The sequence below is a fragment of the Sminthopsis crassicaudata genome, chromosome 3 (assembly GCF_048593235.1).
Source record: "Sminthopsis crassicaudata isolate SCR6 chromosome 3, ASM4859323v1, whole genome shotgun sequence".
Classification (NCBI taxonomy): Eukaryota; Metazoa; Chordata; class Mammalia; order Dasyuromorphia; family Dasyuridae; genus Sminthopsis; species Sminthopsis crassicaudata.
The window spans coordinates 257,305,029-257,377,117 of record NC_133619.1 but is presented as its reverse complement, the minus strand read 5'-3'; the positions used below and the strand labels follow the sequence as shown (position 1 = coordinate 257,377,117).

General features: G+C 35.4%; 1 protein-coding gene across 1 annotated transcript; it reads right to left on the bottom strand.

Moving 5' to 3' along the window:
* Positions 1–32,625: 32,625 nt before the first annotated feature.
* On the bottom strand, positions 32,626–49,248 carry SIK1 (salt inducible kinase 1). Its single transcript, XM_074300539.1, has 14 exons — positions 48,185–49,248; positions 46,975–47,193; positions 45,944–46,060; positions 42,450–42,513; positions 41,962–42,123; positions 41,620–41,744; positions 41,349–41,472; positions 40,228–40,451; positions 39,722–39,871; positions 39,080–39,202; positions 38,680–38,902; positions 37,355–37,630; positions 36,190–36,421; positions 32,626–35,456 (listed from the first exon to the last, which is right to left on the bottom strand). Exons 2-14 carry the CDS (start codon positions 47,125–47,127, stop codon positions 35,069–35,071), a joined length of 2,361 nt encoding a protein of 786 aa, XP_074156640.1. The 5' UTR covers positions 47,128–47,193; positions 48,185–49,248; the 3' UTR covers positions 32,626–35,068.
* Positions 49,249–72,089: the final 22,841 nt, after the last annotated feature.

The following is a 72,089-nucleotide window of genomic DNA, read 5'->3' as shown; positions in this document are numbered from 1 at the left end:
ATTAGAGTCAGTTCTCTATATATTTTGGAAATGAGGCCTTTATCAGAACCTTTAACTGTAAAAATTTTTTCCCAATTTGTTACTTCCCTTCTAATCTTGTTTGCATTAGTTTTGTTTGTGCAGAAACTTTTTAATTTGGTGTAATCAAAATGTTCTATTTTGTGATCAATAATGGTCTCTAGTTCTCCCTTGGACACAAACTCCTTCCTCCTCCACAAGTCTGAGAGGTAGACTATCCCATGGACAAGGAAACTTTTTAGACACCAAATCCCCCAAACTTCATCTAATATAAGGATTTCATCTCCCTTCACCAATCATCTCTCTTCACCCATAGAAACATTTATCAGTAGAACCCCCTCCCACCACCAAAGTACATCCTCATTCCTTTCCCCTACCTCTCCTAAATATTCTCTCTCCTCACCCATTTCTCTGTAGTCTCTTCTCTTTCTGAGATCACAGAGGCCACCTTCCTTTCATTGCTAAGCCTTGATTTAACTTCACTGCACTGCTTACTTCATTCTATGTCTCTGTTTCCCTCTCCCCCTTTATATACCTCCCAGGTTGTAATAGTCCCACAAAAAAGCATTGATTCACCTGATTCACCTGTAGGCAAGGTATCTCTAGGTTCTGTTCATTATGTTCTCTTCATTGTTATCTTTATCGGATTTCTGCCTTCACTTCTGTAAGCTTGTGTATATTTAGAAAGTCTCTTACCGGTCTCTGCTGTTACTCTGTTACAATTGTTGTCCTTGCTTACTACATTTACATACTCTTGCATTTCTGTTGCTTGAGGAGTTGAAGAGATAGATAATTTCTCCAATTCTGGTTTTTTCCCAATTCTGATTTTTTTCTAAAAATGTTTCTTATTATTGAATACAAGTCTTTTGTTTTCTATGGTTAAACTCAGATTTGCAAGCTATATCACCCTAGGCTGTATCCTAAGAGTTCCATTACTGTAAGGGATACATTATTTCATTCCATCTTCCTTTTTCTAGTTAAGTATAAAATAGTCTTGAATTCTTCATTTCTCCTTTCCTTTGTAATTGAAGGCCCTTTTTCTGGTGACTTTAAGAACTTGTTATTTCTGAGTTGAGTTGTTAAATTTAACCACTATATTTTCTTGGAGTTTCTAGTTTTGGATCTGTTTTGGTTTATTTGGGGTTTTTTTGTAGGCAATCTGTGAATTCTTTTAGTTGGAAATTTTCTTCTATTATTTTCTTCATTATGGTGTTAAAATTTTTAATCGTCTCTTGTTTTTCTGGTATACCTGTGATCCTTAGTTTGTATCTGTATATCCTGTCTTTGAGATCAGTATTTTCTGTTGTATAGTAACATTTTCTTTTAATTTTATTATTTTTTGTTTATCTTTAAGGTTGCCATTTCAGATTCAAAATTTTCTATTCTGTTCATTATTTTTATCATACAGCCCATAAATTCTTAATTTTTTTTTTTTGTTGAAGCAATTGGGGTCAAGTGACATGCCCAGGGTCACAGAGCTAGAAAATATTAAGTGTCTGAGCTCACATTTGAACTCCGGTCCTCCTGACTTCAGAGCTAGTGCTCAATCCACTGCTCCATCTAACTGCAACCCAGCCCATAAATTTTGCTCTCCTAATTCTCATTTCTCTTTTAAACCACTCAGGAATAGGATATTATTGTTGCATTTTCTCCTCAGATTTCAAAGTATCATCTGCCCCATCAAGTGTTATATTAATACATAGAAACTGAACTCATTGACTAGATGTAGAGGCCATATTTCCTTGCTACTATTTTTTTCTGTTAATTTATTTCTATTAAAAGCTTTTGAGATTTCTCCTTCCTGAAATTTTGGTACTTTCAATCTTCCACTTCCTCCCTCACACATACACTTATTTTTCATTATCACTTTCTTCCTGACTCCCTCCCCTCTGCAGTTTCCTTAGAGGTTGCATGGCAAAGCATCTTGATATCCTTCCACAAGAGATAATTACAGTTCACCTGCCCGGGTCTCAATCCCAGCTGACTTTTGAGTGGTCAAAAGTGGCCCCAGGTGGATGCTGTGCCTTTTCCTCAGTTTTGGTGGAATGTTGCATAGCTCCCAGTAGGCAAAGTGCCTTATCCCAGTGACATGATCCACTTTTTATATTCCTTAATTCTCTGGTCTTCCACCAGCAGTTCAAACCCTACTTTCTCCAACACTGGCAGTTCAGAGCTTTGTAGCACTGATGATTCTGGGTTACAGACACTGACAGGCTTTTGCTCCTGAATGACTGTGGCCAATTTGCCTATTGAAGCCCAAGTATGCTTCTGCAGCCTGGAGCTAGCATCTATACAACACTCATAAGAGGATGGAGAAGAGCATACTAGGGTGGATTTTGATGTGAGTCTGTGTTATGTTCTTAGATCTTGCTTGTATTGCAATTAGTATGAGAAGTTGGGGAGGTATCCTAAGTGGTCATCAATTCCTAAGTTTGGGTTTTTTTTTAATTTTATTTTAGATTTTGCATTTCCTAAGCCATAAAAATAGAAGTTGCTTTATCTTTGGCACCAAGTTTGTATTCTGGAAAGATCTGAAAGAGATCAGATCCATGGAGATTAGAGAAAATATCTAGTCTACCATCTTGTTGCTCGTGTGACCCAGAAGACCTTCACTGCTGTCATTGTTAATGAAATTATTGATTGTTTCTATGATTTGTTCTTTGACCCACCCATTCTTTTGTAATACATTTTTAGTTTTGAATTAATTTTTAATTGTTTCATCAGTGGACCATTCAGTGTTCCCAAAGGGGTGTGATCTAAAGCAAAATCTGATTTATTGCTCTGAGCTCAGCAAGTTCTTGAACTGGGTTTGGATATGAACAACACTCCTATGAGATTGCCACAGGCTGGAAGTTCCAGTAAACTTTTGCTGGATTTAGCTACTATTAGTCACACAGAGGGAAACTTTGTAGGTTCGGAGTGACAGAATTGCAGACTCCCCTTTGCTCTGGTATTCTTTCCCTTATTATTCTAATGAAAGCTTCAAATTAAAATGGTGGCTAGTGTTGAGACTCTGCTAAACTTCTGGATTCAAGGCCACATAGCCACTATTCATTTCTGAACTTGTTTGTAGTTTAGTAAATAGCTTAGACAGTCAATCAATAAATAATTATTGTGTTTACTATGAACCAGTCATTGTGTTAATTGCTGAGCTTACAAAGAAAAACAAAAGACAGTTCCTGCTCTCAAAGACCTCACGATTTAATGGAGAGACAAAATGCAAACAACTTAGTACAAATGAATCATATTCAGGGTAAATGGGAAATAATAGAAGTAAGGCTCTAGAATTAAAGAGAGTGGGGAAAGGTTTCCTATTAAAGGCAGAATTTTATCAGGTTCTTGAAGAGATCCAAGGAAGCCAGGAGGCAGAGATGAAGGAGAAGATTTTAGTCATAATGATGAAGTCTAGCCAAATGATGAGGTCTAGATAAGGTATACCTAAATAAAATTAGGGTTAATTGAGGTCTAGTGGCAGGTTTGGGGTACAAGGAGTCAAATGGAACTCCCCTGCAACCCCTTTGGATTTGGCACAAGGATACAGAGTTAAATGAGGTCTAGTAGCAGTGCAGAGTCCCCTGTAAAGGAATTTACAGACCCGAAAACCTAGATTGATTAAAAAAAAAAAAAGTTTATTGTAGGGTTTGGAAGCAAAGTTAAAGTCTGGTTATTAAAAGGTATTAGATAAAGAAAGAAATACACCATAAGTGGCCGACAGAGTCTGTGATCCAAAGCATGTTGCTTACATGTTTCAACCCTCTGCAAAGAGATGATTCCAGCTTGGCTCTTTTATTTGGTAAAAGGGGCCTATGGGTGGAGTCCCAAGTTAGTTGCTTGTTGAACCCAGTGAGGGCCAGAACCCGCCAGGTAGGGGTTGGGAAACCTGAGCAGATTGACCAGGTCTTGTAAATCAAAGGTCAGTCATGGGGATTGGGGATCAGAAAGGAATCTTAAAGGGGCTACCGCCTGCATCAATGGGAGATAGTCTGTGAAAATGTTTATAGTTGGAAGATAGAGCATTTTGCGCGAGGAATAGTAATGAGGCCAATGTCATTGGATTACAGAATACAAAAGACTGTGTGTTTCTGTATGTGTGTGCCTACATGCTGGGAAGGGATAGAAGTGCAAGGTATAAGAAGACTAAAAAGTTTTAGAAAGGGAAAAGGACAGGTTATGAATAGCTTTGAACACCAAACAAGAATGTTAGATTTTATCTTTGCAATAACAAAGATACAATAAAGTTTATTAGAGTTTTTTTTGTGGGGAGATACAGTTATACGTTCATTCTCCTCACCTTGGAACACTCCTAGATACTTGATTCCCCCTACTCAATCTGCTCTTTATCTACTGGTTCAGAACTGACACTCAAGTCCATAAATATTTATTAAGCACCTACTATCTGTTTAGGGGGCAGGGGTGAGGAGAGAGATAGGCACTGCTATGCAGGAGCTTACAATCTAATGGGAGAAGACAACATACACACAAAAGAAAGCTGAAAAATGGGGAGAGAAAAGAGATATCTGGCATGAAGGGGTGGTGAGGGAATCAAAAAAAGTCCAAAATGAGTGTAGCTAAGGTAGTGAATGACAAAGCTACCAATTAGTACCTGTTCCACATCCTGCTTAAAAATCAGAGTCTTCCTGTATGGGAGTTTGATGGTCATATCCTTGATCTTGCTATCACCTTCAGGTATTCTCATTCTATGTTTATAAACTCTGAAGTGCCTTTATGTGATCATAAATTTTTTAATTATTTAATCTTTCCCTTGGCTTTACAATTCCTAAACCTATCATTCATCCATACCAAATCCTGCATCAAGAAGAACTGAAAGAGAACCCAAACTGTGTAAGTGAAGTGGAATGAAAAGTTCATGAAAAATGAGTAAATTGGGAATCTGGAAAGCTATTTTCTAATTTACTTACTTGTAGATTATTCTTCAATCCCCAAATCTATCCTTAATTTTTCTTTGACTGTCACCATGGCATAGTAGATAGAAAATCAACTGCAGAGCCAAAAAAATATAAATTGTATTTTTTTCAGACAACACAAAACCAAGAAGGATAACTAACATATTAGTTATTATTTGTTATTTTCTAAAATATTAAATAATAGCCTACAGATCCAAAGAATATCTTAAAAGATTAGAACTAAGTCAAATATGTGAAATAAAATTTAAAAGAGAAATATAAAGTCTTATGTTTGGATTTTTTAAAAAAAACAGCTTTATGAGTATAAGATAAAGAAAGTATAGCTAGAGAGTAGTTCACAAGAAAAAGGACCAGCTATTTTTAATGAACTAACAATGTGATAGGACAGCAAAAAACTTTTCTTTTGGGGCTGCATATATCCAGATCCTAAAAGTGTTCTTTCAGTTTTATACAACACATTTTAGGAAAAACCATTCAAAGGGAGGAAATCAGCCCTAAGACTATGCCACATGACAAACTAATGAAATCTCTGAAGATGTTTAATCTGAAGAAGAAAAGACAGTATCAAGGAGAGAGACAACAATGTGATAGCTATCTTTATTTTTTAATGTATGTAAGATGCTATATAAATATCTAATTGTATCTGTTATTTTTTCTCATATCTTATTTTTCCAAATATATGTAAAGATGTTTTTTTAACATTCATTTTTCTAAGATGTTGTGTTCCAAATGTTTCTCCCTCCTTCCCCTCCTTCTCTCTCTCCAAGACAGCAAGCAATCTGAGATAGGTTAAACATATACAATCCTTCTAAATGTATTTCAATATTTGTCATGTTGTGCAAGAAGACAAGCTAAGAGGAAAAACTCACAAGAAAGAAAAAACCAACCAAACAAAAAAAAGTAGAAAAAATTATACTTTGATCCAAATTCAGTCTTTATAGTTCTCTCTCTTGGTTGCAGATAGAATTTTCTATCATAAGTCTATTGGCATTATCTTGAATCAATATATTGCTGAGAAGAGCCAAGTTTATCACAGTTGATCATTAACATAATCTTGCTATTATTGTGTACAATGTTCTCCTGGTTCTGTTCACTTCACTTAGTGTCAGTACATGTAAGTTTTTTCCAGGCTTTCTAAAATCAGCCTGATCATCATTTCTTACAGAACAATAATATTCCATTACATTCATATACCATAACTTATTCAGCCATTCCTTAACTGATGAGCATCCATTTAATTTCTAGTTCCTTGACACCATAAAAGAGTTGCTGCAAACATTTTTGCACATGTGGCTTCTTTTTCCTTTTTTCTGATCTCTTTGCGATACAGACCAAGTAGTTGTAATGCTGGAGAAACTGAGGCAAGATAGAGATTAGAAAGTTTTTAATATTTTATTTGAAAGGGAGATATTTACTGGGACCACATGGATCCATGGTTTGGTCCCAGGGCTAAATGAAACTATCGGCTCCAAGAATCCAGCATCCAGCAGCCAATGTGAGTTCTCAATGATATATTTATATACAGTAGCTAAACAAAGGCAGGGGGGTGGAGTCCAAACTCTGGTGAGTGGGAATCTCCAGGCAGGAACCAATAAATTCTAGCTTTGAATTTGGGTGACCTATTTTTTACTCCCAGCACTGCTATTTGCTACTGGTGTGACTTTTTGCAAGTTGCTTCACCTCATTGACAGTTTTTTCTTCTGTAACATTGAGGCCTAGATGACCTCTAAAGTTCCTCGAAGCTCTGAATTTTATGATGCTAAGGCTTTTATATGGAAAAAAAGGTTTAGACTTGTTTTAATTGGTCATTTAAGGCAGAATTAAGAGCAGGAAGTTGCAGCTTAAGTGAGAGGAAATTAGGGGTAACCTCTGGGTGTCGCTGTTGAGAGCAAATATCCTCAACCATAAAGGAATGAAACCAAGAGTTCCAAGACTACACTTACCTCCACCTACAAGGCCAGCTAGGAAAAAAGATTTTTCACTTTTAATCTTACCAAACTCCTTCCTCCTAAAAGAAGAGTTTAATCTTTGGGACTAAATTCATGTGCTTAGCAAGACCATTAATCCAACAACTTCATTCATCTAAAAGGAAATTTAAGTGCTCTTGAGCTCAAGTTTTAGAGTTCTGCTCTTAGGACATTATAAAACTATTTGTAAATTATATGTAATATTGTGAAATATTTTTTAAAAACCAAACACACACACACACCAACAACAATAACAATCTCAGGGCTTGTTGTTGCCATCTTAAGAGCTCAAAGTATGTGAGCCCTGTGATCTCAGAGACAAGATGAATGAGGCAGAGACTCAGAGTTTGAAACAGCTCCATTTTATTATGCAGCACAGCCTTGTTGATATACATTTTTGCAAGTGTGATCAGTGCTTGAACCGTAGGCAATCCCCAATCACCATTCAGAGAAGTAGCTTGTGGGCTTTGTGTATACATAGTATCTGCCATTGGGAAGAGAGCCAATCTAGCAATTTTAGCAACCCACTCACAAGAGAGAGGCCTTGTTAAGACATCCCTGCTTACAAGCAATTTAGCTGTGACCCTCAGACTGAACCACTTCATGGTCACAAATCATTGCTCCTTGCTCAACAAGGGCGTTTCTGCAATGTGGCAGAAAACTTATTGTGCACCAAAGGTCGAGGTGGCCTCTATACTCCCTCTCTCGGCAGGGTTCCATGCCCTAGCAAGGACCATTCCTCATCCCCATCTTACTCAGGATATTCTGTTTGGAGATAAAACTAACAGACCCACAAACAGTGTTGGAATACACTGATTTATAAAGAGTGAACTAAGTTTATAAACTACCATCAATAATGAGAGGTTGGAGGAAGTCAGAAAAATAGGAAACAAAGAGGTTTTTGTTTAGTTCCAATTAAAGAGTTAGAGGAAGGAAAAGTAGAAGGAAGTGGAGCAAAGTAAAAGAGCATTCTACCCCAGACAACTGCTTCCTTGGTCAACATTTACTAAGTTTGGGACTTGCTTACCAGGCTAATCACAGATGCTGCTATTTCACCTCTGATGATTGAAACTTCTGGTCATGAAATTTGTTGCTCAGATCACTGCCCCTCTATCTTCTCCAATCTTCTCCAAAAAGCTGCTCTGACCTTTCTTCTGCTCATGCCCTTCTCAGGAGCTGAGAAGAACATTCCCATGGTGTTACATAGGCTACAAGGTATCTCATTCTAACTTTTTAATGTAATGTTTCATGTCTTCTCTTGAGCTAAGAAGAAAGGGAAAATTACATTCCATAAAGCCTTGAAGTCTTTTACAATATTTGGTTTATAAACTCTTTTCTTCTTCCTTTTTTTTTTTTTTTTTTTTTTTTTTTTTTGGCAAGACAAGTGGGGTTAAACAGCTTGCTCAGGGTCATACAGCTAGTATCAAATGTCTGAGGTCAAATTTGAACTCAGGCCCTCTTGATTCAAGTGCTCTGACCACTGTACCACTTAGCTTCCCCTATAAAGTCTTTAGGATTATTTCCCACTAATAAGCAAAAACCTCCTAAAAGCACTAACTCAAAATGGAATAGGCTGCCTCAGGAGGAAGTGGTTCCACTTTATTACAGGTCTTTAAAGACTCCCTAGAGCCTAGCTTCTTAAACTGTGGTTCACAGTCCTATAAAAGGTCTTGTAACTGAATGTGGGAGTCAAAAATTATGATTTAAATAAAGAAGGGAAAATGACTCACGTGTGCAAAAATGTTTGTAGCAGCTCTTTTTGTGGTAGCAAAGAATTGGAAAATGAGTAGATGCCCATTATTTGGGGAATGGCTGAACAAGCTATTATATATGAAGGTAATGGAATATTATTGTTTTTGTAATATGATGAACAAGCTAATTTTAGAAAGACCTGGAAAGATTTACATGAACTGATGCTGAAAGTGAAACAAGCAGAGCTAGGAATACATTGTACACAGTAACAAAACAATCCCAATAGACTTTCAATAGAAAATGCCATCTGCATCCAGAAAAAGACCTAAGGAGACTGACTGTAAATCAACACATGCTATGTTCATTTCTTTTTTCTGTTTATTTTTCTCATGGTTTTTCCTTTTGTTTTGATTTTTCTCTCCCAATATGATTCATAAAGCAATGTGTGTTAAAAATAAATAAAAATGGAAAAAATTATGATTTATCATCAGTAAATGTTTGGTTTGTATACTATTTTATATACCTACATATCCAGGGTCACATAAAAATTTCTTGGGTGAAAATGAGTTGTGAATGGAAAATGGTTAAGAAGCCCTAGTCTAGAGAGTCACTCTTTGGCATTGTTAGAGTCTTTTCATTCAGGGATAGGTTAATATAGATGGTGCCTGAAGTCCTTTCTTAAGTCTGAAATTCTCAGGACCGGATTTGGGGTCAGATTATATCTCTTCAACTGAAATGTCTGATTTTGGGCAAGTCACAACCTCTCTAGTATTGTTTTCTTTTTTTGTAAAATGATTGATATAAGATCACATATGTTGTCATATGTTATTAAAAAAAAAACCCTCATATATATATATATATATATATATATATATTTTTTTTTTTTTTTTTTTTTTCTGTTTGAAACCTCTCTCTGATAATATCAAGAGACAAATAGATATATTTTATAAGGTTAAGTCCTGGAGGATTTTTAAAGATTCTTTCTGTAGCCTTAGATAGCATTATTCATATCTTGTACAGAGTTTAAATAAAGATAGAAAGGTAAATGACATGTGAATACTGAAACTTTAGATGAGTAATAGATAGCTTCATTTGATTTTATTTCTATAGGCCTGATAGTCATACAATTAATCTCCAGAAGATTTCTACTGGTTTTCACTACAGGAACAAATAGTTATTATTGTTCACTCATTTCAGTCATATCCAATTCTTTGTGAACCCATTTGAGGTTTTCTTCACAAAGGCACTAGAATAGATTGATATTTCCTTCTCCAGCTTATTTTACAAATAAGGAACTAAGAGGAAAAGGGTTAAAATTACTTGTCTGGGATCACACAGTCATTAAGTGCCTGAGGCTATATCTGAAGTCAGAAAAGATGAGTTTTCCTTCTTCCAGGTCTGACTTTCTATCCACTGTGTCACCAAGCTACATGTCCTAATTACTGAAAGACTAATGTACTTAGTTTTTTGTCAAGCTTGTCTTATCACTGGTATGTTAATCAAATTTAATATAAAACTTCTATGAGTGGCTTGGAACCTGAAAAGCCAATTTACTGGAAGAAAATACCTCCCCCAAACTGCTCATTTCAGGTACTATTAACAAGTGGTACCAGGTAAAGAAACTAGGGTGTTGATTCAAGGATACATATCTGTATGTATGAATGGACCAAACTGAATAATTTGTAAACAATGGTCCAAGATAGATTCCTTTGCAGGGAAAGAGACCCACATGTGCAAAAATGTTTGTGGCAGCCCTTTTTTAGTGGCAAGAAACTGGGAACTGAGTGGATGCGCATCAGTTGGAGAATGGCTGACTAAGTTATGGTAGATGATTTTAGAGAGGCCTGGAGAGACTTGCATGGACTGATGCTAAGTGAAATGAGTAGAAGCAAGAGATCATTGTACATGGCAACAACATTATACGATGATGAATACTAATGGATGTGACTCTTTCCAACAATGAGATGATTGAGGCCAGTTTTAATGATCTTGTGATGAAGAGAGCCATCTATATCCTGAGAGAGAGAGAACTGTGGGAACTGAGGGTAGAGCAAAATATAACATTTTCACTCTTTTTGTTGTTGTTCTGGTGCATTGTTTTCTTATTAATTTTCTTTCCTTTTTGACCTGATTTTTCTTGTGCAGCAAGATAATTGTATAAATATGTTTACATATATTGTATTTAATATATATTTTAATGTGTATTATATATTGGATTGCTTGCCATTTAGGGAAGGGGGTGGGGAAAGGAGAGGAAAATTTAGAACACAAGGTCAGTGTTGAAAAATTATCTATGCATATGCTTTAAAAATAAAAAGTTTTAATTAAAAAAAAGAAGATTCCTTTGACATAGATTTCCAAAGGAAAAGCAATGATTTCATGAAATAAATAGTTAAACCATAAATGGCAGAATAAGAGATCTGCTATTTAAATGTACATCAATAAACTGAATGTTGCACATGTGTGTTTGACCAAATTCTTGATATTACCCAGCACCTGAAGTATATCAGAAGGGATTAAACATGAAAGGATATCTGAGTGGGATACTTGAGATTGGTTATTAAGAATGGGTTGGATTAAGGAAATTATTTTTTAAAATATTATATAATGCTCATTATTATTATTATATTGATTTTGCTTTATTATTGTATTCAGTGCTCCCCAATATTGTATATGCCTATGAAACACCTGCCAGAAAACTTTTATATTTATAAATTTTCCAGAAAAGAGATCAATCAAACATGGTCAAGATGTATATATTGTATGATCTGCAACCAAAGTGGGGCAAGGATGACTGTTATAAGAGAATTTCTGACAACTCTCTTACTAAATATATTCAATGGATGCCCACAAGTTGGAGAATAGCTAAGTTATGGTATATGAATGTTATGGAATAATATTGTCCTATAGGAAACAATCAGAAGGATGATTTCAGAGAGGCCTGGTGCTAAGTGAAGTGAGTAGAACCAGGAGAACATTGTATACAACAACAGCAAGAATATATGATGATCAGTTTTGACAACATGGCTCTTTTCAACAGTGAGGTGATTCAGGCCAGTTCCAATAGTCTTGAGATGAAGAGAGCCATCTGCACTCAGAGAGAGGACTGGGTGTGGATCACAACATAATATTTTCCACTTTTTTGTTGTATTTTACTTGCATTATGTGTTCTTTCTTATTTTTTCCCCCTTTTGATCTGATTTTTCTTGTGCAGCATGATAATTGTGGAAATATGTATAGAAGACTTGTACATGTTTAACATATTTTGGATCATTTGTAACCTAGGGAAAGGGATAGAGGGAAAGGAGGGGAAAATAATTTGGAACACAAGGTTTTACAAGGGTGAATGTTGAAAATGCATATGTTTTGAAAATTAAAAAGCTTTAATTAAAAAAGAAAGAAACAGGCAGACAATAAAAAAATAAACTTACTCAAATGAGCTAGTTTCATGGAACTAGCTAGTGTTTTGAAAATCAAGCTGAGACATTTATTCTAGCCCCAATGTTACCTGGTTAATTCCTGTTCTTCCTATCTGCAAATTCAAGCTTAAGATACCAGCTTTATCTCTTCTGTTAGTTTCCTATTTTACCCAATATGGTTCAACCCCTTTTGCCATCTGTTTTTCATTTGTAAACCATTACCTTTCTGCTTAGTAACATTCTCTTGTGCCCAGCTTTCTTATGTAACCAGAACCTATATAATGCTGCTAAAATTAATGTTTGGGAGTAACTAATTTTTAATTTGGTGATGCTCTGAGCATAATAAATACAGGTTGTCACAATCCGCATTGTATGTATGAATGGTCAGACAATTTTGTCACATGCATTTGTAAAATGAGACCCCTAGATCCTATTTGATCAGAATGAAGTGATTGATTTATGGATCTTAACTATTTCATAGTAGACTTGTCTTGAAGATAGTGATTTCTCTCTGGTTAATGAATAAAGGAAGTCTTCAAATATTCAAAGTCAGATTTGTCAAGAGTTTGTTTGAATTTGGTAAATAGTATAGCAAATTTAAGGAAGTGGGAAATGATATCAGAAAACAGTTTTAAAATAATAAATTTTTTAAGAACTAGAAATAGTCTATGTCATGAAAGATATATTTGGTAAATTGTAGAAATCCAAATCCTACTACTGTTACCTATTCAAATAGCCTTCATCTTATTTTTAGGCTTGTTAAACTTGTATCATTTGGTGTTTTTAAAAGTTGATGAGGCAATTACTTATGGAATACTTTTCTGTGATGTGAATTTATATTTTGAGTTCTAGAAGAGATCTGTGATATCTGGGAGGTGATACCATGACATGTAAATGAATTGGATTTAGTGAGTGCTGTGCAAAAGGACCAGTTGAACTTTCTCTTTCAGAACCATTTGAGTTTAGTGGTAAGATATACATCAGGAGTGGGTATCTTCGGCAATGAGAAGATCCAATTCAGTTCCAATTGATCAGTGATCTGTTCATCACAGAACCATCCCAGAGAAAGCTACACCCAGATAAAGAATACTGGGAAATAAATGTGGACTCTTGCATTTTTGTTTTTCTTCCCAGTTTATTTTTACTTTTCTAAATCTGATTTTTCTTGAGCAACAAGAGAACTGTATAAATATGTACACATATATTGTATTTAAGATATACTTTAATATGTTTAATATGTATGAGACTGCCTGCCATCTAGGGGAAGGGGTGGAGGGAAAGAAAGGAAAAGTTGGAATAGAAGTGACTGCAAGGGTCAATGTTGAAAAATCATCCATGCATATGTTCTGTCAATAAAAAGCTATATATAAAAAAGATATACATCAGGAAGTCTGGAGATAGTTTTGGATTTTTTGTGTTTTGCGGGGGAAGAAATTGGGATTAAGAGACTTGCCCAGAATCACATAGCTAGTAAGCATTAGGTATCTAAAGCCAGATTTAAACTCAGGTCCTCCTAACTTCAAGGCCAGTATTCTATCCACCATATTATCTAGTTGCTTCTGATGGATCTGGATAATAATTGAAGTACTGGATGATAATAGCACTTACTTCACAGGATTTTGATCCAGAAGAAATATATAAAGTATTTTGCAAATCTTAATGTTAGCCATGAGAATACTAGCTATTGAGACAAAAAGAGTTAAAGAATGATAGGTTCAGGAAATTGTAGTGTCCTGTTGTCTCTCAATTGTAATCCTTCTCTGGGAGGTTTCTTTTCTGTAAATCCTTTTCTCTGTGAGCAGGTTTCTTGGGAGGCTTCTGGAGCCTCCAGCCAGAGCAAAGGTAGAATCTCAAATCCTCTTCTTCCAGAATCCTGGCTCTGAATCTCCTCCAGCTTCCCTGAAGTTCTCCTGGGAAGTCTTGTCCTTGACCCAATCCAGACTGCTTCCTTCCCAACTGCCCTCCTCTTTTATCCTCCCAGAGAATGGGCTTGTGGGTTACTCCAGGGGCTTGTGGGAACTACTTACAACCAATGAACTTGCTCCTTTTAAAGGTGTAAACTAAAGATGTGAACCCTGAGCTAGAGAATTGTTAAGTACCGACTTAGCACCTAGTAAGAATCTAACAGGAAATAATCTTTTTCTTTGGATAATTTTCAATTAATTAAATAACCAAAGTAATTAATTTGTTCTTATTATAATATGTATGATTTTAGGATGAATTAAGTTTACCCTATGCTAAACTAAACTCCAAAGCAGTTCCAAGGGAAATTGCTAAAAGACATTTATAACTACATTAATATTAACTACCAAATAGCCAAGGACTTCAATACTTACCTATTACCCTATAAATGAGTTTTTGATCCCATAGATCTGAGATAAAAGGGTAGGATGACTAAGCTAGTAATTTGTCCCCTGTCCAAAAAACTGGATATATCATTCCATATAAAAGAAACTTAATTTGTGATTCTATGTCACTCACTTCAGAACAAAAGACTACATTAAATCCTGGTAAATGCTTTTCTGAAAGGTACTGTGAAATGTTTAACTGAGTGAAATGCATAGTTTGAAATAACCAGTTACCTCAGTGGCCACAAAAGTATCATTTAAAAAGTATTTAAGTATGCATACTAATATATACAATATTAACAGCATTTAAGGTATAAATTGTTACCAAGACCATACTGTTTATTTTGATGGCACCCCATTTTGCAAGGGAGTACATATATCTATGGTGCTTTGGGAATTGGAAAATATTTCTATTACAGAATCTAAAATTGGGGGAAAAAAGGAAGCTATTCCAGAAAAATTTTAATGACTAGCAATCTTTTGCTTTCTAGCATTCTAATTACTCTGAGATTTCAGCAACCTGTTTGACATAATTTAGAGAGCTTAACACCTGAGGGTCCTTACTGTATAAGATAGGTAAGTGAGATTTAACTGGATATTTTTGTAACAAAACAAATACTGTGGTTTCAGTCTAGAAAATACATAAAAGGCCTAGGAAGGAAGCACTAATTAGCACAATTAGGAAAGCCATTGTCTTTATTATGGCAGTCTATTAACTCAATTCCAGGTGGGTTTGTCAGAACTCCACACATGAGAATACTCCTCTTCTCATTAGGGATATTTTATAACGGATTAAGGCAGTGCATTTGAACAAAGCAATCCTCTGAAGTACAGAATTTTTTTGAATGGCCAATCATGGATCATACATCAGTCATCAACACTGACCAGGTAGTTCAGAGAATCTGTATTACCTTCTGACCTACTACCCTATGCCTGGAAATTCTTAGTTTGGAAATTAAGTCACTCATATTGTATTTCCATGCCTACAGCCCCAAGAAAGATCCCTGTACTAGACCAGGAACCCTGGAATGTTTGCAAAGTAGAAATGGGTAGTTTATTAAGATATCTGGGAACTCACAGGTATGACTAGTTGATTCATAGCAAGTACTCCTGTAGTAACATCATATATTTTGTGTGGAAAAGAGATTTAGTAGACTTTTAAAATCTTTCCAACTATACAATTACAGTATGTGCGGGGCAGCTAGGTGGCGCAGTGGATAGAATACCAGTCCTGAAGTCAGGAGAACCTGAGTTCAAATGTGATCTCAGACACTTAATGCTTCCTAGCTGTGTGACCCTGGCTGGGCAAGTCACTTGACCCCAATTGTCTCAGGGAGAAAAAAATTATAGTATGTGCAAAAATATGAAATAAGTTTATACGCATAGTACCTGATAAAATATGTTGGATTAAGCAAATGATACTAACTATAATGGCCATGTCTAGGGGAATCAGACTCTATACCGGGCAGTTGACCAGCATAAAAAAGGTCTAATTGCTATTAGATTGGGCTACCTAGATCTCAGATAATTCTGTTAATCTGAATAGCCTTTTAACAACCCTTTAGGACAGTAAAGAATGGACAAGAGATTCAAGTAGACTTAAACACTGAGTCATCTCAACCCCCTGCATTGCTTTCTGTGCCTCAACCCCCTGCATTGCTTTCTGTGCCTCAACCCCCTGCATTGCTTTCTGTGCCTCAATTTAGAGCAAAACCCCAATTTTATTGGATTATATTAAATTAATCATTTTATATGATATACTATTATAGGATTGAGAATAGTTCCTGTCATTTTACTCTTTTACTGTAAAATCAAAAGAGATTAATAAAATTGAAAGTAAGAAAATAATTTTTTGGCCATTTTTTGTGGGATTTGAAGTTGAACTCTCCTCCTGGTATATAAGGGTAACTATCCCAAGTTGTACATTTCTCTCTCTAAGCTAGAAAGGATTTGGATATTGGATAAGTGATGATTTAAATAAATTTGTTTCTGACAAACTTTTGCCTAAAATTCAGAGTATTGTATAACATTTTTCAACAATTCTAAATATCCTTTATGTACCACAATGAAATAAAATTATATTTAATAAAGGCTTTTGAAGAAAGAATTAAAAATTAATTGGACCTAAATAACAACCCTAAAGATAGTTAGGTTGTATAGTGGATAAAGTATTGTACTTGAAGTCAGAAGAAATGTACTAGAAGAAATGAATTAAAATTTGACCTCACTTAACCTCTATTTTGCTTAGCTTCTGCACGGTTATTGTGAGAATCAAGTGAGATGATATTTATAAAGCACTTACCACAATGCTTGTCATGTAGTAGGCACTATATAAATATTTAGGCACCATATCAATATTTATTCCCCTCTTGTTTATATCACCCTAAAGAATCATTGAGTCAAAAAATAAATCATAGAAACAATAGAAAACTTTTTCAAAGAAGGCAGCAACAAATAATAACTACCAAAATTTATGAGATGCAGCTAAATCAGTCCTTAAGGGAAAACTTAAATGTTTGGATATGTTCATTGAAGAATAAATCACAAATCATTCAACTAAAAAAATTTGTCTAATTGTTTTTCAGTTATTTCTGACTCTTCCCTTTTGAGGTTTTCTTGGCAATGATAATAGAACAGTTTGCCATTTTCTTCTCCAGCTCATTTTACAGATGAAAAAACTGAGGCAAAAAAGGGTTAAATTATTTGCCTATTAATTAGCCTTTCAAGCCAGATTTGAACTCAGGAAGATGAGTCTTACTAACTCCAAATCTGGCCTTCTGACACTGTACCACCTAGCTGCCCCTAGAATTACAAAGTAATAAATAAAAAAACAATTTAATGCCAAAAGGAAATCCTGAAAATCAAAATAGAGATTTATAAAATTGAAAAAAAAAATCCAACTTAATAGAGAAATAAAACTATTTTTTCTGTATCTGGGAAGGAAGGGAAAGATTAATAAAACAAAATTTGCTAATCTATTTTTTTTTTTGACAAAACTGGGTTTCTTTTTTTTATTTTTTTTTTTAATTTTATAATTATAACATTTTTTGACAATACATATGCATGGGTAATTTTTTACAACATTATCCCTTGCACTTACTTCTATTCAGATTTTTTCCCTTCCTCCCCCAACCCCCTCCCCCAGATGGCAAGCAGTCTTATATATGTTAAATATATTACAGTATAATTTAGATACAATATATGTGTGTAGAACCGAATTTTTTGTTGCACATGAAGAATTGGATTCAGAAGGTAAAAATAACAGTTTACATTCATTTCCCAGTGTTCCTTTTCTGGATGTAGCTGGTTCTGTCCATCATTAATCAATTGGAATTGGATTAGCTCTTCTCTATGTTGAAGAAATCCACTTCCATCAGCATATATCCTCGTACATTATCATTGTTGAAGTGTATAATGATCTTCTGGTTCTGCTCGTTTCACTCAGCATCAGTTGATGTAAGTCTCTCCAAGCCTCTCTGTATTTCTCCTGTTGGTCATTTCTTATAGAACAATAATATTCCATAACATTCATATACCATAGTTTACCCAACCATTCTCCAATTGATGGACATCCATTCATCTTCCATCTTCTAGCCACTATGAAAAGGGCTACCACAAACATGTTGGCACATACAGGTCCCTTTCCCTTCTTTAGTAGTTCCTTGGGGTATAAGCCCAGTAGTAGTATGGCTGGGTCAAAGGGTATGCACATTTTGATAACTTTTTGGGCATAATTCCAGATTGCTCTCCAGAATGGTTGGATTCTTTCACAACCCCACCAATAATGCATCAGTGTCCCAGTTTTCCCACAGCCCCTCCAACATTCATCGTTATTTGTTCCTGTCATCTTAGCCAATCTGACAGGTGTGTAATGATACCTCAGAGTTGTCTTAATTTGCATTTCTCTGATCAATAGTGATTTGGAACACTCTTTCATATGTGTGAAAATAGTTTTAATTTCATCATCTGAAAATTGTCTGTTCATATCCTTTGACCATTTATAAATTGGAGAATGGCTTGATTTCTTATAAATTAAAGTCAATTCTCTGTATATTTTGGAGATGAGGCTTTTATCAGAACCTTTAACTGTAAAAATGTTTTCCCAATTTGTTACTTCCCTTCTAATCTTGTTTGCTTTAGTTTTGTTTGTGCAGAAACTTTTTAATTTGGTGTAATCAAAATGTTCTATTTTGTGATCAATAATGGTCTCTAGTTCTCCCTTGGACACAAACTCCTTCCTCCTCCACAAGTCTGAGAGGTAAACCATCCCATGTTCCTCCAATTTATTTATGATTTCGTTCTTTATGCCTAAATCTTGGACCCATTTTGATCTAATCTTAGTATGTGGTGTTAAATGTGGGTCCATGCCTAGTTTCTGCCATACTAATTTCCAGTTTTCCCAGCAGTTTTTGTCAAATAATGAATTCTTATCCCAAAATTTGGGATCTTTGGGTTTGTCAAAGATTAGATTGCTATTTTTATTCACTATCTTGTCCTGTGAACCTAACCTATGCCACTGATCAACTAGTCTATTTCTTAGCCAATACCAAATGGTTTTGGTGACTGTTGCTTTATAATATAGCTTTAAATCAGGTACACTTAGACCACCTTCCTCTGACTTTTTTTTCATTAGTTCCCTTGCAATTCTCGACCTTTTATTCTTCCATATGAATTTTGTTGTTATTTTTTCTAGGTCATTAAAATAGTTTCTTGGGAGTTTATTATTTTTTCTAGGTCATTAAAATAGTTTCTTGGGAGTCTGATTGGTATAGCACTAAATAAATAGATTAGTTTGGGGAGTATTGTCATCTTTATTATATTCGCTCGGCCTATCCAAGAACATTGAATGTCTTTCCAATTATTTAAATCTGACTTTATTTTTGTGGCAAGTGTTTTGTAATTTTGCTCATATAATTCCTGACTCTCCTTTGGTAGATATATTCCCAAATATTTGATACTATCAACTGTTATTTTGAATGGAATTTCTCTTTGTATCTCTTGCTGTTGGATTGTGTTGGTAATGTATAAAAATCCTGAGGATTTATGTGGATTTATTTTGTATCCTGCGACTTTGCTAAAATTCTGAATTATTTCTAATAGCTTTTTAGCAGAGTCTTTGGGGTTCTCTAAATATACCATCATGTCATCTGCGAAAAGTGACAATTTGATTTCTTCATTTCCTACTCTAATTCCTTGGATCTCTTTCTCGGCTCTTATTGCCAAGGCTAGAGTTTCTAGTACTATATTGAATAGTAATGGTGATAGTGGGCAACCTTGTTTCACTCCTGATCTTACAGGGAAAGGTTCTAGTTTATCACCATTACATATGATGTTTACTGAAGGTTTTAAATATATGCTCCTTATTATTTTAAGGAATAGTCCATTTATTCCTATACTCTCAAGCGTTTTTAGTAGGAATGGATGTTGGATTTTATCAAATGCCTTTTCTCCATCTATTGAGATGATCATATGGTTTTTATTAATTTGATTATTAATATGGTCAATTATACTAATAGTTTTCCTAATATTAAACCAGCCCTGCATTCCTGGTATAAATCCCACTTGGTCATAGTGTATTATCCTGGGGATGATTTTCTGAAGTCTATTTGCTAATATCTTATTTAATATTTTAGCATCAATATTCATTAAGGAAATTGGTCTATAGTTTTCTTTCTCAGTTTTCGATCTACCTGGTTTAGGTATCAGTACCATGTCTGTGTCATAGAAGGAATTTGGTAGGACTCCTTCAATCCCTATTTTTTCAAATAGTTTACATAGCATTGGAGTTAGTTGTTCTTTAAATGTTTGGTAGAATTCACCTGTAAATCCATCTGGTCCTGGGGACTTTTTCTTAGGAAGTTGGTTAATAGCTTGGTCTATTTCTTTTTCTGAGATGGGACTATTTAGACTATTTACTTCTTCCTCTGTTAATCTGGGCAAGCTATATTTTTGAAGGTATTCTTCCATTTCATTTAAGTTATTGAATTTATCGGCATAAAGTTGAGCAAAGTAGCTCCTAACTATTGTTCTAATTTCCTCTTCATTAGTGGTGAGTTCACCCTTTTCATTTTCAAGACTATCAATTTGCTTTTTCTCTTTCCTTTTTTTAATCAGGTTTACTAAAGGTTTGTCTATTTTGTTGGTTTTTTCATAAAACCAACTCTTAGTTTTATTAATTAATTCAATAGTTTTTTTACTTTCAATTTTATTAATCTCACCTTTTATTTTTTGAATTTCAAGTTTTGTGTTTGTCTGGGGGTTTTTAATTTGTTCCTTTTCTAGCAATTTTAGTTGTAAACCCAATTCGTTGGCCCTCTCTTTCTCTATTTTATGCAAGTAGGCCTGTAGAGATATAAAACTTCCCCTAATTACTGCTTTGGCTGTATCCCACACATTTTGGTATGATGTCTCATTATTGTCATTTTCTTGGGTGAAGTTATTAATTATGTCTATGATTTGCTGTTTTACCCAATCATTCTTTAGTATAAGATTATTTAGTTTCCAATTATTTTTTGGTCTATTTTCCCCTGGCTTTTTATTAAATGTTATTTTGATTGCATTATGGTCTGAAAAGGATGCATTTACTATTTCTGCCTTACTGCATTTGATTTTGAAGTTTTTATGCCCTAGTATATGATCAATTTTTGTATAGGTTCCATGAACTGCTGAGAAGAAAGTATATTCCTTTCTGTCTCCATTTAGCTTTCGCCAAAGATCTATCATATCAAACTTTTCTAGTATTCTATTTACCTCTTTGACTTCTTTCTTATTTATTTTGTGGTTTGATTTATCTAATTCTGATAGTGCAAGGTTGAGATCTCCCGCTATTATAGTTTTGCTATCTATTTCCTCTTGCAGCTCTCTTAATTTCTCTTTTAAGAATTTAGATGCTGCACCACTTGGTGCATACATGTTTAATATTGATACTGCTTCACTATTGATGCTTCCCTTTAGCAGTATATAATGCCCTTCCTTATCTCTTTTAATTAGATCAATTTTTGTTTTTGCTTGATCTGAGATGAGGATGGCTACTCCTGCTTTTTTGGTTTTGCCTGAAGCATAATAGATTCTGCTCCACCCTTTTACTTTTAGTTTGAATGTCTCATCCTGTTTCAGGTGTGTTTCCTGTAAACAACATATAGTAGGATTCTGACTTTTAATCCAGTCTGCTAACTGCTTCCTCTTTATGAGGCAGTTTGCCCCATTCACATTTATGGTTAGAAGGACTAATTCTATATTGCTTGCCATCCTATTAACCCCTGCTTATGTTTTTCCCCTTTCCTTCCCTTTTACCCTCCTATCCAGTATTAAACTGGTGAACACCACTTGCTTTTCACAGCCCTCCCTTTTTAGGATCCCTCCCCCACCTTAAAGATCCTCCCCTTATTTTACCCTTTTTCCTCGAAATTACTGTATTCCCTTCCCCTTAGCTTACTCCTTCCCTTTCACTTTTCAATGAAGTGGAAGAAGTTTCACCATAAATCGAATATGTCTATTGATACACGCTATGTTCATCTCCCTCCTTTCTTTCTCTCAGATATAATAGGTTACCTTTGCCTCTTCATGAGATGTAGTACCACCACTTTATACTTTTTTATGATATAATCTCCTGTCCACCTCTAGTTTCTAAGACAAATTGTACATATGTTCTTTACATATTTTTTTGACAGAAGTATAGTTCTCAAGATTTTTTTTACCTTTTTTAGAAGTCTCTTGAGTTCTGTATTTGAAGATCAAACCTTTTATGTAGGTCTGGTTTTTTCATCAAAAATAGATGGAATTCATTTATTTCGTTAAATGTCCATCTTCTTCCCTGGAAAACGATGCTCATTCTTGCTGGGTAAGTTATTCTTGGCTGCATACCAAGTTCCTTAGCTTTTCGGAATATCATGTTCCAGGCCCTGCGTTCTTTTAATGTGGACGCTGCTAGATCCTGTGTTATCCTTATTGTGGATCCTCCATATCTGAATTGTTTTTTTCTAGCAGCTTCCAATATCTTTTCCTTTGTCTGATGGTTCTTGAACTTGGCCACTATATTTCTTGGCGTTTTGATTTTAGGGTCCCTTTCAGTAGGTGATCGATGAATTTTCTCAATGTCTATTTTACCCTCTGTTTCCAAAACGTCTGGGCAGTTCTCTTTGATAATTTCCTCGAAAATGGTGTCCAAGCTCTTTTTTTCCTCCCATTTTTCAGGGAGTCCGATTATTCTCAAATTGTCTCTCCTGGATCTGTTTTCCAGGTCTGTTGTCTTTCTGGTAAGGTACTTGACAGTCTTTTCAATTGTTTCATTTCTCTGGTTTTGCTTGACTCCCTCTTGGTTTCTCCTTGAGTCATTCATTTCTACTTGTTCCAGTCTAATTTTCAATGATGTATTTTCTTCACTCACTTTTTTTATATCTCTTTGTAATTGTCCAATTGAGTTTTTTATCTTCTATGGAATTTTTTTCCATTTTATCCATTTTATTTTTTAGAGAGCTGATTTCTTTTTCCAGCTCTCTAATCCTGTTTTCCTTGGAGTTGTTTACCTTTTCCAGCTCACTAATCCTGTTTTCCTTGGAGTTGTTTACCTTTTCCAGCTCAGTAATCTTGTTTCTCAATGATTTGATTTCTTTATCCATTCTGTCTTTGAATGCATGGGATGACTTCTCCAGGCTCTCTTGCCAAGCTTCCCTTTCCTTTTCCCATTTCTCTTCCAGCTCTCTTGTGAGAGCCTTTTTGATTTCCTCTATGAGGTTCTTTTGTATTGAGGAGCAGCTTATATCCCTCCCAGGGGATACATCTGGGGACATTCTGTTCCTAGTCTCCTCAGCATTTGAAGTCTGCTCCCTCTCCACACAGAAGCTGTCAATGGTTAGAGCCCTTTTGAATTTTTTGTTCATTTTGTCAGAGTAGGAATCAAAGAAAACAAACTGACAAGAGAAACAATTGGTCTGTTTTGCGGGGGATGGGGCTGGATGGTGTTAATGGGCTTCCTCTACAGACTGGGGGTAGGGCAGCAGAGAGCCACTAACAGAACAGCAATGACTGTACTGAGTCTGAGCTCTGAGGCTCTGAGAACGCACTGAGTCAGTCCAGGTGGGGGTTGGGGGTGGCCGGGCTCTGAGAGACGCTGGCTTTCTGGGGTTTTAATCTTCACCTCCAGTGTTTACACCCTCTCCACCGCTCCTGGCTTGCTGCCAAGACGGAGCATCCACACTGGGGCAAAAGCTCTTTCACAGAAACGGCAGAGATCACACCCCTCCCCCTCTGGTCTGAGCTGTGTGAGCTGCCTGTCTTGCTCTGGCTGTCTGCCCTCAGTCTGCGCCCAGTCTGATTGACCCTCCCCCGAACAAACACAGACCTTTTCTGGCGACTTTCAAGGATGTCTTCTCTTGGTGATAATTTGTGGATTTCTTTCTGGGTCAAGCATTAAGTCAGAGGCTTGTCATGAAGTAAGTTCTGAGAGAAAACGAGGAGCTCAAGCAGCTGTCTGCCTCCACGCCGCCATCTTGGCCGGAAGTTCCAAAACTCTAATCTATTTTTTTTTAAAGAGAAAAATCAAATTGTTCATATCAAAAAATAAAAAAGGAGATTCTCAACAAATAAAGAGAAAATAACTGGAACTGATGTAATGTGATTTTGTGATCCTCTGACCATGGTGGGGGGCTTCTGTTCAGTGGTCCTGGGTCTCCGGGCTTTGGAATCTGCCTCAGGAAATTCACACACCCAATCTATCCGATTCTGACACTCCTTAGCTAGTTAGCTTCTAGCCTCAGAAAACTCCCACAGATTAATCTCCTGAAACAATAGTGAATTAGACCACTCCAATTTATTGCTGACTGGTAATCTTGTCAGTAATAATCTGATCAGCTGAGAACCACTCTTTCTGGGACCACTCCTTACTATGAGCCATAGAATTAGCATATCTATGATTGAAAGCTATATAAGTATATGCTGGATTCCTTTAGAATTCAGTCTGCTTAGTAATGGCCTACTATTACTTTCAATAAACTTTGCCCCTTGACTAGGAGATGGATTCAAGCCTGCAAATTTTTTTGAGATACCTTGTAGCACAGGTCTGAAATTCCAAACTTTTGGGGTCCCCCCTTTCCCAACCTCAACAGAATTATCAGAAGTTGTTTTGTTCATTATATGCAAACACAATTTATACTTTAGATAATATGGATGAAAAGCTATTAAAAAATGTAAAATACAGAAATAGAATATATGTGTGCATTTATACATATACATATTTATATAAATACATACATATAAACCTAATATAAGAAAAAATAATTGATCTAGCCATAAATAAATTTCCAAAAGAAGAAAACAAATTTACAAATTTGTAATTACAAATGAATTCTTGATATCTAAACAAGGTATGAAAGAGACAAAACAAAGAAAACTAGATTAATATCTATAAAGAACTATAACATAAAAATTAAAATGTTAGCAAATAAGCTACAACTATATATATGTGTACATACATTATACCATATATAAAAGATAATATGATAAGATAAATGATAAACTAAGTATAAACTATTTATACATTATAATAGATTGAATATATATCAGGAATGCAAGTATTCAATAAAATGAAAACTATAACTATAAAGGGACCATGTTTATAACAAAAATAATTCTAAAATCCCATCTAACAAATTTTTAAAAGAAGTTTTACTTAATCACAATGAGAACAGATATTCAGAATCGTTCCTATCACACCTTCTGAAAAAATCTACCATATGGGATCTTATCAATTCTCATCCAAAACCTCTGAGTTAGAAACATCTCAGACCACTATATAACATCTTAGCATATCCACAACAATCCAGTGATCATTTATCATAGAAGAATGGTAAAATATGAGGTACAAAACTGTTAAAAACAGGAAATCACAGAACAGATTGTTATCTGGAAATCTGCAGTATCTCTAGGACTATACTTGATGAGTATTAAATGATGAGTAGTAAATTAGGAGTAAACTGTGGTCTAAACAAAGATGGATCTGTTCCTTTTCTCTCTCTCCTTCCTTCCCCAAAGTAACCAATGGCGGGTTCGGCAGCAAAGGAATTTGCTACTTAATGCTGTATGGAAACATAGTCTTTATTGATTAGAATGGAAACACAGGAGAGCCGGTGGGCAAAATGGCTGCATGGTACAAGGCCATTTGCAAAGAGAAGATTCTCGTTCTCTTTTTTATGCAGTGATGTAAGGAGGTTCCTGAGAGTGATGTAATAAGATAAGGATTCTCTTGTTATCTTTTGAGTAGAGACAGAAGTCTCTTCCCAAAAAGGAATTTCCTGATGCCATTTGGTCTATTTGAGCAGATTAGAATGGGGGCTGTAAAACCCTGGCCACCTCAGATAGCCCAAACTAGTTTGACCAGATCTTGTATCAAAGATCCAAGTCCCAAAGGAAGTTGGAGATCAAACAAAGAATACCAAAGGGGCTACCGCCCTCAACATACTCTGGCCAGAAAACCTTAGAATCATTGACAGATTGTTAGAATAATAGCACTCTAAGGTCAGAGGACCTCAGGATTACTACTATATTTCCCCAGAAGCTTACCCCAGTGGTCCTCAAACTTTTTAAATAGGGGGCCAGTTCACTGTCCCTCAGACTGTGGGAGGGCCGGACTATAGTAAAAACAAAAACTCACACTCTGTCTCTGCCCCTCAGCCCATTTGCCATAACCCAGCTGGCTGCATAAATATCCTCAGCAGGCTGCATCTGGCCCGGCTGTAGTTTGAGAACCACTGTACCCTTTTCTTTGTGTTAATAGGACAAATTCAGGAAATTTGAAATTTAAAAATAAATATCATTTCTATTTATCTTGTGTCTTATGATAATGAAATGGTCTATACATAACAAATACTTAGCATTAACTGTTAGATACAATCTTTTCTACTCTGGAAAAAAAAATCTAAGTTAAGTAAGTAAGTTTGAAGTTTGAAACTTTAAAATACTTGCAAGGCTATCAGAATTAATACATTCCTTTGATCTTTTATTTAGATGTTATACTATAAAATGATGATAGTTTAATGTTGTGTCCTGCTTTCTAGGCTCTAGATTAACCTCAAAGGCTACCTAGAATATACCCAAATAAGAATTCCCCTCTGCAAGTGGCCAACAATCTTTTATTTGATTTCTGTGGAGTTAGGACACATTTCAGTCTCTTATTTGGTTAAGAATGCATCTCCTACTTGTAGCTGTGAGAAGTATATGATCTGTTTCTCTTCAAATTTTTTATATGATCTTTAATATTAAGATGACATATCAATTTAGAATGTATAGTAGAACATAGTGTAAAGTGTTGACCTAAACCTAATTTCTGCCGTACTGCTTTACAATTTTCTCAGAAATTTTTATCTTTCTAGGTAATTTATCTTTTCTACTTTATCAAACATTGAGATACTGACTTCTATAATTTCTTATTCTCTCTTATTTATCTCATTTATTAACAATTGCTGATAATTTAGATAACACTGCTTTAGAATATAATTTGAAGTCTAGAGTGCTATTTCCCCCTTGGTCACTACTTCTTTTTCATCATTTGCCCTGATTTTGTAAATTGTTAGTTCATCCAAATTAATTTTTTTATAGTTTATCAAATACTATAAAGTATATCCTTGGTAATTTGATTGGTATAGTATTAAAAATATAAATTAATTTTAGTAGTATTGTCATTTTTATTATATTGGCATGGCCTAGCTAGCCATGGGTACTAAAATTCCTCTAGGTATTTAAGTTGTTCTTTATTGTTTTAAGGACCAATTTATTGAATCTACCTAAGTCTTTTGTGTACTTTTTGAGGTCAACTCCCAAATATTTTATATATTTTGTAGTTATTTGGAATGGGATTTTGTTTTGTTATTGTTTGTTTTGTTTTGTTATTTTTACATAGAACTGGGTTTTGGGTTTTTTTGAGCATTTATTTTGCAACCTGCAATTTTCCTGAAGCATCTTTACTGATTCTCTAGGATTTTCCAAATAAATTATCATATCATCAAACAAGCATTGCTGTTCTAACATTTCCAGAACTTTATCAAATAACATGTAGAGAGTGAATTCTTGTTTTATATCTATTTTAGAAAACTTTCTATGGTATTATATATGACATTTACTTTGGATTTTAGGTGGGTGCTTTTTATGATATTACAAAAAGTCCCTCTATACTTATACTTTGTAGAGATTTTCAGCAAAAAAAGAACATTGAACTTAACAGTTAATGTTGAGTACAGCACTCACTTTTTTTATCTGTTGGGATCATTGTGTGGTTTTGGATGTTTTGACTTTTCGTATGATTATATAGATTTTTTTCCTAATGTTGAACCATCATTTCATCCTTGGTTTAAATCCCACTTGGTTATAATGATTTCTTGGATATAGACTATGTAATAGGATTTTTTTTTTAATTTTAAAGTCTATGTTCTTTAATGATATTGGATTATAGCTTTCTTTCTGTGTTATATATTTATCTTTTCCTGGTTTAAGTGTTAGGATTATATTTGTCTCATAAAATTATTCTAATAGGTTATTTTTTTTCAGTTTTAATAACTGAATAATTTTTAAAGTATAAGCACTGCTTTTTAAAATTTTGGTAAAAATTTCCTGTGAATTCATCAGGACCAATAGTTATCATCTCCTGTCCCAATTCCCCCTGACATAGGTAGTTTCTTTACTACTAGATTTATTTCCTTATCTAAGATTAAGTAATTGAGAATTTCAATTTGGTATTTTTATAGTTATGTATCTTATGTTTTTGAAAATATTCCTCTCTTTTGTGTTTTCAATTTTTTCAGCTTATAACTATGTATAATATGCTCTAATTATTCTTTTTATTTTGTTGTAATATCATTTTACTCATTTGTTATTTTATTGATTCAATTTCCTGCTCCCTTCTTTTTAAACAAATTAGCTAAAGATTTATTTTTTAAAGAACCATTTTTTGCTATATTTATCATTTCTTGGGGGAGGATTCCAATTTATCTACTTTTCTTCTAATTTTTAACATCACTTTTGTACTTATTTTAGGTTTGTTGTCTTTCTTATTAAAAAAAATGCTTATTCAGTTAATTTATCCTCTCTTTTTCTATTTTGTTAATGTATGTTTGTAAGGATACTCCCCTCCAAGAAATTTTGGTATGTCATTTCATCATTATGATTTTCTTTTACATAATTATTATTTCTATGATTTGTTCTTGGACTCATTCATTATTTAGGATTTCATTATTAAGTCTTCAGGAATGGGGCCTGTATCTTTTGTTTGTGATCCTTGAACCAAAAATTTATGTCATAGTCTGTAAAGGATGTGTTATTTTTGCCTTTTTCCTTCCATTTGTAGGCAACATCTTTTTGACATAGTATGCAATTTTTGTAAAAGTTCCATATGTAACTAAAAAACATTCTTTTACTATTTAAATGCTTAGTATGTTTACTTTCTCCAGCAATTTGTTCAGTACCATATTTTTCCTTTTATCTTTCTATTAAGACTTAACCAAAAAATAGAGAGGGCTATTGAAGTTTCTTGTCACTGTTGTATATCATCTAATAGCTCAGAAAGTTTTTCTTCATTTGGAGCATATAAGTTTATTATTGACAATAGTTTGTTGTCTATGATTCCTGTCAGGATCCTTTCTTTCTCTCACCCCTGATTCCATCTTTATTATTCAAATGTCTTTACCTTTGTATTTGAAGTCTTTCTCAAGATCACTTGTAAAACTTGTTTTTAAATTGAATCGTTAAATGTTACACTGTGACTCTTTTGAGAGTTTGTAGCCTTGTTTTTTTCTGGATTCTTCCATTTTCTATTTTCAAAGGTTTTGAACAGTTTTCTATAATTTGCTTCATTATAGAGTTAAAATTGTTGACTTGTCATATTCTCAAAACCTATAATGCTTAGGTTGTCTCTATGCACCCTATCTTTGAGATCATTATGTTTTATTTGCATAGTGAAAACTTTTTAATATTATGATTTTGATTCTCTTCTAAATTGTCCTTCACTTTCTTATATTTTTATTATCCACTTACTCTCTATTTGATGAGGCTTGCCATTGCAGATTCCATTTTTTTTTTTTCTTCCCATTACTTTTGCTGTGCAGACCATAAATTCTCTTCTAATTCTCATTTCCCTTTTGAACCACTTGGGAACAGTATACTGTGGGTTCCATGTTCTCTTCAAATCTATGAGTCCTCTGTCTCAACAAAAGTTAAGTCATTCTCCTTTGTTCTGCAATATTTATTCATGGATGTATGAAATCATTTACAAAATTTGAAGGTTATATATCCTGTTATTAATGTTTTTCTTGTTAATATATTTGCTTATTTTCAGGGTCTTTGAATTTTCTTCTTTCTGAAACTATTAGTAATTTGTCTTCCCCCTCCTCCCAATTTCTTTTCCCTATTGCTCACTTTCTGACTCCTATCCCTCTGATTGTGATATCCTTGGATATAAAAATGTTTCAGTCTCCTTCCATATAGGACAATTTACAATCCATTAAACTAGGTCTCTGCCCCAACTGGCTTTTAGGAGGTAAAAATCATCCCCACATAGGTAATGTTCTCTTTCCTTCAATCATGATAGAGTAATACACAGCATCTCATATACACCTCCTGTCCTGCTCCCTCTGTCCCTTAATGCTTTAGTTCAGCACTGGCAGTTTAGAATTTTGCAGCATTGATGCCATATCTTTGTTCACCCCAGCAACCAAATTCAGTTTGAAGCTTCGCAGTGTTATTGTTATAGGTTTGTGGACCCTGTAGTAGGCTTTTGCTACTAAAAGGTTACATCAGTCCTGACAGGTTGTCATGGCCAAATTTCCCAGCCTGGAGTTGGGGGAACCTTACTCTAGAACTAGTAGTTCTGAAGGGGGGAGGGAAACTGTGTTCCTTTTAAAATTATCACTCTGAAGCTGCGTAACCTTTTGATTTCAAGCCCTCCTGGGGAAGGCATATCCCCCCAGATAAGTTAAAGCACCTCATTGATCTTTTGAGGATCCCAGACCCTTTGAATTCCAATTGGAGAGCTGGGCCAGATACTGATAAACATCTAGGCCTGGGAACTTTGGCTTTCTTTCAACCTGAAATCTGAAGCCTCAAGATTCCTTTAAAGGGCAGTTTCTGAACTCACTCTTTGCAGAAGGTCCAGAGCAGCTTGCCTGCTGAAAAGGCATTCTCTTCTCAAGCATTGATTAGAAAATAGGACTTTGCCACTATGGAAGTCAGTCTCTTAGCAAAACTGGCTTCCTATCCAACAATAAACTTTCATTTTTTGCCAATTAATATTTCGGGTTTCATTAATTTTTTCATGAAAAATCTGTGGGCCGACCATAAGGGGATTTTAACAACTTTCTGACTGCCACTAACTTCATCATTTTGGCTCCCTGACTGGGAATTGAAGGGATCCCAACCTACATCTAGGTTGGAGAAGATTTTGTTGTAAGCTTTTGTCATGTCCTTGGGTTTGCTAGTATACCCTCACTGTTGGTAGTATGGGAAGTAGGGGAAGGGTGCTGAATGAGCTTAGGGTTGGTGAGCTTCAGAACTTTCAGGATTTGTTTTTTAGCCCTTTTTTGAATTCTAGTGTATTGGTACATTAAGATGGCCTAAATTTCTTTATTTCTGGTGCATAATTTTTATTTTGAAATTGTGGGGGTCAGAAAAAAATATCCAGACCATCTACTTGCTCATCATCCATTAGTCAAACTGACTTGTATTCTTTTTAGGGATTAAATGATTCATCCCATATCTCAATCCTCATTCTCTTTGTCTTTTCTGTATGTAGATTTTCACACTGTTTATCACCCTCTTCTTCTTGATCTCTCTTCTCCCCAGATTTTGGGGATACCATTTTCTCCTGGGTCTCTTTCTACTTAAGTGTTCCTTCTGTTTCATTTTGCTGGATCCTCTGCCAGATCATGCCCTATAATCATAGATGTCCCACAGACCTGTGTCCCGAGCCTTTCACCTCACCTGGCAAACTCATCAGCTCCCTTAGATTTAATCACCAATTTAAAGTTAAAAATTCTCATACCTATGGATCCGTCTTAAACTCTCTGCTGACTCCAATTTGGCAAAATGCCTTTCAGTAGCTGTCCAAAATAGAATTCATTCTCTGTTTCTTAAAACTTGCCTACCTTTCCTATTACTGTAGAGGGCAACACTATCCTTGCAGTCTCTCAGGCTGTTAACTTTGATCATTAAGTCCTATTTCACTATCCTCTCATGTGCAATTTGTTGCCAAAGTATGTCAATTTCACTTTTTGCAACATTCTCTCAAATGGTGCCTCCTTCTCTCTGACATTGCTACTGTCCCAGTGCAGACTCTCATTACCATGTCTGGACTATTGCAATATCCTGCTGTGAATATACCTCAAGTCTCTCTGCACTCCAATCCATACTTCAAGTGATTTTTCTAACAAATCCAACCACTGTCTCCTACCTACTCATTAAACTCCAAGGACCTCCAGGATCAAACACAAAAGCCTCTGCTTGCTTTCAAAGCCTTAAGTCCCCTCCTACCTTTGCAGTCTTCTTACACCTTCCTCCCTGCCTCAAAGTCTGATCCAAAAACATTGCTCTTCTTATCGTTTCATGAACAACATTTCTATTTCTAGGTTCTAGGCATTTTCTCCCAGGGTTAGAACACTCTCCTTCCTCAACTCCACCCACTGACATCTTCCCTTACTCCTTCCTTTGTCTCAACTAAAATCCCATTTTTTTTTTTACAGCATTTTACAACCCCTCAATTTTAGTACTTTCTCTGCATTATTCCCTATTTATCCTTTAGATAGCTTATTTGTATTTATTTCTTTGCATGTTTTCTCCAATAGGTTAAGAGAACTAGAACTAATAATTAATTAATAGAACTTAGAGAACTTTTGCCTTTTTTTGTATTCTTAATGCTTAGTAGTGCCTGGCACATAGTAGGTGCTTAATAAATGTTTATTGTTTGATTGACATACTATTACCAACTTACTGATTTTTATATTTATTGACACTATAGGGTATTTCATCACCTGGATACAGAATGCTATTCATAGATTACAATTTACATCCAGTTTAAATATAGAAGGCAGTTGCATAACTTTTTTTCTTGAAAGAACAATTCTCATGAAACTAGACCTATGAGATCTATTCTAAAAGAAGCAGGTATGGATGGGTTAGACCAAATGAGAGATCCCTTTCATCTCTCATTATCTATAAGTCAGCACAGATCAGAAAGAAATCATTTGTAGAGGTTCAAAAGAATCACAAGGGAAAAAAAAAGTTTAAAATTTTTTCCCCAAATATTTATTTCAATGATAAATAAAAACACATCAACTCATTATTTTGGCATACATTTCTCATTTTAAGAAATAAAACAACTGATTCAGTCAAGGTAAAAAAAAAAAACAAACACACAAACAACAAACCACACACTATATATATATGTGTGTATATGTATATATATTACATGTATTATATATACACACACACATATATATATATATATATATACACATATAATTTAATCAGATCACATAGTGTCTTTAAATATTCTATTGCATTGCAGTCTGCAGAACACTGTCAAGAAAATCTGCAAAATTCACAGAGACTTTTCTATTAGCCAAACAATTCAAAAAGGTTCTATAGCAATAGGGGAAAATATACCACAAAAATAAAGTGCTCATCATTGCTTAGAACAAGAAACAAACAAACAACAAAACATTTCTGTAGCCTTAAATCTAGACATTAGAACAAATATTTTTAAATGGGTAAATTACTACTTTGTTTAAATTGGTTTGCTACCTTTGTAAAAATGAAGGCCAGCAAAGGTGCTGCCCTGGGGGAAGGGAGGGAACAGAAATGGTTGATTTCTCTTTTTCCTTCCCACTCTAAGGACTGATTCACAACCCAGCATGAGACTTTGGTGTTTTCTCTGCTGCAAGGCACCAGGGTCAATCAGCAAGAGTTAACTCCAGCAGCTTCCCTTCACAGTGAAGCTTTGAGGAACAGCAGCAAGTTCAAATAACATAAATACTTAGAACTGTCTACTAATTAAAGAAAAGTAAATAACAGAATGATGGACATGACAAACAATCTCTTATGCCTATCTTTTCCCCCAATCACCAATTAAACTGATCAATCTTTGGCTTTAAAACTGTTATTATTTTTGTTTAATACCACAGGTTTAAAAAAAAAAAAAAAAAGCCAAAATTACAGAGATGGGAACTTAAAGCAATGAGGTGGAGTTAGCAACTTAAAAAAAAAAAAACCAAGATAGCTTTTATCAACCTGACTTACTTCTTGCACACGATCTACTACTAAAATTTAGTACTCACCATTCTCTTTCTCTTAACACTATTTTGAGGGTAGCCTGTGACACCTTTCTTTAAAAATGAACTGGAGCTAACATGAGTTTTGTTTACATATCAGGAAAAGAAACAGATCAACACAAAAATGTAGTACAAAATATAAAAAATAAGTAGTGTATATATGCTCTCTTATGTACATACAGTATTTGTTAGGGATTTTAAATTTTTAAAAACTGACCAAAAAAAAAAAAACAACAACAACAAAACTAATTTACCTAGAACAAAAAATAAAGAGATTTACACACCTTAAGGTTGTACTGTTTTTTTAAAGAATTCTCTTCAAGATAGATTTTGTTCAGAAAAAAAAAAATTGAATTCCTTTTGAAAAAGATTTTTATATTATTTTCCTTATTTTTGTCAGTATAATCATAACCTCAGGTTATTGCACATTTTCCCCAAAATAAGTTGTTCTATTTAAACCCTGATAATGAAATACATAAAAACTTAATTAGCAGCAAAACTAAAATGCACAACACTAAGAAATATCTCTCAGGCTAACCTCTGTGAGTTTTTAAATGAAAGAGAAATTTTATGTATTATCTCTCAAGTATAATGAAACTCACTTCCTCTCCCCCCAAGAAATGCTTAAAATAAAACCCAATTTTTAAGGAGAATTTCATTAAGCTTCTTATCTAAAATAGGGGTAAAAGCCCCTCCAACTTAGATCTTGGTCTTAGAAGATATAATTCCAGTAACTGTGAAGTTCAGCAGTTAAACTATAGGAGCTTTTAAAAGTAAAAAAGCAGGTTCACAGTTTTCACCTAAAGTATACATGTTTCAGAGAGTAAAGGAACTGTTAATAACTAAGAAAAAAGTAATTCCTATATAAACACACACAAACATATACACAGATGGCAATGCTTATATCAATGCATCAACTGTTGCATGCCACTGCTTTTAAGAGGTAATAATTTTCACAAACCCATGATGAATATTGTGAAAGAGAGAGAAATTGGTTCTTTTCCTTTGAATGGCCTTCTCCCTTTTATGTCAGTACTACCAGCAGCCTTAGAAGTTTTGCACAACAGCAGAGCAGCATTGTCTGACAAATGTAGTACCACTTATTCTCTTGGCCCCAGTTTATCCACCTTTCTCCTTTCTCCATCAAACCAGAAAGTATTCTTCTTTGTTATTTTGTCTTCAAAAAGTTTTCAGTCCTTCTATATATTCAGTGCAAGAAAAAAAATTTAAAGCAAGAACACATGATGTATTGCTTTTATCATTTCTATAAAGTTATTGGCTTAGTCTGAAATCTTCTTCACATACTTTAAAATTATTGCTTCAAAGAATCAGTCGTCCCATGCAATTGGACAATAGAAGTCTCTTAGGGAAAAAAGATCAAATAACAGAGGTCTCTCATTGAACCAGGACAAATTTCCTCAGCTGGGTAGAGGTAAGGTCTTCCATTTCACAGTCTCCCTGCTGCAAAACTGTTGGATCATAGTTTGGAGACCACATGGCAAAATTTGGCTGTTGGGGGAAAGAAGTGTTGACAGGAGAGGTGTTACTATTGATGTATAAGTGAGTATCTAGGAGCTGAGCTGCTGAAGACACTGGTGAGACACTGGCCTTGAAGAGGTGAGGGTGTGTTACAGAATTCCCTTTCAGTAGCTCTGAAGTTAGAAGAGAATTGGGTGTTTGATAGGTTTCATTACAGGTAGAAACAATATACTGTGCTGAGGGCAGCTGTACAGCCTGAGGACAGCTCAGATGGACTGATGTATTGTGCTGTAACTGCAACAATCTAAACCAAGATAAAAAAGAGAAAGAAGGGAGAGGGGGAGAAAATTATTTAATGATATGTCCATGAAGTTTTTCCTCAATTCTTCAATCACAGGTTAAAGATGAAAAGTTTTCATTTTATCAGTTAAAATACATTTTTAAAAAAAAATTTCTTTGTGGAGTTCAGAACATGCAATACTGTGGCATAACATGAGTTATTTTGACATTTTTACTCTTTTGAAATTTTTATGTTCTTACAAAAAACTCATTAGATGCCACCAAACATGATGATTTTCATCTACTGGGCAACTGGTGGGTACAGCAATGAGTCTGGAGTCAAGCAGATTTGAATTCAAATAAGACTATGACTCTATGGCAAACTTCCATTTGCTTTAGTTTTCTCATGTAAAAATCTGAAATATAATAGCACCTATCTCAAAGGGACGATTTGAGGATCAAATGAGATATCTGTGACAATTAGAACATTGCCTGGCACATAATAAATTTCCTTCTTCTTCCCTACTAGCCTTTTCCCCTCATCTTATTATATAGGTTCACCTCTATCCATATACCACCAACTTTATATAACTATAGGACCTAAATAATAACATCATTTTCCTTTGGGAAAGGAAATTACATTTCAGCATTATATAAAATACAGAAATACATGTGAGTGTGAAGAAAGAAGGTTACGTTTTTACGAACTTCAACATATGATTCATACCTAGTAAATGTTTCTATGATTTGATATTTACCTTTGCTGATGAAGAACCTCCTCTAGCAGGTTTCCACCTTCCTGACTTTTTCCTCCACTATTATACAGGCAAGTGTTTGGCTGATAGTGTTGAGAAGAGCTCAGGCATCCTCTTGTTGTTCGGCCTGATGAGGCCTGACATACTTGTCTAGCCAGCCCATTAATTTTGTTTAGTCCTAAAAATCCTTTTGTCCTAGTATTTTTTCGGAGTTGCTGTCTAAAAGCTTTCAAGCCTAAGGAGGGATAAAAAAAAGACAACTCATTATCTTTTCCTTGTTAGTCCAATATTATTAATATATATAATATTTTAGTTTAAGAACTAAACTAAAGGGAAAAGGCCAAAAAAGGGACAAGAATTGTTTGATGTGTAAATGAGAATTGTTTGGTTACATATATATCCCTATACCTTTTCCCAAATTATTGAAAGATCTAACATTTAGCAAAGATGTGGACTATATGGCTACAAATCTCGTTCTACTTGAGGATGGGAGGAGCTCAAGAATCACTGTACATGCATTTAAAAAAACAGTCATGGGGGCGGCTAGGTGGCGTACTGGATAGAGCACCAGCCTTGAATTTAGGAGGACCCGAGTTCAAATCTGGTCTCAGACACTTAACACTTCCTAGCTGTGTGACCCTGGGCAAGTCACTTAACCCCAGCCTCAAAAACAAAACAAAACAAACAAACAAACAAACAAAAAAACAAAAACCATTCATGTCAATAAAAAATAACAGCACATAAGGAAACCCAAGAAACATGTTATGAGCAATGCAAAAAAGGCAGGAAGAGTAACCTAGAATATAAAATCCTCCAACAGCTAACAAATAAATAAATATATACCTGATTTCTTATTAAATCTAACCACCCAAAGGGCTAGGGGGAGTTATTCAGTAAGCAAATCAAAATAAACTGAGGTATTCTAATAAATATTCACTGTTACATGAACACTTCAATTTCAAAATTACAGGAACTAAGGAGAATTATGGAGGTCAAGGTCTATAACTAGAACTACCTTTGGGAGTATTTTTACTGCTTTTACTGCCTTGTTTAAGAACCTACACAAATCCATCCAACTCTTCTTTGCCTTGAAACAGAAATTCTCATTAGTATTTTATGAATGAGGAAACAGTGAAATCACAAAATCCTATCATTTAGGACAGCTTACCTTGAGTAAGTGAGGTATCTGAAGCTCTTCTTCCTTCCTGAAAACTGACAGGTAACAGAGTAGCTCCTCCTAGACATCCCTCTATCTTCAGGCCTGGGTTGTTAGACTGTGCCACAAGGAAAGGAGAGGTGGTTTTGACAGTGGCAGAATTAGCCATCAGAACTTGGTCATTGAGGCAGCTACTCAGGCCTTCTGATTCATCGTTGGAAGAAGTAGTTAGGCAACTGTCTGAGTTGGTTCCCTCTGCTGGGCTAGCACAAGAAGAAATGACTATACCTAGAAGACAAAAAAAGAACATTGTAAAGGGTATGCTGAGTCGGTTGAAGATTTCAAAAATAGCAATCAATATGCTCTGAGGACTTAATCTACTTGATAATACTAAGAGGGCAACAACTGTACTGTCAATTGCAAAATCAAATTCTATTTGATTTTTTGGAAAGCAGGAATAAAGAAGAGAAATACTAAGAATAAGATAGGAGTACTTTATGGCTATGGAATATGAACAAGTAATCTTTAAAATTTCCTGTCTTTCATGCAAAAGTATTCTAAAGTGCTGATATCTCCAACTTTTTTTTTTCCCTACAAAATCAGAGCCATGGCTGCTCCTATCAGATGCTTTTAATCTAAACCATAAAGACAATTCTCTGAGCTATAAAGTTTTGAGTTCAGTCTCTATAAGTCACTCCAAAGCCAAGATATCTTTCCTGAAGGTATTGATTACAGTATGAAGCCATGCCAGCAAGTTTATGAAGTACAAAAAAAGTAAGAGAACAAGTATTTATTTAGCATTTACTATATGTCAGCCACTGTACTAAGTGTTTTTACAATTATTATCTCATTTAATCCTCACAGCAATCCTGTGAAGTAGATGCTATTACTTTACAGTTGAGGAAATTGAGGTAAGCAGATGTTAAGTGATTTGTCAGACAGATAGTAAATGTCTAAGGCCAGACATTTCTTCCTGCCTCCAGCCCTAGTGCTCTTTCCTTTGTGTCCCAGATTGATTCATTTCCACAATATACCCCCCAAAAAATACATTGAAAAAAATAATTCTAATAAAGGATGGGGCAAATTCATGGCATTACAGCTACAAAATATGGTGAGTCATATACTCTCCCTCGTCTACCTCCTTAGTGAACATTAAAAAAATGTCTCACACTAAAACCAAATAAAATGTTAAATGGGGAAAAAATGAAGTTTTATTTTCTCCACCAATAATGTAAAAAATAAAATTATTTCTGTCATCTGATATCTCCTTAATTTCTAATATTCCTTTTTTCTGAAGAAGAAAAGATAATGTCTTTTTTGCCTCAAGGCTGACTCACATGGAGGGGTGCACTGGTAGAAATGAGTGGTGACCTCAGCAAGGGTATGTCTCCTGCTGGTGTTGCTGGGGAGGTGAATGGACTTTTGAGCCTTGATTTCCTCTTCAAAGTCTTTATCCTGTCTAACCTCCTCACTAATGGTGGTTTCCAGCAGATTGTTGGGAGAGATGGAGCAGTTGCGGAACAGACCATTGAAGCTAGGCTCCATAGAGAACAAGAGTGGCTGTAAAAAATTAAATAAATAAAGCCATTCAAAGCCAAGTCTTATACAGCATCAGTTACCAGAATGAATAAAAGAATACATTTCTCTATTCTAAATCTACTTTTAGTTTTAAAGCCTTTTGGTTATACCAACAAATGCACAAACTGCCTATCATACATATGACTTGTGAGAACTCACTTGTAGTGGGTTGTTCAAATCAAAATCCATTTCTTCCTGTAACATTGATTGAGTCAGGTTTTGAGGCTGCTGGTACAGCAAAGAGGATCTGAAAGTATCACTAGTGAGGCTTTCCTGAGGCATCTACGGACCATATACAAAAGGAAAATGCTTTTAGGAAAGGTCTCAAGACAGAAAAACGAACATCATTTAGAGAAAGAAACGATTCTCTCCCACTAACACTTATTATTAAGGGTTTCCACATTTATAACTAAAACAGATTTCAAGTTCTATCTACCAAGTAGGGAGTCTAAGATAAACTGGACAATTTGATAATGATTCTAACAGGGTAAGTATCCTGTGAAATAGGAGAAATCTAGAGTGGCCTATTTTGGACAGAACTTAAGTTCACAACTTTTATCATGCTCAGAACCATATCAGTCAGAGAGCTGAAATTATGTTAGAGCAGCAGTGATGAAGAGGACGATGCTATATAATCACTAAGCAGAGGGCAAAAAGATATAGTGAGTCTTAACTGATCACCCAGATTTGTGGTCTAGATAAAAAATTCTACAACCTTTGGTTCTAAGAATAATGAGTCAAGAGCAAGGGAAGAAATAATCTGAGGAAGGAGGAAAAAAAAAAAGCTTTCTATACTCTCACCTCAAAATTGCTGAAGTCAGAACTCCTAGACCTCTGCAGCCTTCCAAGTCCTGAACAGTTAGATGGCTGAGTATTCCTATATTCCTTCAGCCGTTCCAGGAGAAGGTAATAGATAGCAGCAAAGTGATTATAACTACTATTTTGCAATGACTGTAAGAGAGAATAGAGGAACTTATGATATAGTTACATCAGTGCTGGAACAAAAAATAAGCAACAAGTTTGCAGAAATTGAGGAGAAATGTGACTTGTATTTCTTAATCAAGGCAGTTGAACTTTCCTTTGAGATTGTTTATTGGGGTTATTCCTGGTAACTAAGAATATGTTTTAGAATAGTGAACTAGTTTACTCTTAAATAAGCACATTTAGCATATTAACTTGACTTGTACTACTGTTTTTCCTGATAATGCTACCTCACTCAAAAAGAATGTGTTGTGTACATTTAATTAGTCACCAGTAAAGCATGAAAAGAGTGCTGGAACAAAAGTAGGCCAGGAGAAGCAGCTTACCTCCACAGTTCTCTGCCTGTTGATACCAAGCGTCTGCATAATCCCTAACACCTGTTCATTGTAATCTCCCAGGTTAGAGCTGTAATTCTGAATGGAAAAGGACAGGGGTGGATTCTGCTGAAGGGAGGGGTCAGCTTGCATCCACTTGTGGTGCTTTATTTGGGCAATGGTTATTCGTTTGGTAGGATCCACCACTAGCATACGGCGAATTAATGTTTCACAGTCTGTTGGAAAAAATAAAAAAAGACAGGCAAATTGTAATAAAAAAGTTATTATCAACCAATAACTGATCAGTGTCACTAATAGCTGTCATATTCATACAAAGGACAACTATTAAACAAAAGGATCAGTTCAGCAGCCTAGAAACCCTTTAAACTCCAACTAGATAGGAAAAAAAAAAATCTCATTTTGCTCTCTCTAGCACTTAAAAGATAAGAATCTATTTTTATGGATTCTAAGCACTATAATGAATTTTAACCAAGTTTACCTATTTTTGTTTTTGCTTTTTCATTTAGCACACTTAACCTTTATCAATACCCTCGTCTATTTACCCCCATCAAGCATGTTTTCTAAAAGAGAGCTATGCCCTTTAATTGACCCTGACTCTATATATTAAGAAACTTCTGGAAATTTAAAAACAAACAAATGATGCTATGAAATGAGAGGTCAGCTTTCAGTTTGGATTCCTAATTCCTGATATTTCAGTTAAACTATAGAGGTCTATAGCGACTATAGAAGGAGCAAGTTGAGCTAAATGAATGCTAATGTCTCTTCCAGCCCTAAATCTATATACATTTTATGATCTAGGTATTGAAATACCTTAATTTTATAGACAAGCAATGCCTTTGCCACTCCTCAAAAATCCTAGGTGTTCTATTACTTTTAGGGATACACAATGCCCAAGGAAAGGACATATCTTATGAGAATAGGTACTAAAAAATAATTTTTGAGTTTTATTTGCTCCTGCTATTTTCTATATACAAAAATGTGGTTTCCTGGACTCAAATACAGATCAAAAAGACAACCAAACAGGTAATTTTAGGAAACAAATTTCACCTTCTCCAAAATAATTAACTATCACAAAATATCAGAATTCCTAGGTCTTTAAAGATCTTACATACCTTGGGACATGTAGAAGGGAATACGGAATCGGCCCTCCAACACTCTTTGTCTTAAAGTTGGTAAATTGGGCCCATCAAAAGGGAGAGAGCCACAGACAAGGACATATAACACAACACCAAGGCTCTGTTAGCAAAAAAAGTAACAATACAACACTCTGATCAGTGAATGTCACACTAGGCACACAACCTAACAGTATGGTAATACTTGATTACATACTACACGTGTGTATACATATGCGCATTTGTGTGAACATGCACAACAAACACTTACCCAAATGTCAAGATGGGGCCCTTCATATTCCTTCCCTTCAAAAACTTCTGGGGCAGCATATGGGGGACTTCCACACCAAGTAGATAAGGGCTCTCCTGACTTATAGAAATTTCCAAATCCAAAATCTGTGAGAAAAAAAGATAAGAGAAAAAAACAAAAATAATTTAAGACTGAAATGTCAAGGGATATATGTTTAAAAAAAAACAAAAAACCCAGAGTGCTTAGGAACAAGCATCATATAAATTACATTACAATGTCATCATTTGTTATTCTGTTTTTTATAATCACACATACTATTTGTCCAAGCTTTTATAATATTCAAAAACATTTAACTCTTCTTACCTGCTAGCTTGATATTCATGCTGGCATCTAAAAGAAGGTTTTCCGTTTTGAGATCCCTATGAACTATATGATGGCTATGGCAGTATTCCACTGCCGAAAGAATCTGCCAGAATTTCTTCCTTGCTTCATTTTCACTCAGATGTCCATTGGAGGTTAAATAATCTATGGATCAATAAACAAGGTTAAATATACAGAAGTAAAATTATTTAAATTCTTAGTAATGACTTTGGTCATAAGAAGTACTCATACAAATCTGATATCTCTAATTCTAAAAAATCTTATTTATATAATGACATTGGGAGTCCCAGTCCTTTTTGACATGGCCAGCCTCCCGACATGTGCATGCAGCATGTGGAAGGCTATATATGCTCAAAAGATGGAAGCCCCACTGGCCAGCTTCTTCCTTTTTCCTTTCCCCTACAAAATTTTTTCTCCATGACTAAGAATTACTTTTTCCCTACTAAAGGTAAGCAGAAAAAATAACTCACCAAACATTTCTCCATTTTTTGCAAATTCAGTAACAATGTAAAGCATATCCTTCGTTTCCATAACCTGAGAAATACAAGTGATCACTTAATACTTGCAATCTATAACAATCTACAATGTCCTCATTTCTGAAGACAAAGCAAAAATATGCAGAAACAACAGAAGCAGCCCCCTATTTAAGAGATTTTTATCAATGGAAAGATGTTTACTGCTATGTATTAGGTTTCTTTTTTTTTAAATCAAGAACTAAAGTTTGCCTATATACTAAGATATTTTTGCTTTTAAGTTTTCTAGAAGCAGATCTAAATTTTAGGCTTGTTTCAATCATTTTATATATTTTCTAGAAGATGTCATATATTCTGCACAGAATCACATATTACTTTTGATCTTTCAAAGTACAAGTTATTGTAATTCATGTCTTTCCTTTTTGAAGCTAAAGTTGTTTTGAACTAGGTCTGACTCAAGCCAATCCCCTAGTAGGATAAGTTCAATATGGGGGAAAAAATAATAAGACACCTATAGGTCATTCAACAGTTAACAAAAGGAAATAGATAGCAATAGCAAGGTACTGGGACTGAGGGCACCTCAAGTTGATTCAGCTGAGTGACGCTCCCTTGCCTGAGTTGTCTAGTTTTTTTTATCAAAGAGGATCTGGGGCTATTCATATTTGTTTCCAGTTTCAGTTGCCTGTACCCAGACAACCAAGGAGAACAGCCTGAACCTTTTTTGTCCTAAGTCAATCAAGTCTTAAAGATGGCTTCAACACATTAAGGAAAAAACAAAACAAAACAAAAAAACTAACCTAACTTACTTAAGTACAAGGGTTAGAATACTGCTCCTAAATAAATTAAAATAATGTAGATTTAATAAATTGATTTAAAAATTGGAACAAAAAATTCAATTTCTAATTGTCCTGGCAACAATCTTTTTCAAAAATATTGCTCCTACCACAGAAACCTAGCCAGTAACAGGAGATTATCTACATTGATATTTACAACCTAAACAAACTAAATAATGGCTATCAAATACTTCATTCCCATTTGCTTTGCTGACATAATAAACTCAGTCTTTGCCAACAATAGCTTACTGTTTGTGCAAGTGCACTGTTCAATGTGCGTCAATGGCAATAGCAAATGTCAATAATACATCTAAGTCTCCATTTATTGATCCAGAATTAGATTTTTCCTTTTAAAATTTTAGAGGCATCTTTATGCCAGTAGATATAATTATAAAATAAGCAAAAAATTTTTCAAAAATTGGTGGCTTTGAAAAAAGTGAAATATAAACACATATTATTGTTACTTGGAAGGGAGTAGGGAGGAGGAGACTAGGTGGGGTAAAAGATGGAATTTTTTGTTTTCTAAAAAGAGAACACTAAAGATTGCTTAAAAAAAAAAAAAACAAACTAATGAGATAATTATCCTTGTATATAGAGTAGAAGATATAAAGAAAGAAAAATCTTAAGAAGTGACCAAACACCCTAAAAAAAAATCTATGTATATTAAAATGGGTTAAGGAAATGGTGCTTTTGTCTTCCAGTTTATTCATTTAAGGAGTGAAAAAGTAAAATAAATAAGGAATAAGACAAAAAATACATCAAGTTCAGGAATACTAAAAGGAAAGAGTGAGGCATTTCTGAATTGTTCTGGGAAAAGTGCCAGCTGGTGTTGAAATCAGAATAACAACAACAAAAAGTCACTTTTATGTCATGGAGCTCTATTTCCAATTTCTGAGTCTCAATCAACAGGTAGTAAGAACATCCTTAGAGACAAGGAAAGAAAATTCACTATAGAAAAATCTTTCATCTAGATTTTTCATTGCGTTATAGGCCCTAGTTCAATATAATAAACTTGGATAAAAGGGCAGGTGAAAAATAAAGTAAAGCCAACGTATAATTTCTATCTTCTTTTTAATACGATGTTTACAAATATTATAGTCCAACAACGGGGACAATATAAATTATAGTATATCCTGGAAATACTAGTAACACAAATCTAATCAACTTCTGTTACATTAGAAAGGCCAAGATTGACTCCACAAATTTAAGAAAACTACTTTTTAAAAGTTTTACAGCAGTTTTATTAATGTTCTAATACTACTATTCATTTTTTAAAAAGTCACCTGAACATCTTTCACTAATGTATTAATTACTTTGCACACAAAAGTATATTGCTTTTTTTCCTCAAAGGTTAAGTGCTATTATGTTTTTTAATATATTTGTTCTGTCTCAGTTATTCCTAAGATAGTTATGGTACTAGGAAGATAGGAAAGACCTATACAGATGAAGACACACAGCTTTTTTATCTTTTTTAGTCTACATGGTATTATATGACAACGGTCATAAGAGAAACTTACACAAATTAAATCAAATATAAAGAATCTCTTGCTGACTGAGAATTTTTGAAAAACATTATTGCCAGGACAATTAGAAATTGATTTTTATTTTGTTTTAATGAATACTTATTATTCTGAGTCACAGATCTCATTTCAACAAAAAAATTTAAAAATTAGGACATCAAAATCTGAGACATTCTTACACTGGATATAATTTAAAAATTCATTGCTCTAGGTTAAAATAATTTTCAATTATTATGTGGGAATGTTCTTAAAAGGAGACAACAAACATTTATGTAGAATCTATAGAAATACATATACTTGTTTTCAAAATTAAAACTGCAAATTCATCATAATATAGAAAGACAAGCTTCTAGTTTCATTCTGCATGTCTGTGATAATGCACGCGCGCGCACACACACACACACACACACACACACACACACACACACACACACACACACACACACACACACACACCCCCTGTATAAGATGTTCCGATTTGGCTTTCTATATGCACTAAAGAATTGATGTGATTTAATGGTTAAAAAAGCTGGCCTCAAAGTCAGGAAAATGGAGCTTTTAAAGCCTTTTAACAAATAACTTGAGGGCTCCTGCCTGTGTTTTATCCTTACAAAGTAAAGCAGTTTTCTAACATCAAATCTTTACCCTTACTTATTTGGAAGCATAAAATCATGGGTAAATTTGTCCTTTGATACAAATGTGAAATAGCTGTATCTTTGGAGAATAGATTTTACTCAGTCATAAATTGTCATTTGCCTCGGTCATAAATAACTACTTAACTTTACAGAGAAATATTATGCCTACTTTTATTAAGTTCAAAATTAGCGACCTTATTGTCACCAACAACAGTATTTTGTAGAAACTAATAGCTGACACACATTCCTTTTCTTTAAGGGAGTGGTGTTGAAGAAAGGGGGTCATTTATTTGTACCTAAGAATTCCTGTGGTTGCATACTGACTTAGTATTAAAATATAATCTGTCTTATTGTATTTTTATTTATTTTGTTAAATATTTCTCAAGTGTTGTGGTCACCTGCTTTGACATTGCTACTTTCAAGGAACTTTTTGCAAGATAAGATCACTGGTAACTAAAACCATTCCATCTACTAAGCATATGTTTTTTAAATCAATTTCTCACCTGATAAAGCTTAATAATATGAGGATGGTTTAAAAGTTTCATTATCTGAACTTCTCGATAAATTTTCTCCAAGTTGCTTGGATCTAATCTTGCTTTATCAATAATTTTTATTGCAACCTGTAGATTGAGGGAAAGAAGGGAAAAAAAGTTACTTTGTACATAAAATCTTTGATGGACTAGTGTACGATATACATAATTCAATTTTTCCAAGATGAATTCTAAAATCAATAATATAAGAGTAATTCACAATGCGTGAGAAGAAAAAATGGAAAATAATTTTGTAAATACTCTAAAATGTCACAGGTATAAAATTTTTAATCTTTAAAATCATTTAAATATGGCCGTCTTACCATTCCAGTTTTCCTACACCTTATTCCCCCTATATACTTTTCAAACAATGATGTTGGTTTCCTTGCTGTTCCTCACACAATACACAATATCTAGTCTCTAGGAATTTTTACTGGTCATCCCTTATACTTGCCATTCTCTCTCTCCCCACCTTCCTTCAAGTTCCTTTAAAATCCCCTCTTCTAAAAAATTCTTTTCCAACCCCTTTAATACCTTCTCTCTGGTATATATTATACATAATTGTTTGCATGTTGTCTCTCTAGTTCCTTGAGACTGTTTGTTTATTTTTTTTTTTATTCTTTTTATCTCCAGCATAAATGCTTCTTCACTAACAGACAGATAAAATATTTCCAAAGAATTTAAACAAACCAAAGTAAATGACTTGCCAATAAGTGTTAATTGGTACACTTGAAAGATACTTTTCAAACACTTAATATTGCATTCAGGTTATAATTTGTGCCCCTCTCCCCCAAAAGACAAATTTGATTCTGGTCATTTGACCTCAGTTTCCTTGTCAATAAAATGAATTTAATATTTACAGCACAGATTACTGTGAAGAACATTGTAAAGTCTTTTCCTTGAGTCCTTGACTATTTTAAAAAGGAAGAGGAAGAATTTCTTGGAAAGAAAGAAATCAAATGTATCATTATATTTGAAACCATTTGCACAAACTTCAAACCTACCTGGGTTTTGGTGACTCTATGCCTGGCTAGTTTCACCACAGCAAAATTTCCTTTTCCCAAGGTTCTTTCAATATCATAAAATCCAACCCTGAGGGGTCTCTGCTGTGTCTGACTTGAATTGGGGACTGAGGTAAATTCTGACATGATCACCATGGTTTCGACTGTGATTAGGGATATTTAGAAAACCTTCATAAAATTTTCTTTCCTTATGACCTGGACCTACATGGACAAAGAGATGAGATAAAATGCAAATCTGCCACATATGTATCAATGAAATCCCATCTTCATTACCTGGGTCTCCCAGTTTACATTAAGCTTTAGTCTCAGAACCTGGGTTTTAAATGTTTTCTTTTCAAAACACTATTAATAAATTCACAAATATTCCAGATCCCTTGAACAAAAGACATGAGTCTGTTCCAAATAAATTATCATTTTAGGTTTGTGTTCATCCCAGAGAAATGCCTCTTTCCAAATATACTGCTTTGCTTAAAAGAAAAATCCTAGGAACATTTTGACGTATAAAATTAGCATCCTGGTTCATTCCCACCGCTCTCAGCCATCCTGCCCCCGAGCCCTCGGTGTTTCAAAAGTGAAGATGATCGGTCAACCCCGAACAGAACACAAAGAGAAATCTCAATCTTTAACCGGCATTTCCACATTCCTGGAAGCCTGAAGCCACCAAGGGACAAAAAGCACAGCGCTCGTTTCCCCGGTCCCGCTCCCCTTCCAATCCGGCTCTCAGACTGCAGCCTATTCAGTCTGGTGGGTGTCTTCGATACGGAAACACACGTGTGTTCGTGTGTCGTATACGTGCCCCGCGCCTGTTCACCGCAGGCATTCAGACAGCAGTTAGCATTAAGCCGTAGGGACACGTACCCCCTCGCACGGAAACAAAAGGAATTCCCACCGCCGCATCCATCCCATCCCATCCCGGAGCACCCCAGATAGGATGCAACAAACTTAAACAGCTCGGAGGGAAAAGAGGGACTGTGCCCGCAGCCCTTCCCCCACTCCCCGCGCGGAAAAGCCGCAGGCAGAGGCTAGTCCCCTAGAGGTGCCGGGGGTGGGAGGCGGTGACCCCCGACCGGCCTCTGTCTCTCAGCCTCTCCTGGCCATTTCTAACGGGGGGAAGGCTAGCCGGGCACGAGGGCAGCCCCCCTTTCAGGCGCACCCGGACCTCGGGACCCTCTGAGACCCCAAGTCGGCTCACCTTGGCCGCCTCCTCTTCCTCTTCCTCCAGGGTCTCCCGAGAGTTGGCGCCCCCCCCCTCCCCGCACGGGGAAGGGCGAGACTGCAGCAAGCCCACCCCGCAGTCCTGGGGGGAGACGAGGGGGCGAGGCCGCCGGGAAGGGCACACCTCCAGCCTGAGACGGGCGAACAAGCGAGGAAAACGGCCCGGGCAGCAGCAGCCGGCCGCTCCGCGTTCGGCGAGGTCGTGGCGGGGCGCGGGCAGTGGCGGCGGCTCGGGGCGCGAGCTTGGGCTCTCGGGCGAGGGAGGTTGAGGGCAGGATGGTCAACCGAGCGAAGCGTGACAGCTAGTGGTGTTCAGGAGTAGAGTATGAGCAGGTTCGCGCTCGAGATCGCAGAGCTTGGGGCTGCCGGGACTGCTATCCGCGCCGATGCCGACGTGCGGGCTGCTGCCGCTGCCAGTCAGCACTGAAACTCCAGCCCGGCAGGGCTAGCTCACTGCTGCGAACTGACAGCTCCATCCCTCCCCGGAGGCGACCCCCTCCCCCACCCACCCCCCCCCTCCTCCTACGTCCCGGCTTCTAGGCTACTATGCAGGGCCACGCCCCCTCACGTTAGTCTTCTCCACCCCTTCCCACTAACGCACTCTCCACTAGCGAGCTAGTTCGTCCTGGCCGGTAGCCCGGGCCAAATTGATACATTCCCATTGACGTCGTTTTGACGCCAGAGCGACGTGCGGCAAAGTGCGAGAGATAGAGCGCGAGCAAGCGGGGGAGGGGGCGTGGTGAGAGAGCTGGAGAGGGGGAGGAAAAGGCGGGGAGGAAGAGAGAGAGAGAGAGAGAGAGAGAGAGATCTGTTGCCAAGAGACTGGCGGCTCTGACGCGCGCCCTGAAGGGGACGTCTCCCTGGCGACCGCTGGGCGGTGACGTAAGGAGGGAGCGGGCAGCCCTTGGCCTACGGCGGAGTCTGGAGTGGTTGCCTCGCTAGCAGCTGTGGTCCTGGTGTTTCATTCTCCATTCCCAACCCCTCCTCCCACCAGCTGGAGGTTCGTGCTGAATATACCAGGCGATGCAAATAAATGTTTTAACCCGTGAATCCCAGCAGCATTTATAAATGTGCTTCGAGTCTTTAAAAGAGAATATTATAAAGGCATCCCAATAAAAGCTCCCCAAGTTTTGGGGGGGTTTTGTTAATCATATTTAAAAATTGTTTTTCTTAACATGAACAGCAAAAAAAAAAAAAAAATAGCATTTCAATGGTTAGTAGAAAAGAAAAAAAATAATGGTACATACTTAATCTGTAAAAATTGATTTTAACTATATAATCAATTCATCATGTCACTTTCAAAGATATCCTGCTTCTCTGTTACTCCTTCTAACTATTTCCCTGTTGACGTCTGTGCACTTTAATACAACCCAAGGTTTTTTTGGTTTTGTTTTGTTTTGTTTTTGAGGCTTTGCTTCTAGATGCTTTGACATCTTTGTCTTCTTCTGGCTTTGTGTCTGAATGTCCCCTGTCTCCATAGTAACTTTTTATGGTCAGGTTCTTTCACGTATCTTAATAAAATCTTAAATGACACTTTTCTTGAAATCACTCGCCCCATTTTAGCCTATATCTTAACTGAGAACATGGTTTCAAATCAATCTTAGCCATTAAGAATAAGTATGAAAAGTCTTTGAAAACCTTTTGGTGAAGTGATAGACCAGAGGTCTGTTCTAATTAACTAGGGATTTAGTTATGGAATTAGCCTGAATGGGAAGCTTTCCAGAATTGAAACTATGGTGAAGTTCTAGTTAAATCCCCAGTGAAGGAACCGTCTGAGGTAGGAGAGGTCTTAGCTTGGCCATCTGACAAGAGTTGTCTTGTCCCATTTCCCCCACCCCACCAGAAGGACTTTCCACTTTGGAAGGACTTCTATCAGTGTCTTAAAAGGTGTCCTAATTCAGCAAACAGTAGTGTCACAACGAAGGACAGATTGAACTCATGCTTTACAAGGAGCCAAGCAAAGTTCCCACCACAGGAGAGGGAACTAAGGAGAACTTCTTGATCACTTCTATAAATATGAGAAAAGAACTTGTGGTAACCAGTTGTAAATTACTTCCTTGCTCCTTATGTTGTCTGTACTTGAGTTTATTTTCCCCTAGGACTCTAAGTGTTCTTGTGAGAGAGTATCACAGATCTATGGAGAAATGTTTTGGTACCAAATGTTATTGTGCAACCTCAGTAAATGCTCATTTTTAAAAGCTACTTATGACTGGTGGACTAGAGTGACTTTCAACTGATAATTGAGAAAGCACACTATAGTGGCTCCAGCTAATGGCATTAAAGGATCACTTCTGACCTCTCCACAACTTATATTCATATGCTATGTATTCAACCAATCCTCAAATGATTGGTATCCCACTTAGTTCCCAGTTCTTTGTAAATAGAGCTCTAAAACATTATCCTTCTAGACTATGTAATTTGGCAAAATTCACTTCACCTACTTCTAGGCCTCAATTCATATAACTGATGAATTTCAGGTTCACTTTTATATAACTCTACTGAAGTTATTATGATTTTAGAATAACATATTAATTATATAATATATATTGTATAATATAATTAATTAATTTTAATAATATATATTAAATATAAATATATAAGAGAAAGGAGGAATTATGGTACAATGTGAATGTTAGGAGAAATATAGATGGTTTGATTTTAAGTTTTTGATAAATTAAAATCAATTCTGAATTTAACAAACATCAACAATCACAAAAATTTTCATGCATAAAAAACTAAAAAAAGTTTTGAAACTGGGAATCTCTCACTTGTTATAGATTGTTTTTTTTTAATTATATAAGAAATTCAACACCTTAATTCCAAAGCTGTCCTGTTTGTCTATGTCTCACTCTGAATTTCCTTCAGTTATTTTTTATACATTAAAATACATTGAAGCTCCTTGGGGGGGGGGGGGGAAGGAGAACTCTTCATTACCATTAACTTTGTCCCTTAAACCTCTTTAAAAAATAAACATAGTCAAACAAAACAAATACACACATTAGCCAAATCTACACATCATTTTGCACCTCTCTCAAGGTGTAAGAAACAAGCTTCATAATTATCCTGTTTAGCCCTGGTTGATTATTGCATTGATTCTTAAGCCTTTCAAAGCTGCTTTTCTTTTCAGACCTATAATCATTGTATAAATCATTCTGATTCTGCTAACTTTATGCTGCATCAATTCATTCGAGTCTTCCCACATTCTTCTGAATCCATTTATTTAATCATTTCTCAAAACTCAATAATATATTACATTATATACACAACACACACCATAATTTGTTCCCAAATTGAAGAGCACATCTTAACTTGTTCAATTATTCTCCAGTTGATAAGTCCTGCCTCAGGTATTTGCTAAAATAAAAAAAAAGATACTATAAATATCCATCCTTTGAAACTCTTAGAATACATGTGTAGTGGTGAAATTACTGATCAAAGAGTATTTATAGCTTAGTGACTTTTGAAAAAGATTTCCAAATTACTTTTGAGAATGACTTGACCAATTAGTGTGTCTATCTTCAACATTTGTCATTTTCCTTTTGTCATTTTTGCCCAAACTGATGTTTCTTTCTCAGTGTTGTTTTAATTTGCATTTCTTTAATGACTTCATTTTTGTTTGAAGTCCTTTTTAATATTTTGGATATGAGATCCCTATCAGAGAAACTTGCTGTAAAGATTTCCTCCTCAGTCATCTGTTTCCTTTCTAGTTTTAACTACATTAAATTTGTTCTTAGAAGACCTTTTTAATTTTACAAAATAAAAATAGTAAAATTTTTCTTCTATTATCTTCTGTATCCTTTTTTTTTTTTTTTTTTTAGGCTGGGATTAAGTGACTTGCCCAGGGTCACACAGCTAGGTAGTGTTGTGTCTGAGACCAAATTTGAACTCGGATCCTTCTGAATTCAGGGCTGATGCTCTATCCACTGCGCCACTTAGCTGCCCCTTCTGTATCCTTTTTTTTGGTTATGAACCAATCCCCTCTCCATCTTCTTTGCTTCTCTAATTTGTTTATGATATCACCCTTTATAGCTAAATCATGTATCCATTTGGCAAAAAAAGGATAATTTTTTTTCTCTTCTGCTTATTCCTTGAACATCTCTTCTAGCACAATGTTAAATAGTGATGATGATAATTAGAATTTTAAATTTACCTCTAATCTTTTTAGACATGGCACTAACTTCTCTTTTATATATGGTGTTTGCTTCTGATGTTAAATAGACATTCCTCTATTAAGGAAAACAATCACTTCCCTTCTAGTGTTTTTTAAAACAGAAACAAATGTTTAAACAGAAATAAATTTTGTCAAAATACTTATAAAAAAGTATTTGTTGACATAATCATGCAATTTTACTGTTTGATTTATTATGGGTCATTATGTTTACAATCTTCCTTATAATGAACTAACTTCATATACCCTATGACCAATTTGGTCATAAGGTATAGTATAACCTTTTAAATATGTTGTAGCCTATTTGCTAATATTTGATTGATGGTTTTCTTTTTCTGCATTATCTCTCCCTATTTTAGATATTATTGGCTAATAAAAAGAGCCAATTTGGTGGACATGACCCCGGCTACCCATTTCAGCCCATTACTACAATGATATCATTAAAGTTTATTTTCCCGCTTCCCCAATTTTCACTTCTAGTTCCCTGCTCTGCTTTAAAACCTTATCAGTTAATTTAGAATATAGCTTCATTTTGCTGGTCCTGTAACTAACAATCTTTCATTGGAATCATATTGACTTTTTGTTTAAAATTACAAACTCAAGTTCAGAAGGTCTCAGGGCATTCCTCTCCCTCTTCTTCGCCCTTTCCCTCAACTTTTCATCTGGACTCCTTCATGTTACATATTGGTGTCAAAAGAAGGAAATGAAAAAAGCATTCCAGAAATTAGCTTTGTGAAGAAAGAAAGGGGAAGGAGGGTAAGGAAACTACTGGGAGAATGAATGGATGCCTTACACCAGAGGGGCTAGTATTCCTTGAGCACCCCCATACACCTAGATAGTCCTTTTCAAGGCCTCTCATCCTCCTTTTGGGTTCACCTTAATTAGTTGTAGCTCCAAGAAGGTATAATATGCACAGTGGTCACACCCTAGTAAAACCATCTTGGCAGACAGGCTAAACCAGGGTGAGGGTAACCAAGAGGTCTCAAACCCATCAATGAATTAGGAGAATGACACCAAGGTCATCTACTGCATCCCAAGCCATCATCAGTTGTCTTGATTTTTGACTTTGATGACTCTGGAAGAGAGATATTCTTTTGCAACCCTGCCTCACTTAAATATAATTCACACAAAAATCAAGACATCACCCATTATATCATGATGTTATTGGTCCTCTTCAAAATGAAACACAAACAACAATGGCCAGATGCCCAAGAAATTTAATTTACAAGGGAATTCAGTAGTCAAGAGAGTTTTCCCCTCATACCTTCCAGGATCTCAAATGACATTACTGAAGAATGAGAAGTTAACCCTAAGAGAGCTAAAGATTCTATTCCTTAGCTTCTCCTCACAGTGATAGAAGGTCTCTTCCAGGCACAAAAGTAATTCCAGGAAGACTCATAAACAGCACAAGTGGATAGAATCTACCTGGGAACCACCACGGACCAGCTGTAAAATGACAGGCTGTGGATGGAGATACCTGGGGAAAGAGATGTGACTGTCACCAGTGAGAAACACTGGCAGAATCCTGTAAACTATTTAGAGGTCTGGATAGTTCAGATTTCAGTTAAGAGGTATCTAAACTATCCCCACTGTGGAAGATGAATGGATTGTTTTAGGGGACTAATCTGCTTATCCACTCATCCACTCCTGACTAATACAAGGGCTACCCTGCAGATAACATGGGGACAAGTTGCCCTATTAGAATGGCTTTATATAACCATCAAACAAATATGTCTTCAGTTGCTCCATATGATCAGTAGTCTATCCCCAAAAAAGCAGTTTCCCCTCTGAGACAGAAAGCAATCAATCCTGATAAACTGAATGGATATGCCTTCGTTGATGATATGGTCATAACTCAGCTATAGCTTCAGGATTCCTACATGGGCAACTTCCATTATCCAAGAATCATCTAGGAATCATTGTCCAAAATGGAATTGTTAGTCTGGGAAACTTTCAAGTGACTAGAGGTTGGGAAAGATCAATGTTTTGTTGGTAGATATGAGACCACTGGAATAAGGAATAGGACTGCCTTAAGAGATAATGCTAAGAGAGGGAAGTCTGTGAATCAGAATAGGAGAAAGGGACTTCTTGCAGAAGCTTCCTTTGGAAAAGCTATATGATTTGATCCTCAGGTCATGGAGTACCTTGTAGGGGGTATCCATCATTCTAACCCCATCCTCTAGGAGAAATTAGAGAGATCCAGGAGGGTATCTGAGAAAGTCTTGATAAAGGAGACTGAAGAAAGCAATCCAAATGATTAAGCAAGAAAAGTGGGTTGAACTAGAAGATCAGGAATAATCACTCAGGGTGGAAGAAACAGGTCACTTTTACAATAGACCTGAGAGGAATCTCAAGCATCTCAGAAGATAAAGATGAGGGAGATGAGCTTGGAAGCTTTTGCTATGTTAGACTGAACATCCCAACCCCGAGTTTTCCTCAACTCGGCCCAGGTGAAAAATACATCTCAGATATCAGCTCCTTTTCTAGACCTCTCTCCTCCCCCAAATTAGACAAACTGAATAGGATAGGGCATGATCCCCAGGCTATTTTCCACATAAACAGAACAAGATTAAAGTGATGGGTGAACTAGACATTTTTTGCGTTTCCTAGGCACCAGAGCTATAATGCCAGGATGTCCATATCAGGAAAAAGAAAATTCTCATCACTGGCTTTTACCTAGGTCTCATCTTGGGGCACCCAAATGACTGTCACAGTTGCAATGGGACTATTCCAACTTATTAAATGGATTTATGGCAACTCCTGCTAAAGAATGTATCTTGCACATAGACTTACTAAGTCACCTTAGAGGGCTAGATTTATTTGATAACTGGCCACAGTTCATCACCAACATTGCCAATCTCCTCCCATTAATTGTGGGGGTAAATAACAGCTTATGACCCACCTTGGTTGCCTCTTTCTTCTATGGTAGTCAAATTCAAACAAAGGTGGGGAGAGATAGATCATTGCTTAAATACAAGAATTATTGTATGCTGTGGTCATCCCACCATTCCAGATCTTCAGTTCCACATCCCAGTGTGTTTAATGAAAAAAGTCCATGCTATGTGACACCTTAGCTAATCAGGACTTAAACCAAATTGTGGACATGGTTACACCTGCTGTACCAGACATAGTAACTTTGGCTGAAACTCTGGTAGCCATATCCTAGTTAATGTTATTGTCATAATTTAGCCACAAATGTGGGGGGTTTGGGTAATAATGCATTGTTATTTGAAATTATAAGGAAAGCTCAAAGCTACAAAATCAATGCTTTTGAATTGTGATGCTGGAAAAGACTTTTTGAAAGTCCCTTGGACAGCAAGAAGATCAAATTAGTCAATACTTAAATTAATTCGGGTAATTCATTGAAAGGTCAAATATTGAAGCTGAAACTTGAATATTTTGGTCATACAATAAAAAGATGGGATTCAGAAAAGATCCTGATGTTGGGAAAGATTAAAGATAAAGGGAAAAGGGGATGACAGAGGTTGAGATGAATAGGTAATATTATGAAAACAACGCACAAGAACTTGGATAGACCAAGAAACAGTAGAGGATAGTATGGTTCATGGAATGATGAAGAGTCAGACATGACTGACTGATTGAACAACAAAAAGGAGAGCCAAGTCTAATTTGCTTTTTTGCTTTCACTTGGCAGGGAATGTAGTATACCTTTACTTCCCTGCCCCAAATAATTTAATTTTTTTAAACATAGAATGTGTTGATTTTCATTCAGTCTCTTTAGTTCTTTTTCTGGTTGCAGATGGCATTTTCTGCCCAAAGTCTATCGGGATTCCTTTGGATCACTGAGCTACTGAGAAGCACCAAGTCTTTCATGGTTGTTCATTGCACGTTACTGCTGTTATTGTGTACAGTGTATTCCTGGTTTTGTTTATTTCATTCAATATCAGTTCATGTAAATCTTTCTGTGGTCTTTCCCAAATATATCTTAATAACCTAGCAGTTTTTTAAACCAATGGGTAGAATGGACAATGGCCAAGCTCTAACTTGACTGCCATTACAATCGTCCACTATGTTAATATTATTATTGTGAAAACAATGGAGTAAAAAATAGGCACTGCCCTAATTGCTTTGAGAACCTAATTAAAACAAAATGGGTGGGAAGTTAAACCGAATTTCTGTTCCTGCAATCACAATGGACAGGGATCCAGAGGGACATCTCCAAAAAGGTCCAAGAACTCTTGGCTTTAAAACCCCCAATAATTAAGAAAGAAGATCAAGATAGGACTGGCAGCAGAACATTTCCACATTTAAGGATCCGTATTAGGCCCCTTATAGTGTGATTCAATATCATGCACACAACACAACAACCACAGGACCATAGCAACAACATGTATTGCAAGCTACCCATCCTCTTAGGTCCCTCTTACACAGATTTTACAGAACTTCAGGTATCAACTACTTCAGTAACAACAGATCAGCGCCTAGGCCAGAAGGATACAGTGGGGACCCTGAGACCATTAAGGTTCTGGACCTACACATTTATAGGGACAATGTCCAATCATATTCTCTTTGAGAAGCTATTGAGAAGCTGAATGAGACAAAAAAAGAGATTGAATATTTTCTTTTCCTGTTGAAACTGAAGAGTCCTTTATTCCAATGGATTCTGACTGAGACCAAGTTCCCAGTAGGTAAGACAAGAGATAGAAGCATTAACTGGAAATGGTATATTCAGAGCTGAACAAAGCCTGAACCTAGAAAAGTGAGTAAAGTGCATGATTCAGAAGCCAAACCATTATCCATCCCCCTAAAAGACTTGAAGCTCTCATTGGCTGACCTCCCAGAGAATATAAAAGTTTAACTTACAGATGGAACTTTGCTCAAGTTCCGTGGACTTTTGCTGATCCAAAAAATAATACGGCATTTACCCATTAGTACCATCCTGATTCTTTGTCTAAAATTATATATATATAATAAGGGTTCTGGAGCCATTCACCAAAGCATGGATAACATCATTAGCACCCCCATTTGCGTTCACAGTAGCCATAGAGGCTACACACTAAAACTGTTCTTTACAGGCAGCTGATTTTCTCCTTTACTTGTGAGTAACACTAAAATTTGTTAAACTTATCCCTATATGGAGTAGTGTTTTTTCTTCTGGACTCCTCTATTCTATGGGTATCAAAGCCATATTTATATATTAGAGATTAGAAGAGCAGTATTAGGTTTCATTAGAAAAACTTACTATTCTCTTTCTGTTAGAAAATAAATACTTCATCCTCATTTATCCCTTCTAATTGCTCATGTGTATTTCATTTTCTATGTTATTCTGTGTTTGCATTTCATTTCAAAGATCTTTCTTCATTCTCTTCTTTCATCAGTAAAGCTTAAAAACCCTCCATTCCAACAAAGGTCCATTTTCACTCATATCTCAGTGTTTCAGATTATATTATTATAAACTTTTATCTTTCCACTTTGGGAATATCATATTCCAGATTTTTCTCTCCTTTATACTTTGTTGGTACTTTTTCTTGTGTGATTCTAATTGTAGCTCCTTGATATCTAAATTCTCTTGCTAATTGCAGCAGTTTTTTTTTCCTTTGACCTCCTAGTTTTGAATTTTTACAATGACATTTTTGGACGTTTTCAGCTTGGTGTTTTTGTTTTCAAAAAGTGATGTGTGTTTCTGTTTTTACTGTGCACACTGATTCTAATAGATCTGGGCAGTTTTAATCAATGATTTCTTACATAAAAACATGGCCACCAGTACTCTTATCATGGTTTTCATAAAATCTGATGATACTTAAATAATTTCTCCCAGAATTCTTTTCCATGTTTATTTTTATAATAGTTCATTTTAAAAAATTTGTTTCAATATTTCCTTTTTCACTCTGAAATCATTGATTTCCTTTAGTCCATTCTAATTTTCAGGAAGTTGATACTTGATTAAGCTTTTCTACATTCCATTCTAAGCTACTTATTCTCCTTTTAGTTATTTTCACTAAAATTCTTGTTTCATTTGTAATTCAATTTGCTTCATTTATTCCAGGTATTCTTGTAGTCTTTATATATGCCATTTCTCCCCCTGAGCCTTTACTTATATTTTTGTAAAGTTACTCTCCTCTATTTAACTCTGGGAATCTTTTCCCCCAAAGCATTGTTTATTGTGCTCAAAGTGTTATTTTATTTACTCATGTCTCTAACCTCAGTTTTTGGTTTGGGACTTAGTGCAAAGGCTGGATTCTGCTTTTTCCCATAATGTTGGATGGAGTAGTCAGGCCTTGTTCATTCCTAACTTCAGTTTTCTGGGCTTCTTCCACTTAGTTTTCTACCTTCACTAGCATTTCTGTGCTCACAGTTCTGGTAGGTTTCATCTTCTTTTCTTCTTTGCCCACCTCTATCTAGTTCTTATTCAGAGTGCTGCTATTTTCTGATGTTTCTGGACTGTTCTGGGTCAGAGAAGTCTTCAGGACTCCTAGAATAACCCCAATCAGAGCACTAGAATCATAGAGCTTCCTCTTTAGGACATTCCAGGCTTCTATCCTACATTTACAATGAGAACATTTCAGACTTCAAGTGACCCTTGAAAATCTCTGATCAGAATACCGGAAAGTTTCTAATAATTTTAATAGCTAATATTTGTATAGTGCTTACTATGTGCCAGATACTGTCTTAAATGCTTCATAATCATAATCTTATTTGATCCTCACAACAAGCCTGGAAAATCACTTTAGTGACTAAATAGAGAATAGATTGGAATGAGAAGAGACTTGAGGTAGGCAGACCTACCAGCAGGTTATTTCAGTGTGAGGTGTGAAGGTGATGAGGGTCTGCACTATAGTTGGGGGCAGTGTCAGAGAACAGAAGGGGATGTATTTGAGAGAGTTTGCAAAAAAGAAATTGGTAAACTGTGGCAACAGCTTGGGTATGGAGAATGAGAGATAGTGAGGAAATCAGGGTAATTCTTGGGGTGCAAGCCTGAGTGGGAGAATATTATTTCTCTATAAAGTAATATGGAAGTTGATGATTTTGGAGTAATATGGGTTCTGTTATTGATATATTGAAATGTTTACTGGACACTCAATTCAAGATGTATGAAAGGCAGTTGGTGATGCAATATTGGAAGTTAGCAGAGTGATTTGAAGAGAATAGTTAGATCTGAGAATCACCAGCAAAAAGTAGGTAATTAAATTCTTGGGAGTTGATGAGATCACCAAGGGACATAGTATGTAGGAGAAGAGAAGAGCAACCAGGACAGAACCTAGTAGGACACTTATGGGTAGAGGACATGATCTGGAGGAGGATCCAGAAAATATAAGGCAGAGAAGGAGCAGTCAGTTACATGGGAGGAAAATTAGGAGAAAGTAGTATCTGGAAAATCTAGAAAGAGTATCAAGATGGAAAGAATGATTAATAGTGTCAAAGGCGGCAGAGGTCAAAGACAATGAGAATTGTAAGAGAGCTGGCTCCTCTACAGTTTTTATTATCTCTCTTAACTAGAAGTCCCTGCCCATTGATTTTAATATTTCTTTCTTGCAGCTTTTTATTTGTAAGATATATACATGGGTAATTTTTCAGTTGCAAAACTTTTATTCCAATTTTTTCCTTCCTTCCTCCACCCCTTCCCCCAGATGGCAGGTAGATCAATACATATTAAATATGTTAAAATATATGTTAAATACAATATATGTATATGTGTCCAAACAGTTATTTTGTCTTGCAGCTTTTCTTTACACTGTCTTTTGCACTAATATATGTGTGTCTTTGGACCCCTGAGAGTCTCAGTTTACTCTATAAATCTTAGTTCATTAAATAATAATTATTTAATGAAAAGACTTTCATTATAATCATTTGCACAAGTCCTTCTCTGTATGTATGTGTATATTAAGTTTCCCAATCTCCTAAGATTAAATAAATGTTAAAGTCTGTAATTTATTAACAAATAATAATTACACAAAGTTCTTAATTATTTACAATATTTTAGCTGTGGAAAAAGATCACACTATGAAGCCCAAGCAATTACTAATTGCAGAAATTTTCATCTTCTGGAAATACAACTCCAACTAATTCAGTCTAATCAGGGTACCAAATAAACTATCTACTCAAAATTTCTGTTAATAAAATATAGGTTAAAACAATTCCATCAATAAATGTTTTCCTTTATTCTCTTTATCTGTACAGTTTCTTTTAAACTATCTTCATTAAAGTTGTCTTCTCATCTCACTAGAATCATAAATTAAATGGTTACTCTTAAAACTTCCTGCCTCTGAAAGAGACAATACCAGTTTTTGTTGCCTGATTTAGGATTAGAAAACAGGTACTTGGTTCCAAATCAAGTATTCTTTTCATTTGTAGAATTATGATCAAGTGAACAAGCTTATTATATGCTTTTTATTGCCCCAGAGCACTTAATGTAGCACCTAACATATAGTAGACATTTAATAAATGTTTATTGACTATTTGACTAACTAAAGAGATTCTCTATGAGGAAAAACATGAATCAGTGAAAAGTATGCTGGCTATAGCATCAGAAGATGATTAAAATCCTGGCTCTGTCGCTTATTCCCTGTGTAACTTTGATCACATTATTTAAACTCTCTAGGCCTATTTTCTAAAATGAAAAATGAAAGATTATACTAGATTTCCTTGAAGTTTTCTCCAATTTCCAAATCTATAAACTAATGATCTCTCCTCTTACCATCTTGTAATCTTTGGTCATTGGTGGCTATTGCTCTGGGCCATCCATTAATTCAGGCTGTTTCAGTGGTTTAAATTTAGGATTAGAGTCAAACAAGACATTGATAGAATAACATTCAACAAAAATGAAATTAATTAGCAAAATTATGGATTGGGAATGATTTCAGAAAAATCTGGAGAGACCTGTATTAATTCATGCAAAGTGAAGTGAAAAGAAGTAGGAGAATAATTTATATAGTAATAGCAATATTGTAAAGATAATTAACTAAAAACACAAGAACTGATCAACACAATGACCAACCAGGGCAGCTAGGTGACAGTGGATAGAGCACCATCCTTGAAGTCAGGAGAATCCTGAACTCAATCTGACCTCAGACACTTACCACTTCTGAGCTGTGTGACCTTGGGCAAGTCACTTAATCCCAATTGCCTCAGCAAAAAAAACAAAAAAACAAAAAAACAAAGCCGCAATGACCAATACAATTCCAAAGGATTCATGATGAATCTGCCAGGATTCAATACCAAAATATGATATCTATCACCAGAGTCTGATGGACTGATAATGCATGTATAAAGCACATTTTCTTCTCTTTTTTTTTTTTTTTTTGATATAGCTTATACAGAAATTTATTTTGTGTAATTGTATTGGGTTGTTTGTATCTGTAATGGGTTGTTTACTTTTTCAATGTGAGGAGAGGGGGAGAAAAAGAATTTGCAACTAAAAAGATAAAAAAGCTGAATTTAAAAACTATTTTGTATAGGATATTCAGTAATGATGCAGCATTGATTCAGTTGAACACAATTTCCCTTCCACTGCTTTTGTGGTTTGCCAGTCAAAAACATTTGTCAAGCCTGAGGAGTGAGCTTATCCCCTCCACTTCGATGTTGGGTATTCAGGAAGCTATAGCAATGGTTTGAGTTTTCATTCCCTTGATCAATTAAGTCTTAAAAAGAGTTTAATTGTTATCTTTTAAGTTGTAAAAATTAATCTAGACTGCTCAGGTGGTCAGTTACTTGCTCCTATGTCAATTCTGTAGAATGCGTTTTTTGGTGGAATCATGTATTGCTTGAAAATTCTGCTTTTGTAGCAAATACACATTGAGTCTAAGAAGGCTGTGCCTTTCTTCATTCTAGAAAAATATCTCAACATAAGATCTCTTCTATTACAATGGGAACACTAGGCAAATATATATTTCATTGTTTTATGCCTTTCTTGGTATGATTTTTATATATGTAGGAGAGATGTTTTATTGGAAGCCTTTAAGTTAGGGCAATGGAAACCTGGGGGAAGGAATCAATTAGGTAAGCCTTCATCATCTATAGAATTCTGATTCATCTCTGGTGGGACATGTATAGTTTGGCTCAATGCTGAAAGACTTGATATTTTGGAATAATGTAGCCATCCCTTGGCCCCTGTGATGACAACAGGGGAAGGAGGTTATATAAGAGAAAATTTGGCCATTGAGCTAGGAAGAGCTTAAAAGAAGTGATCCCATCCTCTGGGCTTTCTCTCCTTTCTTATTTCTGATGTTCTCTCTCTTTCTCTGGGTCTTCCTGTGAGAGATGGAGAAAATTAAACATGAAGAAATAGCTCATGCTCTAATATATTCTTCCGAAAGGTTGATACTTTATTTAAATATCTAACACATATCTTAAATATATGAAGCATTTTTCAGAGTTACTTCATTAACATTTTACCATCAACTTGTTTTTGTATTCTTAAGGTTCATATCTTCTAACATGATGGGTCATGGTTTGGACTTTGGATTTCTTCTATTGTAGATCATCTTTTCCAAGAAGTGATTTAGCAGTTATAAGGGGAACTCCCTTTAGTGCAACTAGAATCAACTGTGGAAGCTAGGAGCTCCAGATTACTTGTACACAACAAGGTTGCCTCTGAAACTAGAAAAAAATCACTCTTCAGTCCCATTCATGAAGATATACAAATCAAAAGAGGCAACTAGAGCCCAAGACTCAGGCTCAAATTTGTCTAACTAAGCCCCCTTTTAAGTCACCACATACAAGTAGTTGCTATTTTTACAGGGGTGTGAGAATGTTCCTCCCTTTACCTCTCACAGGAAAATAGAGAGAGAGAGAGAGAGAGAGAGAGAGAGAGAGAGAGAGAGAGAGAGAGAGAGAGAGAGAGAGAGAGAGAGAGAGAGAGAGAAAGAGAGACAGAGAGAGACAGAGAGACAGAGAGAGAGAGAGAGAGAGAGAGAGAGAGAGAGAGAGAGAGAGAGAGAGAGAGAGAGAGAGAGAGAAGGTTACATGCACATATTCTAGAGACAGGAAGGAAGAGAAAGCCCACAGGGTAGAGTCATTCCTTTTGAGTCAGAGGTTCTTATGCTGTGGTGTGTGAATATAGTTTTAAAAAACATATTTGATAACTATTTTGATCTAAGTAGCTTTATACATTTAAAAAATGCTATTTTGAGGAGAGTTCCATAGGCTTTACCAGACTGCAAAGAGTCCATAGCACAAAAAGTTTAAGAATCCTTGTTTGAAAATCTATTAAATGAAGAACTCTTTCTGAATCAATAACCAGTCTTTACTGATGTAGTCTTATCTGACTGAAATGGACATGGGAGCCAAGAAATTGTTGCATCATTCCAAAATACCATTTTTTAAAATATTTAGGCAAAATAATATGGTCCTTTATAACTAGCCCAGAGTTCCACACATCAGTTGAAGGGAAAAGTCGGGCTTGCCTCTTTGCCCTCATTAAAGTGGCATTCTACTTTACTGAATCAAATGCTTTTTTTTTGGTTTTAATCAATAAAAAATAAAAACAGATGCTATATTATTTTTCAGTCATTTTGTGGTGATAAAAACATAATCTATAGTGCAACAAAAAAGCCCATCTTTTACTTACTAACATCCTCACGAAGATGCCCTTAATATGTGTGTGGAAGTGATTTTCATTTTAAAAAATTATATGTAGATGGAAAGATAAGCATGTAGGTCAGTAGGTGCTAATATTTTCTTATTCAACTTTTTGAAAGATATTAGTAAGTTCTGGGAACTTTTCCTCCAGATGTCTTTACTCCTTTCCAAAAACCTTGTGGATCAATACCTCAATACCTTCACAACTATGTTGCTTTCAATTAAGTTTTTCTCTCATTTGATCTAATTTGACTTCTTTTCTCATCTTTGTTTTCTCTCACACAACTTCTCTCTCCCATGTAAGCACATTAGGGTTCAAATAGGGTAGGTCTCTTTTCCTTGTTTTTGAAAACAATTTTTAAAAATTCTCATTGTGAAGTTTTTCTAATTTTTAATTATTTTTTTCATTTTTATCTTTCAGAATCTTTGAGACTTTTCTTAGTTGGACTCTTTCCAAGATTTCTTTAAACTAACTTTATTCTTCATTGTTTCACTCTGCTTTATGAAATGATCATTTTCCTTAATGGAAATGCTCCTCCATGGAATGCAATCAAATGCTCATAATACTCTTAATTTTCCATATTGCCTATTAAATGCAATTGCAATAACATCGACATGTTATAATGAGTTTTTTTTAATATTCAAAATGGACAAAAAGGGAAAGAGTCTGGTTAATGATTACAATAATTTCATTCATGTGTTTAGTATAAATTAGTTACTATAAAAGAAGACCAAAAAAGTATAATGGAAAGGTATATAGTTCATATGAGCAAGTTTCAACATATCACAAAAAAAGGAAATGAAAAATATCACTAGGGAAATGTATGATTAAAAATAAAGATGAGCTGGTTACATATTGAAGGTGAGGTTACTGGTGGATTGATCAAAGGCATTCTCAAAATAAAATATCAGGAAAAGTCATGCAGGGCTGAAGCATGTTGGATAGGCACCCTGTGAAGAAATCATGTGAATTCAGGTATAAGAGTCCATGGATGGGAAGCCATAAGTATATGTTTTGGGCAAAATCTAGATCCCAGCTTCTTGTTTAAAACCCCATAGGGGTCTTGTAACTGAATGTGGGAGTCACAAAATTATGATTTATTATCAGTAAATGTTTGATTTACATACCTATTTTATATAGCTATGTATTCAGGGCATATAGAAATTTCTCTGATGAAAAGGGTTGCAAAGTGAAAAAGTATAAGAAACCCTGATCTAGATGGATATGATCAGACATTTGTTTTTCATTTTTTCCCTTCAGCATTATATTTTCACTAATATTTTCAAAATATTTGGCAGGGAGACCTGAAACCTTGGACTGAATTTTAATTTCTTATTTTATTTTTTTTAAAAGTATTACAATATGAAAAAAACAAAGGTTAGGAAAGTTAAGATATATGAATAAAGCACTTTAAGCTCTTATGTGAAAGTCATATTTGTAAGAGCAGATTGCTCATCCCTAAAGAATATACATGTGTTTCACAAAGCCAAACCAGTTATAAGAAAGAAAGTATAGCATAAGCAGAGATAAGATAAAATTAAGATATTATTAAGAACTGAAATGACTTTATTTAAATTTTGTTGGATATTGGAAGCATTGGGATATAAATTGACCTGAACATGTTCTAAGCATTCACTATATTCAGGTTTCTTTATTAACCCCTATTCTCCTCAGGCTGATTTCTTCTTTAAAACATACTGTTTGTTTCTGCTGCCTAGAATGCCTGTTCCATAGATAACCAACTTGCTTTGATCTTGGACTTTTTCCTTTCTCACTCTTAACACCAGCAATTTTACTCATAACTCTGACTCACTGGTAATGATAATCCTTTACCACTTCACCATTGCCACCTCTAGATCCTCACTCTCATTATCTCACAGTAACCTTTCTTGGGAGATTCATTTAATCAGCATTTATGAACCAATCAGGATTCTGGTAGCTATTTTATCTCACAGTCTTTCTTCGCTAATTTTTATTCGCATACTCATGGAAATTTAACTTCCTCAAAAAACCTAACTTCTAGTTCTTCAATTTTACTCTTTTCTCATGGCCTACTTCCCTACCCACTTCAACTACAAACAGAGACGGTCATATTTTTTATTTTGCTATCAACCATAAGGATTCCATTTCTATGTTTACAAATTCTGAAATTTTTTAATCTGATCATAAAATATTGCCATTTTATTTTTCCTCTGCCTTACAACCCTACTATCCCTTCACCTTTCAGTTCCTTCATAGGTCATCCACTCCTGTACTGGCAATGTTCTCTTTCCTTTCCCATTTTGACCCCTTGATGGAACAGTTAAATTTCACACTGCCATTTTCTCTCTAGTGTCTTGCTCCCTTATTTTATTATCAATATTATCCTACTAAAATACAGGCTTGAACTACTCTTATTAAATACTGCTTTTATTCCTGCTTTCATTGCCTCTTATCTATCTTATCAATTATCTGTCTCTTCAACTCTAAGATATCATTACACATCTGTCAGATTGGCTAAGATGACAGGAACAAATAATGATGAATGTTGGAGGGGATGTGGGAAAACTGGGACACTGATGCATTGTTGGTGGAGTTGTGAAAGAATCCAACCATTCTGGAGAGCAATTTGGAACTATGTCCAAAAAGTTATCAAACTGTGCATACCCTTTGATCCAGCAGTGCTACTACTGGGCTTATATCCCAAAGAAATACTAAAGAGGGGAAAGGGACCTGTATGTGCCAAACGTTTGTGGCAGCTCTTTTTGTAGTGGCTAGAAACTGGAAGATGAACGAATGTCCATCAGTTAGAGAATGGTTGGGTAAATTATGGTATATGAATGTTATGGAATATTATTGTTTTGTAAGAAATGACCAACAGGAGGAATACAGAGAGGCTTGGAGAGACTTACATCAACTGATGCTGAATGAAACGAGCAAAACTAGGGGATCATTATACATTTCAACAATGATACTGTATGAGGATGTATTCTGATGGAAGTGGATATCTTCAACATAGAGAAGAACTAATCTAATTCCAACTGATCAATGATGTACAGAATCAGCTACATCCAGAAAAGGAACACTGGGAAATGAGTGTAAACTGCGAGCATTATTATTATTATTTTTTTTTTTTCTTCCCACATTATTTTTACCTTCCGAATACAATCCTTCCTTTGCAACAACAACAACAACAACAAAATTCGGTTCTGCACATATATATTGTACCTATAAGATATTTAATATATATGGGAATGCCTTCCATCTAGGAAAGAGGGTGGAGGGAAGGAGGGGAAAAATTCGGAACAGAAGAGAGTACAACGGATAATGTTGTAAAAAAAAAAAATTACCTATGCATATGTACTGTCAAAAAAATGTTATAATTATAAAAATTAATTTAAAAAAAAATTTATCTGTCTCTTTTGATGGATCCTTTTCCAGGTCATGCCTACTTAGCAAAAGTATCCCACAAGGCTCTGTACTATACCCTCTTTTCTTTTTCTTCTGTACTACTTCACTTGGTGATCTCAACAACTCTCATGAATTTAATTACCAACTTTATGCTGATGATTCTCAGAACTAACTATCCAACTCACTTCCAATATTACAACTGCAATTGCCTTTCAGACACAGTGTAAACATCTCAACATCTTAAATGGAACTCATTAAGTTTTCTCCAAACCTGCCCCATTCAACTTTTTTACTGTAGAAGGAAACATTAATCCTCCAGTCCTACAGGCTTGCAATCTAGAAGTCACTTTGGATTCTTCACTATTTCTAACATCCCACATCACTTCTTCCAAGTTGTTGTCCATACCACTTTTGCAACATCTCGTAAATTTGTCCCTTTCTTTCCTTTGATACTGACATCTCTTTAAGTGCAGACTCTCATTATGGGAGACTCATGATGGAACTATTGCAATAGCATATTGGTGGGCTGCCTGTCTCAATTCTCTCCCCTCTCTAATCAGCCACTAAAGTGATTTTCCTGAAGCACAGGTCTAACTGTGTCACCCTTCCCCATTCCACTCAATAAACTACAGTGGCTCCTTATCACCTCCAGAATCAAATACAAAATTCTTTGTTTAGCATTCAGAGCCCTTAATAATTAACTCCCCTTGCCTGAACTTACCACCTTTCCAGTCCTCTTAAACCTTAAGCAAAACCAAGAGAACATTGTATACAGTGGCAAGATTACGTGATTATCAACTGTGATGGGCTTAGTTCTTCCCAACAATAACAACAAATTTGGGATCTGCATCACAGATAGAGAACCATAGAGACTGAATATGGATCAAAGCATAGTATTTTCATCTTTGTTTGTTTTTTTTCTTTCTTTCTCATGGTTTTTCCCTTTTGGCCTGATTTTTCTTGCACAATATGACAAATATGGAAATATGTTTAAAAGAAATTACAGATATTTAATCTATATCAAATTGCTTACTGTTTTGGGGACAGAGGTGATAAGGGAGAGAGAAAATTTTGGAATACAATCTTACAAAATAAACGTGAACTATCTTTATATGTATTTGGAAAAGTAAAATATTATTGAAATAAAAAAACAAACACAAAAAACCCTTACTTCACAACATACTAGTGGATGCAGTGACATTGAGTATAGATCAAAGCACACATTTTAAACTTTATTTTTCTTGGATTTTTATTTTGGTATATGTTTTCTTTTACAACATGACTAATATGAAAATATGTTTTGCATGAATACACATGTATAACCTGTATTAAATTGCTTGACTTCTCAAGAGGTGTGGAGAGAGGGAGAAAATTTTGAAGCCAATTTTAAAAATGAAAGTTAAAAAATAAAAGAGCCCCCCAAAAAAACAATAGGGGAACATCTCCTTCATTTCCAATTCTTGACTTTAAATATTTTTTGTATATATAGATTTTTTTCTGTACTTTTGATTTCTTTGGGTTATGGGTCTAGGAGTGTTTAGCTGGAACAAAGGATATACAATTGGCAATTTTTTTGAGCATAGTTCCACATTGCTTTCCAGATTGTCTAGACTACCTCATATTTCCATTTTGTTTTTAAGGTTCAACTCAGGTGGCACCTGTTAGAATTCTTACAAGGTGCTAAGTCACTGGAATGGATAGAGACAATAATTATCGAATTTAGCATGGTTGATCTGATCCTACAAGGAGATGTTATGGGCCAGAACTTGAAACAAGGTACTGAGTGGAATTGAGGAGACAATGATTAAATCTAATTTAGCATTGATTTAATCCTTCAACAAATAATTGTTTCCTAGTGATGAAATGATTGGTGTGTACTCAGTGGGCAGCATATAAGCAAGAAGCTCTCAGAGCCAAAGGGGACTTCAGAGGAGAGGACTTCCAGAGGACTCCAGGAGATTCAGAATCAAGATTCATTACAACTTCCATTTTTGTGCTGGCTGGAGACATTGGAAGGACGAGAGGCTGGAGAGATTCAGAGTGAGCTCTTGGAACCAAGGAGAGAGATAGGCCTTTATTAAAGCTAACTGAGCCCAGGAAAAGATTCAGGACTTTGAAAGACACAATAAAGGATCTGGACTTTAACTCCTGGCTACATTTGGGATTATTGAACTGAACTAAAAGGAAGCTCCCCAAGAAATCTACTCCCAGAGAATGATTACAATTTAGAGAAGAGAACATTATAGACACCTTCTACTGTAAGACTTTTCTCATGTCTGCCCCTACCCCAGCTGTCAGAATTCTCTATCACTTTTACCACCTCAAAATTACTTTGTAAATTCTTTGTATTTTCTTATCTATTTTATTATGTGAATCTTTAGATTCACATAATAAATGTAATCTCTTAGACAGCATAAATTCTTTTTTTCTTTGTATCCCCAGTATCTGATATAGTGCCTTTCATATAATAGGTGATTAAAACTTAAATTGAATCATTAATAAGTAAAGTAGAGGCTTATTAAGATGCCAATGGGTCTGTTCCATTGATCACCTATTTGTATGACAAATTTTGAAAAAATAAATGGTCAAATATTTTGGCATTCACACACACACACTCACACACACACACCACTTTGTTTTACCTACTTGATATCCAGACTTTGAGCAGCCTCAACCATCTAAAAAGGTTGTAACTCTAAGTAATTGAAATGTCTCTGCTAACCTTATATATCTCATTCTGCAGGAATACACAGAATTATTCTGAGGACTCATGGAAAGAATTTATCAATAAGATATTATGTACAAAACTATGACTGGCAATTTAACAAGCTTAATTAACTGGTTTTCCTAGGAATCTCTACTGTTTTGTAATATTATATTGCATATGGAGTTTCAATTTACAAAGCACTTATATCTGAAATTCCATGATAGGCAGTATAATCTTATTTTTCTCATATGTATACAAAATTTTAACTTTTTTAAATTTTGATTCCAAGTTATCTCACATTCTTTCCTCCTCTTCCCCACTCCTTAAGAAAATAAGCAATCTGAAATAGATTAAGTTTGTGTAGTCATGCAAAATATTTTCATATTGGACATATTGCAAAAGAAAGCACAGACAAAAACCCAACAATGATAATATACTAAAAAAAATTATGCTTCATTATGCATTTATATGTCATCGGTACTTTCTCTAGTGGTGAATAGCATTTTTCATTGTGGTTTTAGATCATTTTTTTTTTTTTTGCTGAGAATAACTATCATTTACCATTGATAATTGTATAATATCGCTGTGTACAATATTATTATATATAATATTTTCTTGGTTCTGCTCATGTCACTTTGTATTAGTTCCTTTAATCTTCCTAAATTTTTCCAAAAGCATCCTGCTCATCATTTCTTATAACACAACAGTATTACATAATTTTTTCATATGAAGTAATTAGGGGCAACTGGGTGGCACAATGGATAGAGCACCAGCCCTGAAGTCAAGAGAACCTGAGTTCAAATCTGGCCTCAGACACTTAACACTTCCTACCTGTGTGAGCCTGGGCAATTTAACTACAATTGCCTCAGCAAAAACATGATGTAACTAAGGCTCAAAGAATCTACAGTGTAACTAAGGTAATTTATTCAGGGTCAAGTGTGTTTGGAGGTAGAGGAAAAGTATAAATTGAAGAGAAGAGAATCAAATCCATGTGCTTCACCTTGGTATAGTTCCCATTCCATTATATCATGCTCCTTCATCTCATTGTTGACATTAAGTAGTATCAAATTCAAATAGACATGAAATTCCTGCTGGCTGAATATTGACTCAGAAAATCATATATTAATATTATTTCTGTTTTATTGTGTTTTTATTTATTTTATTAAATATTTTCCATTTGCATTTTAATTTGTTTGATTTTTGTGTTTAACATGTGTGGTTTATATAACAACAGATTAGAAATATATTGGGGAAATGGTGGAGTAGGAGAAAGCAGTATAGCAGAACTCCTATCTATAAATCCTCACAAAATGCACCAGATTAAATTCTGATGTGCAAATCCATCTCAAAACTAAAAAAACCCTCAAAACTCAAAACTCATCTGTCTGGCCCAAATTGACATAAGGAAACAAAGAGATCTAATGATCCTGGGGATAGGGTTAGGCCAGAAGCAGATAGCTATGGAGTGTTCTGGGACTTGACTATACCTTAGAGCAAAAAAAAAAAAAAAAAAAAAAAAAAGCTCTATAATATGGTACCAGGGTACTGTGGTGGGGACAAGTGCTAATTGGCAGTTTTGTCACCTGTTACCCAGTTGTGGGTCCCTAATCCAGAACAGATTAAGGAGACCTGCACCCAGAATAGTGGTCCAACTAGAGAGGTCCTGAAGTATAAGTATATCTAGAAAGGAACAAGTTGCAATGAAAAAAGCATTGGTACAGCTCAAACCCCCAGGAATAGAGGGAGGTCTCAGTTCTAGTATCTAGCCAAGCCTATGGTAGAGACAGTATGTATTGCCAGTATCAGAGTTAGATCTCTTATCTTCCTGATTCAAATTCCATCATTCTGTCTACTTATACTTCATATCTCATTTGTGAAAATCAAATGACATAATGTATGTAAAGTGCTTTGTGAACTTAAAAATGATATAAATACATGTCAATTATATTTTATTACTTTTCAGGAGTTCCTGTGGCCAAAAAATTCATGACCCTATAACTAACCTCTCTAACTAGGGAGGCAGGACCTTAAATGACTAAAGATTTCTCTGAAGGCCATGCTCAAAGACATTCTAAGCC

Coding starts and splice junctions, on each gene's coding strand:
- SIK1 (XM_074300539.1), bottom strand. CDS start 47,127: ATGGTGATCATGTCAGAATTTACCTCAGTCCCCAATTCAAGTCAGACA. Junction 41,745..41,961: donor CATGAATATCAAGCTAGCAG/GTAAGAAGAGTT, acceptor TTTTTCTCACAG/ATTTTGGATTTGGAAATTTC. Junction 41,473..41,619: donor GGCCCCATCTTGACATTTGG/GTAAGTGTTTGT, acceptor TTTTGCTAACAG/AGCCTTGGTGTTGTGTTATA.